The sequence below is a fragment of the Chelonoidis abingdonii genome, chromosome 14, assembly GCF_003597395.2.
Source record: "Chelonoidis abingdonii isolate Lonesome George chromosome 14, CheloAbing_2.0, whole genome shotgun sequence".
Taxonomy (NCBI): domain Eukaryota; kingdom Metazoa; phylum Chordata; order Testudines; family Testudinidae; genus Chelonoidis; species Chelonoidis abingdonii.
In genome coordinates, this window is record NC_133782.1 from 33,714,317 (window position 1) to 33,784,371 (window position 70,055).

Genomic DNA, 70,055 nt, shown 5'->3' on the forward strand with positions numbered 1-70,055 from the left:
ATGGCAGGTAGGATCTGATGAGAAACAGTCAAATGAAAAAAAGTCCCATTCAATTACATCATGTACTGGGAGACAGCTAAAAAGTGACAAGTTTTTAAAGTGCTTATACCAATGCTAGAATTCTAAATAATAAGATGGGTGAACTAGAGTGTCTCATATTAAATGAGGACATTGATATAATAGGTATGGCAGAAACTTGGTGGAATGAGGAAAATCAATGGGACACAGTAATACCAGAGTATAAAAATATATCGGAAGGACAGAACAGGTTGTGCTGGTGGGGGAGTAGCACTATATGTGGAAGAAAGCATAGGCTCAAATGAAGTAAAAATCTTAAATGAACTAAACTGTACCATAGAATCTCAATAGATAGTAATTCCATGCTCGAGTAATAAGAATATAGTAGTAGGGCGATACTACCGACCACCTGACAAGAATGGTGATAGCAACTGTGAAATGCTTAGGGAGATTAGAGAAGCTGTAAAAAAAATCAATAATACTGGGGGATTTCAACTATCCCCATGTTGACTGGGTACATGTCACCTCAGGGCGGGATGCAGAGATAGTTTCTTGACACCTTAAATGACTAGTCTTGGAACCCACAAGACGAGAGACAATTCTTAATTAGTCCTTAGTGGAGCACAGGATCTGGTCCAAGAGGTGAAAATACCTGGGCTGCTTGGTAATACTGACCATAATATAATTAAATTTAACATCCCTGTGGCCGGGAACCAAAAAAGTGCCACTGTGGCTCAACAACAAAGTAAAAGAAGCAGTGAGAGGCAAAAAGGCATCCTTTAAAAAGTGGAAGTTAAATCCTATTGAGGGAATGAGAAAGGAGCATAAACTCTGGCAAATGAAGTATAAAATTATAATTAGGAAGGCCAAAAAAGAACCTGAAGAACAGCTAGCCAAAGAATCAAAAATTAATAGCAAAAAAAATGTTATGTACATCAGAAGCAGGAAGCCTGCTAAACAAACAATGAGACCACTGGATGATCAAGATACTAAAGGAGCACTCAAGGAGAATAAGGCCATTGCGGAGAAACTAAATGAATTCTTTGCATTGGTCTTCATGGTTGAGGATGTGAGGGAGGTTCTCAAACCTGAGCCATTCATTTTAGGTGAGAAATCTGAGGAACTGTCCCAGACTGAGGTGTCATTAGAGCAGGTTTTGGAAAACAAGATAAACTAAACAGAAATGATTCACCAGGACCAGATGGTATTCACCCAAGAGTCCTGAAGGACTCAAATGTGAAATTGCAGAACTACTAACTGTATCTGTAACGTATCATTTAATATCACTTCTGTACCAAAGACTGGAGGATAATTAATGTCATACCAATTTTAAAATGACTCAGAGATGACCTGGCAATTACAGCCGGTAAGCCTCACTTCAGTACTAGAAGCAAACTGGTTAAAATAGTAAAGAACAAAACTGTCAACACATAGCCTGGTCTACACTATGCGTTTAAACCGAATTTAGCAGCGTTAACCCGATTTAACCCTGCACCCGTCCACATAACGAGACCCTTTATTTCGATATGAAGGGCTCTTAAACCGATATTCTGTGCTCCTCCCTGACGAGAGAGTAGTGCTAAATCAGTATAGCTATGTCAGATTACGGTTAGTGTGGCTGCAATTCGATGTTTGGCCTCAGCCGGTATCCCACAGTGCACCACTGTGACTGCTCTGAAAAGCAAGAATCGAACCGATGCACTGGCCAGGTAGGCAGGAAAACCTGCGAACTTTTGAATTTCATTTCCTTTTGCCCAGCGTGGAGCTCTGATCAGCACGGGTGGCGATGCAGTCCAAATCAAAAAGAGCTCCAGCAGGTAACCATATGGAGATACTGGATCTGATCGCTGTATGGGAGGACAAATATCTATGGGAGAACAAATATTAGTTAAGACCAAAATAGAGATAAACATAGTTAAGACCAATATGATAAACAGAGGTCACAGCACAGTGCTGTGTGACAAGCTTAAAGGAAAGCCAAAGAATCAATGAAGCTCATGAGGGAGGGAGGAGGTACTGAGGACTCCAGCTATCCCACAGTCCCCACAGTCTCCGAAAAGCATCCAGTACACATATGGTGACAGTGAAAAAAAGGCAAGAAACGTTTTTTCCCCGTTTCTTTCTTGGCGAGGGAAGGGTGTAAATTGTACAACATATGCCCTGAAAACACCGGGAAAATGTTTTACCTTTTTGTGGCGGGGCTCAGCCAAGAAGGCAAATGGGCAGGGAAACTGCGGGAACTATAGGATAGCTATGGATAGCTACCACAGTGCAATGCTCCGGAAATCGATGCTAGCCCTGGGACATGGACGCACACCACCGAATTAATATATTAGTGTGGCCACATGCCACACTCGCTTTATACAACTGTTTATACAAAACCGGTTTATGTAAAATATCGGAATAATCCCGTATGTAAGACATACCCTATAGATGAACATAATTTGGGCGGGAAGAGTCACACGGTTTTGTAAAGGAAATCAGCTCACCAATCTACTAAGAATGCTTTGAGGGGTCAACAAGTATGTGGACAAGGGGATCCAGTGGATAAGTGTATTTTAGATTTTCAGAAAGCCTTTGATGAGGTCGCTCACCAAACGCTCTTAAAAAAAAAAATAAGTTTGTCATGGAATAAGAGGGAAGATTGGTAACTGGCTCATCATGGTATTGGTAACTGGTAAAAGATAGGAAACAAAGAAAAGGATATAATGGTCATTTTCAGAATGGAGGAGAGGTAAATAGTGTGTCTGGAAAAGGAGTAAACAGTGAGTGGCAAAAGTGCAGATGATACAAAGCTACTACAGGTAGTTAAGTCCCAGGCATACCATGAAGAGGTACAAAAGACTCTCAAAACTGGGTGCACCGGGCAACAAAATGGCAGATGAAATTCCATGTTGATAAAATGCAAAGTAATGCACCTTGGAAAACATAATCCAACTATACACATAAAATGCTGGGGTCTAAATTAGCTGTTACACTCAAGAAAGAGATCTTGGAGTCATTGTGGATAGTTCTCTGAAAAACATCACTCAACGTGCCGCAGCAGTCAAAAAAGAAACTAGAAATTGGAATATTAAGAAAGGGACAGATATAGCAGAAAATCATTTTGCCTCTATATAAATCATGGTCTGCCCACATCTTGAATACTGTATGCAGATGTGATCACCCCATATAAAAAAGATTGGAAAGGTTCAGAAAAGGGGAAGAAAATGCTTAGGGCTATGGATCAGCTTCTGTATGAGAGAGATTAATAGGACTGGCACTTTTCAGCTTGGAAAAAGAGTGACGAAGAGGGGATATGATTGACATCTATAAAATCATAACTGGTGTGAGAAAAGTAAATAAGGAATGTTATTATTCTTCTCCTAACACAGGAAATGAAATTAATAGGAGCAGGTTTAAAGCAAACAAAAGGAAGTATTTTTTCACACAACGCACAGTCAGCTGTAGAACTCCTTGCCAGAGGATTGTGTAAGGCCAAGACTGTAACAGGTTCAAAGAAGAACTAGATAAGTTGTGGGATAGGTTCATCAAATGGCTATTAGCCAGGATAGCAGGGATGGTGTCCCTAGCCGTCTGTTTCCAGAAGCTGGGATGGGTGACAAGAACATAGATCACTTGATGATAACCTGTTCTTTTCATTCCCACTGGGCACCTGGCACTGGCCACGGTCGAGATAGGAATATCGAGCTGGGTGGACTTTTGTGTCTGACCCAATATGGCCATTCTTATGTTCTTATTAACTAGTGCCAGTGCTGTTTGTGGTGTCTATGCTGCCGTAGATATGGAAGCTCTGTGAGATAAATTGTGGTCATCATATCAGCAAAGAGCAACAACCAGTTAACCATTTGTTAGACATGGATGGACTAAAAAGATATGGACTGTCCTAAAAGGAGATACAGAGATGGATGACATGTGTAACAAAGTTTGGTGAAGATATAAAACTCTGGAGTAGCTTGGTTAACTGTGTGTTGGCATCTGTATTAGATGGGCAGACTGGTACAATCAGATAGCATACAAGTTAATGAAGGGACTCTCAAGATATCTCTCAGCATGATCCTTACAAATACATCGGAATCAGGGAACTGTCAGAGCTATAACATAACAAAGTCAAAGAATAAGTTAAGGAAGAACATTAGCTCAATAGCAACTATTCTAAGGACAAAATTCCAGGCTAAGAATTTGATCCAAGCCACTAATATGTGGGCGGTGCCTGTAGTATGGTACATTGCTGGGATGACCAAGTGGAATCACGGGGAAAAGTAAAAATTTGACATCCAACAAGATAGCCGCTGGTAATGCAGGGTATTGAATATCAGCCAAGATATGGACAGGGCATGTGATGGTGGAAAAAGTCTGTGGAAGGAGAAAGTGATAATGAAGAATACAACATCAAAATATACAAAAAGTCAGACAGAGTAAAAAATCATCTGGTGGAGATAACAATCAATGACCGAGAGTGTATTCCAGCCCCCAAAACAGTGAAAGAAAGTAGAAAGAAATCCCTACAGAAAGACACAGGAATTTTCAACAGAAATGAATGCATGCACAGTGGTGGTGAGAGATCAAACCTATTAGTGAGAGAACATTAACAGTCTCATGGTTTCTAGAAGGATATCTGAGGAGAGAGAAAGAGAGGCTCAATATGAGTGCATAAGAGAAGTCCTTAAGGCTTAATTATATAAAAGTAAGACTGACCAACAAAAACTGCTCCCTGAATTGCAGAATGCATTCAGAAAAGAAAGACAGTTGAACTTGCTGAGAAAGACTATATGCACAGACACAGGAGGCCATCAAGTTCCTGAATTAGAACCTCTGTTGAAGTATAGATTTAAACAAACTGTGCATTATTACCTCCACCAAGTCGAAAGTGCTCTAGAGAACACAGAGGCTAAGATTTTTGGGATCTGGCAATTGTCACAGACTGAGTGGTGCAGAGAAACAGGCCAAGCATGTTAACTGATATCTCCATATCAGCAGACACCATTATAAGAAGAATCAAGAACAGATACTAAAGTATGAAGAACACTTCCACAAAGTAGAACAATTATTGAAAGCTAGAACAAAGAGTATCCCAGCAATTATTGGAATACTTAAAGTTATCCCTAAGGGTATCGCTGAGCAGCTGAAAAACACTTTAAGAGTGCAAGACATAATGGTCAGTGACTTCCAGCAAACAGAACTCTCAGGCACTATGAGAATATTAGGGAAAGTCAAAGGAAAATGAGTGCATTTCAGCATCTAATATGCAGGAATTCTGTGGAGGGGTTAAGAAAATTCCTGATTACCGAAACCTACACAGCAGGTGCTGGGCAGGATTTACTGGTGACTCGTGGGGATAAATTTTGGATAGTCACTTTCCCCTTTTTATACTTAAAGATCTTGTATATTGTGAAAGCTATTTGTTTTTAAAAATCCCCCTTATGTAATACCGATGAATAATAATACTGAACATAACAAATGAATGTGCCCAGCAAATGCTGTCTAGGTATGATGACATGATTTGAAACAAAGGTGTCAGATTGAAAGTTAATGAGAGTTTTGTTCCTAAATCAGTTACAGTAACTCCTCGCTTAACGTTGTAGTTCGTTCCTGAAAAATGCTACCATACCTGCCTTTGAAAATTCAATCCAAAGGGACTTTGGACTTAGCGTCCTGCACATCTGAATTTCAGGCTGTTCATATATAAGAGAATCTCTCCTGCCCTCATGGAAGTGAGCAGCTACTTAGACATTGATTTTGAGTGGAAATGGGAAATAAGCTAATGTTCTGTCCAAAGTCAAATCTATGTTTAATCCTGTAGTCTCCCAGACAGAACCTAAAACTTATATCCATTATCATTTTGTCAGACAAATGCCTGAGCAAAGATGGACCTTTTCCTGGAACCTAAATGATAACAAAGGCACAGAATGCCCTGCCCCGAACACACACACACACACACACTCCAAAACCAGAAACAACTACTATCACTCACTCATAGAACCCAGTTTTCTCAGGGATACCTTGAGAGAGACAGTTGTGCAACTTAAGTAGTCAATGCAACTCTGCACAGAGACTGACTCCTAGATAATGGGGGCGTGGGGGGGAGGGCAGAATCTGGTCCTTTGGAATCAAAAGGATAATAAAAGGTTAAAATGAATAAAAATATGAATCAGCTCATCTGCTTCTTAAAAGTGGATCATAATTATGAAGAGAGCTCCCGACCTGTGATTTTATCTTTTTGTTTTCTTAGTCTATCTACTTACTTATTGATTTGTCTGTCCAATTTATCTATCTGCCTCTGGGACACAGCTTCTAAGGAAGTTCCATACTCTTTACCAGGAACAGTGAGACCCTTCAGGGTGTGCAGGCTTATCAGCGGGAATGGAACAAAGACCTTTTTCTTAGCTGATTTCAAGACTAAGAGCTGTTTAAATGCTGTCTTGTTCCCCTGGGACAAGATCCCTGGAGTTCACTCTCTGACACAAGCTACCAGTAACACTGTGTTGGGTCAGCTCTTAAGCAACAGTGTGTGGTTCATAAAAATGAGAGCACTGTGGCTTTGACTCTCAAAGAGCCCAAGTGATTTAGGTATCCAATATAAGGGACAGTCAATAAAAAGGCATATGTTTGGGCTCAGATTTTCAAAGCAGCAGCAGGAGTCAGACACCCAAATAACAAATAATTTCATCTCCTTTAGACTCCTGTGAAAATGATAATGTATGAAAATGTGTGAAAAGCCATAATGTATGATCACCACAGGAGGGCAGCAGAGGTGAAAGCATGGGAAATGGCAATCCATCCTTAAACTGCATCAATGGATGGACACACAGGTTAAGGAATCAGAAAGGAGTAAATAGATTATAAAATGGAAGGGAAAAGTCAGGGGTTAGACAAAGGAGCAGCTATATTGTATAGAGCTAGGGATCTTAGCCAGGTTATTCATTTCCGTTTTATAAGAGGGGTGCAAACCTTTTGCATTATCACCATACACTCTGATGTTTTCCTCAGCTCTTCTGGGGTTGAGTGTAGTTGGTCTGTCGTCTCTCCAAGTGAGGCAATATCATTCACATATTTAAGATCCAGTAAAGATGAATCTTTATATTTTTCACCCTCTACTTGGGCCCCAATCAGCCTTGTCATCAGTGAGTGCATTAGAACACTAAGTAGGATAAGTGAGACAACGCATCCCTGACACGCATACACTGGTGTACTGAAAACCAGCCCATAATACACTCGTTGACCCTCATATAAGTAAATGTACCATAGTACAGTTCCTCCATGAAACCATACAAAGCCATGAGGCACGACATAGTAGTGTAGCAGTAACCACAATCCTGAATAATGCACTGTGTCAAAAATGGATGCCAAGTCTATAAACATGACATTGACCTCCTTTTGACATTCTCATCATTTTTCAGTAACATTTCACAGAGCTTTGTACAAATAATTAAGTAAATCAGTCATTGGAACAGGACCTGGAACTTGCATCTTTTCAGGTTGGAAAAGATACAGCTAAGGCGGGATATGATAGAGGTCTATAAAATCATGACTGGTATGGAGAAAGTAAATAAAGAAGTGTTATTTATGCCTCATAACACAAGAACTAGGGGTCACCAAATGAAATTAATAGGCAGCAGGTTAAAACAAACAAAAGGCAGCATTTCTTCACACAACCTGTGGAACTCATTGCCAGCAGATGTTGTGAAGGCCAAGACTATAATGAAGGGTATAGTTGTGTTTATTTTAGATAAAATGTGGTTTACAGGGTGCTTATGCATAGGGAAGCATGCTGTGGCTCACTGACCTAGGAACATTCTGGAGAAGGCCACGGGGAGGGGTGTGAGCTCAGCATGTGGACTGGAGCACTATAAGCATGTGATAAACAAACCCATATATGGGTTTGTTTAACTCTGATTGGTTAGAAGTTCATATTATGTAAGTTGTTATATAACTTGTTATATAAGCACCATGTGCTATAAAGTAGCAAGGGGAGGGGCTCCTGGCTGGAGGGACTCTGCCTGATTCTTTGTACCAGGGGCTGTCTTTGTGCTCATGTTGAATAAAGTTTTATTGAATTGAATTGCATTGGATTGAAGTCCCCTGATTTCTACCCAGCATCAGGCTCACTGGGAACACCCAAATCCCAACAGTTTCTTGGCGCCCGAACAGGGACAGAAATATCCTTCAGGATCAAGACCTACAATCAAATTAGAGGGTGAGATTGTTCATTTTTTATTTGGTTGTGTGTCTCTGAACTTGACTGGTGACTCTCATACTTTTTGTAGTAAGCAAGTCTAGGTGCTGGGGATTTCAGGGAATTTGTTGCAGTCTTAAGACATTGTACTTAGTGTGGGGGCTGCCTAAACTGTGAGTTCCTCTGACTAAGTGCTGTTGAAGTGGGAAATCAAAGAGGCTGTAAGGACCAACAGTTAGTGTAGGGGCAGGTATAGCCATAAGTACCTCTAGCTGATGTGTTGGCAGGCCCAGATCTCCTAACTGGACATTGTAATTGTGCAGATCAAATAAATTGGAGAAAGGATTAATCTGCTGATTGAGCATTTCAGTCTGGTGTGTTTTATTGGAATAAATTGTTGTTAGTCTGTAAACAGAATTGTAGTTTATAAATTTGGGAAGATGAAGGGATATAATGACCCACAATATGAAGAGTATATGGTTAGTGCTTTTATAACTATTGTAGTTGTAAGTTTATTAGCTTTCTTGTGGAAATATTTTGGCTGTATGATTAAAATAAAGGATGACCACCCCCCATTACAGGCAGGCAAAATTGATTTTGTGCATAAACCACAATATTTATCTGAGGAAGATGATGTCCTCAGTGTAGATGTAAGGTTGTTGGCTGTAAAATCTGTCCTGTCTCAGTATGACAAGGCATTGAAACAAGGATATCCAATACATGATGATTATCCAACTAAACATCCCTATTATGTTGCCTGTTGGTGTACAAGGTTAAAAAACAGCAAAGAGAAGGGTGAAATGGCTGGTATGTGTTTAATTGTTGATTATGAACAGCTGGTTAGAAAGAGTGATATGCTAAAAGGAAGGGTAGGAGAGTTAGAAGCAGAGGTAGAAAAACTGCAAGCAGAAGCAAAAAAGTATAGAGAAGCAGACTTGCAGGGAAAGAGATCTTGTCCCTCAGCACCTTTGGACCCTACATATGGAACATGGGGCTATCAGTCTAGTTTCATGGCTCCAGTGAGAGTGCACACTGTCCCTAATCCTAATCAGGGGGAAGGGAACCCTGCCATTGTTAGTCGTCTAGAGCATACTCCTATAAGCCCATCTGATTTGCGGAGCATGTTAAAGGAATTGCCATCTTTGCAGCTTAATAACCCAAACCTACCCTTCTGGGAAAAGGTACAAGAGTGGATGGTAGTGGGAGGCTTACATGCTTTTGATGTTTTCACCATGGTAAAGGCAAAATGTCCTGGCACAGCCTGGAGTAGGATTGCTGGTGGTTTTAATAACTCTGCATGGGCAACTGCTGTTTTTGCCTCTTCAACTGATATGGAAACCGCAGTGCGGAATTTCCGACAGGCTGTAATGATGGCTTTGGGGCCGGGTACTAATTTGTACTCATTATATGCTAACCGAAAACAGCATCCAAATGAGCCATTTGAAAAATATGTGGAAAACAAGTTTGAGTTATATCAACAGTATGGGGGGCAACAGAATGCTACTCGTGAAGATGCTATATTCATAGAGGGGGTTCTTGATGGGGTATGTGGTCCATATAAGGCAGCCCTAAAAACTGGCTTTCAGCCTCCGGGTTATGCTGAATTATTAACATGGGCTTCAAATATTAGCACACATAATCAGGAACAGGATACAGGAGAAAAGGTGCACAGAATGCAAACCCGAGGACTGAAAGGAAAAGGAAAGCTGAACATGAGTTTGGAAAATAACTTTGTTGCTGCAGTTCAAGCAGCAAATGTGAAAGGTGGTAATTGTAGTAACTGTGGAATGTTGGGCCATGACAAAAAGAAATGTTACAAAAAAGGGGGTGGAAAAGCTGACCAGTGTATAAATTGTGACCAGACAGGGCACTGGTCCAAAAATTGCCCTAGTAAAAAGGGTAAAGATCCTCTTGAGACTATGTCTCGGGACCAATTAATACAAATTCTCAAGTCCATGAAAAAATCTGATTAGGGACTTTCGGCCCCCATTGCAGCGAGCCAGTGTGGCTCATCTGCACGTCCGTATCTAAATGCTAGGGTTGGGGGCATGTTGTGTAAAATCCTTATAGACACGGGAGCTTCAGTATCTATTACTGATATTCCAGGATTACCTTTGACTTCTAAATTTACTATTTTAACAGGGATGGGGGGAGCAAGTATAAAAGCATATTTAACAAAGCCCGTCTTGATTGAAACAGAAGAATGTTTTTGGATGGGGCGATTTTATTATGCGCCAAAACAAGCCGAAGGTACAATAATGGGAATTGACATGTTACGAAAATTAGAGTGTCATTTAAATTTGGGTGAGTCACCTTCATTGCAAATGCCATCTCAAAAGTCTAGTGCTAATGTGCCTCTAATCTATTCTTCTCCAGGTGAGCGTGTGTGCGTTGTGCAGGTGCTCCCAAAGCTGCCAGGACCAGAGGGAGTGTGGGCAGCCGATAAACTTGACTGTGGTTTGATGAATGTCCTACCAGTGGTGATTACAGGAAATCCTCCCCCTCCCGCACGTCCCTAACCAATTAAGACAGAGGCCCTGGCAGCAGTAGAAAGTACAGTCAAAGAGTTAATAAAGAGGGGAGTTGTAAAAGAAATACAGTCAAAATGTAATTCGCCTGTCTGGCCTGTTAAGAAGACAGATGGATCATGGCGGCTTACCATTGATTATCGAAATATTAACATGCATGCAGACAGGCTCACCCCCCTAGTCGCTGACCCCAGTAGCTATTCTTTCTACTGTACCAATGATCACGTAAGAATACTTTTCAGCCTTGGACATTAGCAATGGCTTTTGGTGCTGTATCCTTGTCACCCTGACAGAATACAATTCTGGTTTTGCATTTGAACTGTTACAAGGAAAAAGCAACTAATATCTATATTACTGCCTAGCCAGGGTTTTCATAACTCCACTACTTTGTTCATAGCAGGTTAGCTGACTTGATGATGGCGTAAACTGCCAGACATAGGCTCTCTGTGTTTACAGTATGTTGATGATATCTTATCTCCTTTCACCAGATTGCCAACAGACATGAAAGATGATTAGAAGTGATCCTGCAGCCCTTGGCAGATCGGGTTGAACAGTGCTAGATGCTTAAAAAGGCTTAGATCGCAAAGAAGAAGTATCCTATCTGGAGTGTATAATATCAATGGGTCAAACGTTTAAACTGTTTGACCGCACTGAGGTCTATTAATGCATGTCCATAGACCATTTAACGTTGCTCAGGGGAGTGAGGAAAAGTTTTGGGCTATCCAATTCTGCCGACCTCAAATCACAATATATTCAAAAATTGTCCACGCCCTTGTAAATCTGTACGTCTGCTAGGTGGACTCGAGTGCATTGATGGACTTGATGTGACCACATTTATGCACATTAGAGAAATGGGTCGCGTAAATTGATGCCCTAGAATATTCTCTTATCCAGTTAGTACTGCCACAGGGTTGGGACTCCTAAGTCATTAATGCTTCTTACATATGTACACGGCATGTCAGCGAGGGCACATATGCAAGTGTTAACACAAAAACTATGGGGATAAACAGCGCCCAGTAGCATACTACTCTTCTAAACTAGATGCTGTCGCTCAGCAATGCCCCGTGCCTCCAGGCAGTGGAAGAAGCTTCTATGGCCCTAAATCAGGTCCTTACCACTTATTGATGCACAGGATGTAAATATGTTGTGCCTCACGCTGTCCTTGCTATTTTTATCATGAAAAAACTCTTGCAGCCAGTCCATGGGCAAGATAGGACTCGATGGGAACGAGTTGCTATGCCTTCAGTACATCTGGAACGAACATCATCTCTAACCCTGCCACCTCATGCCTACCCAGATGAGGGACACCCGCATCATTGTTGCCTTAAGTGTGTCTCACCAGGACCCCCTGAATGAACCAGACTCAAAGGCCGGCGTAAGAGACATATGTGAGGTGCAGCCTGTGTGATCAGGTGAATGGTGAAAGTCTATAGGAAACGAAATTTGAACCAGCCTGGACTGGGCCTCATACGGTTCTCTTAGTAACTCCTTCAGCAGCCCGGGTCACTGGAATTCCAGTTGGGTGCACCTGTCATGTGTAAAAGTATACAAGGGAGAGACCTCACATGGGAACAATAATCCCTATTTACTCTATGGACTCCTGGAAAGGCCATTCTTAATATTGTTAAGTGTTGCAATCTGATATATTTGCCAGTTTAAAATTAATGTAAAATTTTGTAGTCTACTAATTGTTTAAGTGGTTTCTTAAACTTGAAAGTGTATTTAAGCAGTGTCATCTTAATAATGCTGCCAGTAGTTCTCCAGTGTTTATTGATGTTATATTACTGGGAGGAGCCACTGTGATCAGTTGTAAATGCCAATCACTCAATCTATACTAGAACTGGGTTTTAAAATGTTCAGTAGGCAAGGAAATGACCAGTTTTACTGTGGTAAAAAGTGGGGTTCACGCTAATCAAGTTAGATATTACCTTAAACTCAGCTACAGTTGGTCAGGTCCTCACTGTTACTCAGCCATCTATTAAACCTACTAAAATGTTATGAGCAAAGCATTGTTCTAGAGTGGAAAAATTGTGTTATCGTCCTGGCTTATGGTAACATCTGGTGTTCAACATGAAAGTTTCAGCCCTGCTAGGAGACTCACTCGTGCCACAAGTGCCATGTTGGGTGAGAGCTGCGGTTCTCGAGACTGATGTCCACCTGGATGTGGCAGGGATAACAGGGGTATGTTAGATGGTCATCGCATCCTTGGAGGGGTGTTAATTCATGAACTGGAGGCTCAGCCAGGAGCACTCACTTCCATTCGCATGTCACAGCACCTGTGTAACATAAGGGCCAGAGATAACTATATGGGCTTTTCCCATGGGACCAATGTTCCAACCTGGAGGATGGGGGTTTGTGTATGGGAAACCTGAAGTCAGGACAAGCCTTATCTAAAACGTTGGGACCTGATAATGGTGCATGTAATGTAATTTAATGGATGATATACCAGTGATGAAGTACTCCACTAATCTGGTGTGATGTAAGTGGTTAACTTTGGCAGGCAAGCCTTGCTTAAATATCTAGTTCTTCCTATTGTGTTAAGCCCTTTAAAAGAAATATTATGAAAGAAGTGGGTAGGGGCAGTTACAGTGATTCAGTGATTAAAGGGCTTGCCATTGTAAAAACAAAAAAACGGAAATGGATTTGGTTTTGTTCACGCACTAGCATGAGGACTTATTATTTTATTGAAAAATATTAGTATTAGATTTTATTTATGTTGCTAAAAATTATAGTTAAGTGTTAATAAAGCTAATTATTGCTCCTAATAAATACATGGAAGTGGTGTTGTGGGTCTGAGAATTGTTTTAGCCGCCAAAACCAAATGGGGGAGCTGAAGGGTATAGTTGTTGTGTTTATTTTAGATAAAATGTGGTTTACAGGGTGCTTATGCATAGGGAAGCATGCTGTGGCTCACTGACCTAGGAACGTTCTGGAGAAGGCCACGGGGAGGGGTGTGAGCTCAGCATGTGGACTGGAGCACTATAAGCAGGTGATAAAACAAACCATATTAGGGTTTGTTTAACTCTGATTGGTTAGGAAAGTTTCATATTATGAAGTTGTTATATAACTTGTTATATAAGCACCACTGTGCTATAAAGTAGCAAGGGGAGGGCTGCTGCTGGAGGGACTCTGCCTGATTCTTTGTACCAGGGGCTCTCTTTTGTGCACATGTTGAATAAAGCTTTATTGAATTGAATTGAATAGCATTGGATCGAAGTCCCCTGATTTCTACCCAGCTTCAGACTCACTGGGAACCCCCAAATCCCAACAATAACAACGTTAAAAAAAGAATAGATAAATTTATGGAGGATAGGTCCATCAATGGCTATTAGCCAGGATTTGCAGAGCTGATGTCCCTAACCTCTGTTTTCCAGGACCTGAGAATGGGTGACAGGGGATGGATTGCTTGATGATTATCTGTTCTGTTCAGACTGGGTTATATGGATCTTTGGTCTGACCCAGTATGGCCAGTCTTATCTTCTTCTGTTCTCCCAAGTGAGTGCCCTACTCACTGAGATACAGAATCATTCTCACTCATACCCAGTGGTTGGCCTTCAGCTAGCCACCAGGTTTTGAATAATTGGCATCCTGTCTCCTGTAGTAATGATGGCTTTGAGCTGCATATTCTCTTTCTGTCCTTCCAAAAAGATTGTCCATTTTTTTTCATGATTTTATGTCTGTTATAACTCACTTGTACTGATATCCACCGAGATGACTTTCTGTCTTTCATAGTGTCTGCCTTTATGGGTGTGGCCCATTTCTATCAACTCTGGCTTCCTACTATAAGAGCGTATTGAACATCCGAAGGATCTCTTCACCTCAGAGAACAGGAAAGCCTTCCAAACCTCGTTAACACACCTTCAGGTTATTTCTATTTTTAATGGGACTCTCATTGTTTGGGGCCTCTGTAGAAAACAAGTCACCAGATTTAAACACAATCTTCTCTATGTCCTATATAGTAATAACTCCCATGTCCAACCACCTCATCTACAGTTTGAAGAACAAGGAGGTCAAAGATGCCCTGGGAAGGGTTGGAAACAAAGTGTTGACTTTCCTAAATAAGAGAAATATTCAAAAAGGTGACACAAGTGGCTGGAATCAGAGAAGACTGATCACCAGCACTGAGGCACCACTCCAGCAGCCATCCCACAAACTGCTCTGCCAGCTGCTCAGCGATATATTTTCAGTCCCCCCCACTACTTAACACAACACTCAGTGATTTCAGTTCTTAGTAATTTTAGCACACTAGTGATTTCAGCTTGTAGTAGGGAAGCCTCAGTGCTGGTGCACCATTGGCCAAAAGTGAATTCAGCTCAGCAGTCTGTAATTAGACTCCTAAGAGAACCAAAATTAGCTCTGATATTCCACAGGGGAGAGAGGATGCGATGCAATGCAATGCAAATGGTGTTTCAGGCCCTCAAAATGAGGGGCCATGCCGTCAAGTACAAATACCTCTCCCCAGCCTCTCTCAATTCACTGGGTTTTGGAACCCTTGTCCCTTGTCTAGCAAGTGCTACTTAGTTGATGGCAAGTCCCTCTGTCATAAAACATTTCCACTGTCATTGATTCACATAATCAGGGTAACAACATGTTATTCTTCCTGCCCCAATAACAGATAAACTGGGGATCCCACAGCAGCCAAAGTAACCAACTGGGCTGCTGTGGGCTCATGCTAGGCAGGATGGATGTGCCCGTGCAAACAAGATCGGCCCCTGAAGTTCTTTTCCACAACTCGCCACAATTCACCACCAGATGTCAGAGTAGAGCTCATCCTGCCTCTGTTTAAATCCTCCCTCCAGCTGAGAATTTGTCATTCAGAGAAATCACACTCCCTATTATACCAACTCACTGGTTCCCTCCAAAGGGCCTCAGATAGTCCACTTTAGCTTCCACAGGCATGTGTGCTAAATGTATTGGCTCTTCACTAGTCACCCCAGGTCCATCATAAGTTAACCATTTTATTGGTCTTATTATCCTGTCTCGTCTATTGAGAATCTCTGTTGCCATGGTAGGGGGGACATCCTCTTGAGTGATGGATGGTGAGGTTTCCTTTGAGGATCCCTCGGCTACTGGCATAGGACCCTGCATTTCTAGTTCTAACAGTGGAGGGTCCAAGGTGCCCAGGTCATCCTCCACCTATATGTCTCCACTGTCCAATAACCTGTGTGTGTCATCACACGAGGGTCCCATCAGCGGCACGGGGTGTCACAAATGGGCCTAAATACTACCGCCATGGGCAGAGGAGGGGGAGCTCTCTTTTGGTTCAGCTGATCGAGACTGAAATATTGTCTCCATTACAGGATACACCCGGGTTGTGTCCTCCTCCTCAGACTCACTCTCAGATGTGCTGCATAGGGGCAGGTTAGCTGCAGAGGGTTGGCTGTCCATGATGGATGGTGGCTCTGGTCTAGCACCTTTGTTCTGCCTGGTTGCCCTGTTGTGGCCCACCTCATAAGAGGTGCCTACCAATTCCCCCACAGGGAGCAAAAGGTTTCTATGCACTGACTTTATTGCCCTGGACTCTCTTCAGGTTTGATCTTGTAGACTGGCAGGCATCCCAGCTTTTCCATCACCAAGTAGGATATTGCCTTCCACCTGTCAACTATCTTGTGTTTGCCAGCAATACCCAAATTTTGCAGCAGGACTCTGTCCCCTGGCTGGAGCTTCTGCAAATGTACCCTAGCATCATATCAACATTTGTTGCGGTCTGCGTTCTTCCAAGCTGCAGATGTAGCTAAGTGATGAGCATCCCACAGCTTTTCTCTTAGTTGGGATACGTATTGCTGATGAGTTTCATAGCTATCGCCATCCTCTGATATACCAAAGCATAAGTCTATGGATAAGCTTGGTTCTCACCCAAACATCAAGAGAGATGGGGTGACTCCCGTAGCATCGTTCTTTGTGGTGTTGTAGGCATGCACCAGAAATGCGACATGTTGGTTCTAGGTTGCCTTCTGCTCTGGTCGCAAAGTCCCCAACATATCTAATAGGGTTCAGTTGAACCTCTCTGGCTGAGGATCACCTGGTAGGCGATAAGGTGTTGTCCTAGACTTTTTAATTCCTGCTATCCTCAGCACCTCCTTCAGAAGGTGACTCTCAAAGTTCTATCCCCTGATCCAAGTGTATCTGGGCTGGGAATCCATAAACTGAGAAATATTTTTCCCACAGTACTCGAGTGACAGTGGTGGCCCTCTGATCACGAGTGGGATATGCCTGTGCATACCACGTAAAATGGTCACTATTAGAATGTTCCCAGCATTTCTCTTGTCTACTTCTAAAGACAGGAAATCAATGCAAACCAGTTTCAAAGGTTTGTTGCTGGTGATGTTCTTGAGATATGCAGCCCTTGTCGGCAGAGTTTTCCTTTGAACACATCGAGTGCAAGTCTCACATTTCCTGTGAACATCTTCAGCTATCCGGGGCCAATAGAACCTACTATGAATAAGTTCCAGGGTCCTCTCCATCTGTAAATGTCCAAAGTCATCATTCAATGCCTTTGTGGCCAGGGCTCTGTACTCTTTTGGCAGCACTAGTTGTGCTCAATGCTTTTGTAAAGGATCGGTGATCATTCAGTGTAGCACTCCCCGAATCAGTTTTAGTTTGGTCCATTTTCTCAATAGTAGTTTACCTTCTGGGTTAGATGGGACAACCACAGCTGGGCTTCACCCCTACCTTTTGGCAAGTAGTATATAACAAATGTCAGTATGTTGCAGCTAGGTTTTTTGCCAGTCAGTCGCATTGAGATGGGCAAGGGAGATTGGTCCAATGCAATATAGTTCACTGAAGCAGAAGGCACATATTCAGGGGGCAGGCCCAAAGCTTCTGCAACACATCCATGAAGGCTCTCATGCGCCTCTGGCTCTCAGTAACTCACACTGCAAATAGCTCACTCTATCAGTGGGTATCACAACAACTTCTGGTGTCTGAGGATGCCTGGACAATGCATCTGCATCTACATTGCTTCTCCCTGATCGATATTGAATACTGAAGTCATAGCTAGACAAAGCGGCCACCCATCTTTGCCCTGTAGCATCCAGCTTAGCACTTGTTAACACATAAGTCAATGGGTTGTTGTCTGTCCACACGTGGAACTGAGCACCATACAAGTAGTCTCGAAATTTCTCAGTGATGGCCCATTTCAAAGCCGAGAATTCCAGCTTGTGGGTGGGATAGCGAGTTTCACTATCAGACAGCCCTCGGCTGGCAAAGGCTACAGGTTTACATTTGCCCTCCACTTCCTGGTACAGGACTGCTCCCAGACCCTTCAAACTGGCATCAGTATGCAGGGTAAACGGCTTTCTTGGGTCAGCAAAGACTAGGATCAGAGCATGACTTAGGCAAGTAATGATTTCTCGAAAAGCCCTTTCACATCTCTCATCCATCTGTGGCCCAAATGGTTCAAGTGGCCATAGTGTCTCTGCTCAGGGGGCTTTGGGGACCTCCCCTTATTCTTGGTCTTAGATTTGTTCTTGCTGGACTGGTATCTCCTGGTAAGATCATTCAGAGGTTTTCCAATCATAGCATTTTTCACAAATCTGCGGAAGTAGCCACTAAACCCAAGAAAGGTCTTGAGTTCTCTGTAATTACTTGGACACGGCCATGTAGTGACTGCTTCTATTTTATCGGGATCAGTACTCACACCCTCTTGGGACACGATATGACCCACATACTTCACTGAGGTTCTGCAGAACTGGTATTTGTCAGTTGAAAGCTTCAAACCATAATCTTCCAACCTATCAAGCACTTTAAGAAGTCTTTCTTCATGCTCCTCCAAGGTTCTTCCAAACACAATCAGGTCATCCAAATAAACTAACACTTGCAGTAAATTCATGTCTCCCACGACTTTCTACATAAGATGTAGAAATGTGGCATGTGCTCCAGAAATCCCTTGGGGCATGTGTTCAAACTAATAAAACCTTAATGGGCAGATGAAGGCTGTCTTCTCCTTATCTTCTTCTCCCAAAGGGATCTGGTAGTATCCACTCCAAAGAGCCAACACAGAGAACCACTGGCTTCCCAGCAAACAGTCTAAGGAATCTTGGACTTGGGGCATAGTGTACTGGTCAAACACAGTACTGCTGTTTAGGGTGCAGTATCAATACACATCCTGATTTTCCCATTCGTTTTACGGACCACCACAATGGGTGAGGCGGATGGGCTGCAGGACTCTGTAATGATGCCATTTGCAGCCAGCTCCTGAAGATGTTGTCGCACATCTTCCATCCCAGACAAACCCCCCAAAATGTAACCCTTCTGCCCGTCTTGAGTTGGCAGCAACAAGGGCTGGGTTCAGTATCTAGAGAGTTCAATTTCCACAACACAATGCAAAATCAGCTCGAGCCCCCACCCAGTGACCTGGGACAATTACATACCACCCCCTGGGCACTTCTAGGAGGCAATACTTCCCCTCTCACAAGCAAGGAGTCTGAGTGTGGCAAAATCCTTTTAATAAAGGAGGGAAACAATGTGGCATTATGTTGGGGAAACACCACAAACAGGATTCGTAACACAAACCATGAGCAAAAGACCCACCCTCAAGTAAGTTTGGCAGTGTCCTTTTCCCCTCAGGGTCTTAAGTCCAGCAACCCCTAAATCACCCAAAAGTCCAACAACCCCAAAGTCTCTGTCCCTGGTCAGTGCAGCCCCAGAGTTCAAAAATTTATCTGCAGAGTTTTACCCTCCAGTCTGGGTGGAAATGGGGACGTGCGGGGGTGTTAAGGGGCACCTTACGTGGTTCGAGGCTGACTGCCCTGCCTCTCCATGGGGTTCTGCTGCAGCCTTCACCACAAGCCACTCCGCCAGCCACTCTGCTCCACCAGCCATCCTGTGAGCCGCTACAGCTGTTCCACAAACTTTGAAGTGACTAGCCATCATATATATAATTACCAGATGAAGGCAACATGGCCAGCCAACCTTAAACTTTACTAATAAATGGATACACAGCTTTGGGAATGGGAAAAGGAGTAAACAGACTGTATATTACGGAACTAAATAATAGGAGTTGAGACAAAATTTTTCAGATGAACAGTTTATTAAAAAAAAAATGAAGTTTTGGTCACCCCCAAATTATCCATGATTTTAAACACATATTCTTCTGAATTTTTTCAAGCAGAAGAAAAATACTGGGCTACATTCACAAAATAGCATGAGGAAGAGGAGTCCCTCTGCTGCTGCTATTTCTTGCTATTTTAGTTCATTGGTTAGGCCACACTCCTTCCAGATTGAACACAATAATTTTTTTCTCCCTGTCTACCTCTTGGGGGCAATGACTTGAAATGAGATCTCCCATTGTTGAGGAAAGTGCCTCAGTCTCTGGGCTATAACATATTCTGGGGTATTAAAGCTGTTCCACATTCTATAAATAATTAAATAAAATACTTGATTGACCACTGACTTGAACCTCCCACCTGGCAAAGGAATCCACTAACTGTGAGCTATCATGTAATTTTATTGAAGCTTTCTTCCCCTATGACTATTCAAGTATTTTCTATAGAGTGGAAAAGATTCCATAGGAGACCTTGAGAAAACTCCTCTACTGTATACCCACAGCCCAGTGGTTGGGGCCCTGAGCATGGCAGGCAAAGGTTCAGTCCCTGCTCTATATGAGGAAGAAGGAGGAATTGAACACAGGCCTATCAGAACACCAGTAAGTAACACTGGGATAATGATCAAAAGAAGGGGCACTACCTCTTCTTTCAGATACTTTCGTCAGCCAGGAACCATTGATTTGGCTCTAACTCATTACGTGCTTCTAGAAATGCCTCTTGCACTTTCCATTTCATGAGGAAAAATGCTGTAGTTTGTAATATAGGAGAAACACTGATGGTGTGCTCTCAAGTAACTTCCTTCTTCTATTGTTCATTTTAAGGCCCATAACAGGAAAGTATGATTGTGATATGCATGCGTAAAGCAACAGAGGCTGGGATTTTCAAAAGGGACCTAAGGGATTTAGGTACCCAAAATGCAGTTTTCACTCAGTCAGTGGGAGTTTTTCTGGGACTAGGGTCTGAGTAAAATCTGAGACTAAGCCCAAAGATTTGCCTATTAAGAAATATGTTGGGTATGAGTCTTGCACATGAAGGCTTGTCAGTCAAGGAAGAAACCAACATCTATTGTCCAGCATAGCTGATCTCAAATGGTGATTCATTGTCTCCAAAGGTCTATGGGCCAGATTTTTAAAGGTCTTTAGGTGTCTGAAGACACATACAAATACCTAGAAGTGCCTAGCTACCAATCATTTCAAAACAACTTATGTACCTGGATGCTATTGAAAATCCCAGTAAGCATCTACCTGGCTCTTTAGATGCCTAAATATCTTCATTGATCTGGCTTTGTGGGAATCCATTTTTGTCTTTCTCCCTCTGTCTCTTTGTTACTCCTTAGTGAGGGCTGCAAAGTGGCCCTTAACCAGCCATCTGACACCTTTCAGCCCATCCTCCTCCTCCTCCAGACCCATTCTGACTTCACACGTTTCACCTGTCAGAGCTGCCGGTGGGAAGGTGTCAATTGTTCAGTCCTTGAGGCTCCAGTTCTTTCTCTGAATGCTCCACTGAAATGGGTCAGTTCCAGGTGGTCCCTAAAGACCCATTCCTATCCAGGGTTGCCAGGTGTCCTGTTTTCAACTGGAACACTCACTGGGCCATTAAAAGTCTGGTTGGTGGTGTAGGCAGGCTCCCTACCTGGATCCGCGTGATTCTGGGAAGCTGCCGGCATCTCCCTCTGGCTCCTAGGTGGAGTGATGGCCACAGGGGCTCTGCACTCTGCTTCTGTCTCCAGCACAAGCTGAGTACTCCCGTTGGCCAGGAACTGCAGTCAGTGGGAGCTGAGGGGATAGTGCTGGCATGTGTGGGCAGCATGCAGAGCCATATGGTCGCTCCTCTGCTTAGGTGCCAGAGGGAGATGCCTCCGGTTCCTGGGAGACACCTGAGGTAAATGCCATCCGGAGCCCACACCCCAAAGCCACTCCTGTACCCCAAGCACCTGCCCCAGCCCTGAGCCCCTTCCTGCACCCCAAACCCTAGCTCCACCCCAGAGCCCACACCCCCATCTATAGTCCTCACCCCACCCTACCCCAACCTGGATCCCCCTCCTGCACCCTGAACCCCTCATAGTTGGCCCCACCCCAGAGTTTGCACTCCAGCCCCCTCCCACACCCCAACCTCCTGCCTGAGCCCGAAGCCCCCTTCCAAATCCCAAACCTCTGCCGCAGCCTGAAGCCCTCTCCTGCACCCTAAACCCCTCATCTCCAGCCCCATCCCAGAGCTTGCAGCAGGATCCCTCACCCCCTTTCGCACTCCTAATCCCCTGCCAGAGCCTGGTGAAAAGGAGCTAGTGAGTGAGGGCAGGGGAGAGTGAGGGGTGGTGGTGGAGTGAGTGGGGGCGTGGCCTTGGAGAAGGGCTGGGGCTGGAGTGCTTGGTTCTCTGCAAATAGAAAGTGGCAACCCTATTTCTACCACCCCAGACAGTTACATGATACAAGCACCTCCTGTCTCCTGCTCAGCCCCAAGAGCACTTTAATCCTTTTGAACCCACTGAGTACCCATCCATAGCAGTGAGGGATTACTGCACCATGCCCAGGTGCCTTGGCCAAATTGGGGCCCCTGGCAAGGTTCTCCAGAATCTGGCCCCTCCACCCTACTTCTCGTCTTCCCCCTGAGGCCCCAGCCCCTGGCCAGGCTGGAAGCCTGAGCCCATCTGTAGTTGTGAGCACGTTCCCCACACCCTCAGTGGCAGAGAGCTGGCCCAACCACTTGCTGGAGCCGCGCTCTCCCGCCCCCGTCCCCCCTCAATTGCACCAAGCCACTGGCCAGAACCCTCCCTCTGCTCTCTCCACATGGAACCCTCCCTCTGCTCTCTCCACATGGAGCTGCTGGCCAGAGCCCCTCTTTCCCCCCCTTTCCCAGCCCCATGCAGAGCTGTTTGTGGGAACTCCTCTCTCCCCACCTCCCCCTGCACATTGTGTGGAGCTACTGACTTGAACCTCTCTTTCCCCACCACGGAGGTGCAGACCGGAACCCCACAGAGAGGGTCCAAGCCATAACCTGACCCCCCTCCTCACCTACGTGGAGCTGGTCCAAGCCCTGCCACTCCCCCCCAGCCTCTTTTTTTATAAAAGTGGACATTAGTTTTGTTTGCTTTTGCCAACTAATGATCAGCTGGCAATACACTAAAGGCTGGTCTAAACTACGAGGTTAGGTCAAATTTAGCCATGTTAGGTCGATTTTATAAGCAATGCGGCTACACAACGAACCTCGTTCTGCTGACCTAAAGAACTCTTAAAATCTACTCCTCCCCGAGGAGTAGCACTAAAATCACCTTCTTGGGTTGTCAGCTTCCATGTCAGTGCCACTGGCTACCACAAAGAGCATTGGTGCTAAGGAACTCCCTTGAAAGGTTTCTTTTTCAGTTTGGACATCATTACTGAGAGTCCCTTCCTGCTAGAGTCAAGTGTTCCAATTTAACATTGATTGCTGCAAAAAGGAAATGATCTTTGGAAGAACTCTGGGCCTTATCTGTGTCTCGGTGATCATGATTATGGAAAGCTGTTGTATGCTTTACGGTAGCCTTCCCACACAATCACTAATTCTTTTATTTCTTTGTTTTGTATCCTCTGTGATCCTCCTGCTCAGCTTGAGATGGTCTTGTGTCCCTTTCAGGTTTCAGGAAGCAGCATTCCATTCTGAGCTGGCACTATCCGCTCACATCTTCTTTGTCAGAATTGTTGATAGAAATTTCTACATAGTTGGTAAAGCCATGGTTAGTCTTTAATTCATTGGATCATTGCAGCCTTCTTTTTGTTTGGTATGAGAAGAGTTGTGCCTGTCACCATTCATCTCAGAAACCCAGTCTTCAAACATGTATTATGTTGTTCAAATAAACAGTCAGGGCGGGCTGTGCTGTGGTGGGTACCCTTTTGACCAAGGAGTATAAACCTTGCTGAGGGTCAGAAAGATCCTGGGTTTGAATCTGTGATAAGTTCTTGCTTTTTTCCCCTGCTATAGCTTGAATTTGGTGGGGTAGTTCTTTTGGAGTTCCTCCTTTGGCTAGGATGTGGAGTTGCTGGTCCTCAGTGCTGTATGTTGAGTCTTCAAGCTCAGCTGGTGACCTGAAGAGACTGTGGTTTGGGTAGGGGAAGACACCACACATTTAAGTGCAGGTGTTTTCATTCATCTATTATGTCTTTTGCTGCATCTCTTCTTCTCTATATATGTGATATTGCATGAACTTGAGTATTTTGACTAAATGGACATATCTTCACAGTCTGTCTCCATACAGAACTCCAGCGGAGGCTCACAGGACACAATCTGCAGGATTGAGCCCAATCACATTTGTGTATAATCCCAGTCCCTCAGACAGATTCACTCTCATGCTAGTGTTCCATAGTTATGCTTAACTTCAATATGATTAATCGTGGGTTCAACCTGTTCTCTGGGGTAAGTCTTGAGCAGGACTGGGCAATATATGAATATTTAAATGAACTTTTAAGTTTTCAGTAAGCCTATCAAATTTAAATGTAAGAACTATAAGATTGTAATTAGGCCTGCACTTTGTCAGGGCTGCAAACATTGGGTACTGAGGAAGAGACAAGAGCAGATCTTGAATACAGTGGACATGAATATATTAAGATGGGTGGTTGGAGTTACAAGAATGGACCGAGTTCAAAACAAATGATACACATGAAGCGAGAAGGTGGTACTAGCTATTAAAAAGCTGAGGGAATACAGGATGGCCATGTGAAAAGAACACCAGAAGAATATATAGGGAACAGAGTGTTAAAAAGTTAAAATTGGAGGGTAAGAGAAGAATTGGGAGACTCATAACTAGATGGATGGACTTAATAGAAATGGATTTGATTTGTTGTGGAGTTTCTAAGGAACTGTCTTTAAGGCAGACCCGAATGGATAAGACGGACCCCAAAAGCCCCTGAGTTGGATCAGTGCATCAAGGGATTCAGATACTATGCCCTGGTCTACACTACGAGTTTAGGTCAAATTTAGCAGTGTTAGATTGATTTAACCCTGCACCAGTCCACATGATGAAGCCATTTTTATCGACTTAAAGGCCTCTTAAAATCAATTTCTGTACTCTTCCCCGACGAGGGGATTAGCGCTGAAATCAACATCATCAGGTCGGATTTGGGGCAGTGTGGATGCAATTTGAGGTATTGGCCTCCGGGAGCCATCCCACAATGCACCATTGTGACCGCTCTGGACTGCACTTTGAACTCAGATGCACTAGCCAGATACACAGGAAAAGCCTTGGGAACTTTTGAATTTCATTTCCTGTTTGGCCAGAGTGGAGAACTCAGCAGCACAGGTGACCTTGCAGTCCCCACAGAATGTTTCTGCACGCCCTCTATCATCTCCATCCCTGAGGTTATCGCAGATTAGAAGTGAAAAAAATGCACTTGCGACACTTTTCTGAGCTCATGCAGTCCTCCCACACTGATAGGGCACAGCATAATGAATGGAGGCATTCAGTGGCAGACGCCAGGAAAGCATTGCTGTGTTTGCTTAATGGCAAAAGTATCATGCCTCGCTAGTGATCCTGCCCGAGACAGGTCCCTGTGTCACATGCACTCCGCGCTGTGTCAGCCTTGGGCAGGGGCATGACTGCTTTGTGAGCAGGAAGGTCACATATATAGACATTGCATTAGGTAGCTTCTGTAGCTAGAGAAAACATTCCTGTGCATTTGGCAAAGTCTGTGGCAAAAAAAGAGAAGCCCCATAGTGTAGTGGTTATCATGTTTACCTAACATGAAAAATGTCCCCAGATTGAAACTGGGCAGAAACAGGTCATTGTTCCTTTTTCTGACTTCCCTCCTGCATTTTTAGTCTTAGAACAGACTGTGCTGTGAATTTTTACTTTGAATTATATCAATTATGAGTTAAATAATATGGAAGCTCTCTCTAAATTATAGTCCTGGCTTCCTTACCCTTTCAGCTACTCCGATAAATTAACATCTTTGTTAGGGGCAGGGGAAAATTTTCATGAAGCCTTTTATAAGAACTAAATGCTATCTAGGACTCTGAAGTAATCTTAATGTGGCCCATACAATGCAATCCTTCATTCTGGATTGGTCATTCCACAAGTTGAACTGCTCCTAACTGCTGTTCAGGCTTCATGAACCATGGGAGCAAGGGGAAGACTGAAGCAGGTGCGACCACACAGTGCTGTCAGTTGGGAGAGCAGCCTGAGGCAGAAGCCTCCAGCTCACATGATATTCCAGGCAGGACTGACTCTACATGAGACTAAACTTAAAGAAGAGAATGACCTGGAGTCACTTCCATTCGGTGCCCTAAGAGGAGGATAGCCATGTCTGTCCAGGCACCCCTGATTGAACTCACTGAGGTCTGCCAGCTGAGCAGGGCTGAGTGAGACCCCGACTGGCGGACAGAGCCCCAGGCCAACAGTAGGCTCAGTGGGTCCGGCAGACAGACCCCAGAAAAAAGGCGTAAAATGATTGTCTGCTGTTGCTTTCACAGATGTAGGATGCGGGGGAGGATGATGACATGTACCCAAAAACCACCTGCAACAAAGTTTTTGCCCCATCAGGCATTGGGAGTTTAACCCAGAATTCCAATGGGCAGCAGAGACTGCAGGAACTGTGGGATAGCTACCCACAGTGCACCGCTCTGTAAGTCGATGCTAGCCACAGTAGTGAGAACACACTCCACTGACTTAATATGCTTAGTGTGGACATATGCAATAGACTGTATAAAATACAATTCTAAAAAAATGACTTCTATAAAATTGACCCAATTTCATAGTGTAGACACCCTTAAATACAAGATCATAATTGTGATAGATATCACACTGTCCTGTAACACCTTAGACAAACCTTTCTGAGTTAAATTAAACATTATTGAATTAACACCTTTTGAGTTGTTTGTATTAAAATACACATTTATGTACTATTGCAAGATTGTGTGGAGCTTATTTAGGAAGAAGTCATTATTAGTTCAGTTGCTGGAAGACATTAGGAACGTGAAGGGAATTCTGGGGACAATACATGTGAAATGGATGTCCTGGGACATTTTGGTGGGTTAAGGAAATGCAAATTTTAAAGATGCTTTAGAAGATGCACTTTGGGCAGAGACCTATTGTCTGGCTGATTACCTAGCCAAGGTCTTTTCAGATAGCCCAACTGGATAAACGAGTGACTGAGTTACAAGTTATTCTGCTGCCCACAAATCCTTTCTCCAATGACGATTCCTTGTGTGTCCCCTCACCCACCAATTAAATTGTTGCTTTAACCCTTCTATGTATGTGTTGCAGTTGGGGTGTATTCAGACCACCCACCATTTTTTTGGATGTACCACCCATGTATTAGACTGAAAGGACACATTGAAAAGCATAGGGTACACCTACTCCCACACATTCACCCTTGGGGGAGTATTTCCGACTCCAGGCTGTGGCCAGTTTAAATCCAGATTCTTCCAGTTTGGCATCCATATTACCTACAGGGTTACGTTCTTCAAAGCGGTCAAATTGTCATATAACCATTGTCCCAGGGGAGATTTTATGCCCAGTGTGATAGCTACATAACAACTGCACACTCTGCGATTTTCCTCTATGGGGATTCCATTGTGATTAGACATGGTAACATCACAACCTAATTATGAGACCCCATAACCCAAAGGTGGTTCAAACAATTGGGGAGACCAGAGAGTCATATTTTTGGGGCCCTCCACGACACATCACATGTCTGGATGACTGTTTTTCCTATTGTCATTGATCATGGCATAGCCTAGAGAATACCACACAATATGTCCTGATAAATTTGATATTCTTCACTGGGTTGGGACCCCCCTCCACCATCTGATCTGTGCACCACGTACCAACGCTGCCAAATTCCCATGGGAGGATTGGTGGTACAAATTTTCATAGATTGATCCGTAAAGTCTTCATTTGCCTAATTACCATAACTTGAGGGTGTAGCAGTCCACGTGTTTCCTCCTTTTGCCACCTCACCTTGTGGGCTCCCGGTAGGGCTTACAATAGCGACAACTGTGATTAGCAGCAACGATTGTCACATTCCAGGCCAGGGGGATCCTTGTTTTCCTTTGTGGGTTCATCTGTAAGATACATGCAATAGAATTTATACATCATTCTTCTTAACCTCCATTTTGTGCCTTTTATTTGTGTGCAATGAACCCATCCCCACTCTTCATCCTCTGATCCCAATAGCAGCAGGCTGGGCCCTAATCTGCCAAGAGCTATGTAGGGCCACTCCAGTGAAGAGCTGAGAATGGATGGTGCTGCTCTGAAATCCGGTACATCACTTGCGTGGATCATGCTTTTTGGGAAGGTCACATCATGCTTTGACCTTTCCTGCTCCTTGTTCCTCTTGCCAGGCACTGCCTGCTGTGATCCATGGTATTCTGGGTTCCTCTTCAGCTGGCATCAGATTTTCTAAAGTTCTGAAAGACAAAACGCACATTTTTCTACCTCCTTTAGGGGGCAGTAGATTATTGCTTAAAAAAACCCTTCCTTTTACAAACTTCCTTGCTGATTGCAGGAAAAAGAGAATAATTGCTGCCACACTTTCTTGGGTTTTTTTGTTCTATCAGCGGACCAGGTTTCAATGGCTTCTATCCTTAAGAGGAAGGGTGGATTATCCTACTGTTCATTTATGAAATTCATGGAGGTGGTGTAATTCAATTTCCCTTCTTCTACAGCAAACCAGGTTTGTAATGGTTTCTCTTCTGTGCCAAGATTTAGATTTATTTACAGGTAATATCTGAAAGGCAGCATTACCATGTGACCTTTGAACATGAGGTTTGTTTTCAAGTACCATTTTTAGGATGCTTAATCTTTCCCCCCCAGAGCCATACATATTATACATTATTGCATGGTTACTTACTAAGATTACATTTATCCCAAGGTTTAACATTTTGACAGTCTGAGTACTCAGAGCCACCTTAAAGCACAGTGTTTCTGACATTGCTTCTTTTGTCTATTCCACCCCTGTCTTTGTGTCAGAGGTACATGGTCTTAACTTTTTGTTCTGCTCCTGCAGTTCTTAGCAGCTATAGATTCCCCCTGCCCCACAACAAAAAGAATCCAGAATCTCACTTTATTCTCCTGGTTCTGTCTGCCCCAGCCATGGCCACATTCTTTGGTCCTTATTTCAAAAGATATTAAACTTTATAAAAACATGGAAGTATCCAAAGGGTTAAATACTAAATACCAAAGCCAAATCACACTAGCTGCCTGTGTCTGGCAAAAGGGACTGTAAGTGTTGCAACTCTGACTGAGAAATTCAAATGGCATTTTAGTGACATTGTTATTTTAAAACAAACAAAATAAAATCAATTTATCTTAAAACCTACAAAACATATGTTGGTTTAGGTCCTTAAAACCTTACATAATACATACACACACACAAAAAGTCCCTTTTTCCAACATTCATTGGGCTGCTTTACTGCATTTTTATTAAAACTATACCCAGACTACATTTCCATGGCATAAAGTTGGAGGCAGTCAAATCAAATTCCAATGGAAAACTCTTATCTCTTTTAGCAATTCTGATTAAATCATCCAATATTTAAATAAATTAAATCAGATTGTCTCTCTGCATGCTACCTACAGTGTCCCTTTACAATTGATTATTTACAGACCATTCCTTTGGGAAGAGGGCCCATTTTCCTTTAGATTACATGTAAAGATGTTGTACTAGATCTGAAGGTTGTGTAGACCCAGAACACAATTGTAGCAATGTGTGACTCACCCCTGCATCACCTTCTGCTGGTTGTCCAGGGAATTAGCTCTTCCAGCCTCTGGAACACCCTCTGCAGGCCAGTGTCCCACTGCCACTGGCCCCCATGTCCCTCCCAGGACCCAGTGCCCCTTGTGTTTGGGGTGCTACTCCCCAGCAGTACCCCCCTCAGTCTCAGGGGGTCTCCCCTCCCCAGCGAACCCCCATCCTCTATCTCCACCTCACCTCAGTCATAGGCTACTACCAGTCACCAATTAACCCCCGCTCCCTGGGGCAGACTGTATAAGCCACTCATCATAGGCAAAGGGGTTTGGACTTGCCGCCTTTGGCTACCTATGGGCTGCCCCTGCAACCCAGTACCTAATAGGCCTTACCAGGCCTGCATCCTGGGGCTTTCCTAGGCCGGAGCTCCCCAGCTCCCTCAGCCTTTCCCCAGCCCTGCTCCACTCCAGATACCTGGTTAACCTCCCTATAGCCAGGCCCTTCTCTCTCTGAATACAGAGGAAGACTGCTGAGCTCCTGGCTCCCAGCCTTTTCATACAGGCCAGCTGTGTCCAGATTGGGGTGTGGCCCAGCTGCATCCACTTCCCCAATCAGCCCAGCTTTTAGAGCTGCAGCCCTCTCCAGGGCTGCTTTCACCCTCTTTCAGGGCTGATTTCAAGCCTTTGGTCCTGAGGCCCGCCGGGGATATCAGCTGGCGACTCCTTCATGGGGCTGTGAGCACGGGCATGTATTTGGTGTGGTTTACCCCTGTCCCAGACACCTGCCCCTTCTGTGGCGTGAGGGAGACCCCGATGCACGTTTACTTAGAGTGCGCCAGGTTGCAGCCCCTATGCCGGCTCCTCACCAATATCCTGTTACGTTTCTGGCTGCACTTTTCCTCTCACCTCCTTCTTTATGCACTCCCTATCTGTGGCCCCACACAGTCGCAGGACCTCCTGGTCAATCTCCTCCTCATCCTGGCTAAAATGGCCATCTACACAACCAGGGAGAGGAGGTTGGCCAATGGAGACTCCTGTGACTGTGGGGCTTGTTTCCGATCACTTGTCCGTTCACGTATCCGGGCGGAGTTCCTCTGGGCGGCGTCCACTGGCTCCCTTGACGTCTTCGAGGAGCAGTGGGCGCTGACCGGGGTTCTCTTCTCGGTGTCCCTGTCAGGCTCCCTTCTTATGACCCTTTGACCACACTCCTGTCCCTGTTCTTTTATTAGTTGTCTCCCGAAATCAGTTGGGTTCTGAGGTCCTGTAGGTCCTCCTCATAGGCTGGGAGGGGATCCTTAGTATGCCCGCCCACTTCCTGGAAACCTAATAGGTGCAGCGTTCAAACTAATTGGAAAGCAGGCTTTCAGAAGCAAGGCCGTATCTAGCTGGCCATTTCTGCTAATCAGAATGGGAGGAGGAGACAGACAAGCAGGCAAGTGAGACTGAAAACCTTGGTGGTTGGAAAGCCTTGAATCTAGATGCCTCTGGCATTAAAAAAAATTGAAAGTTAGAAAAATAATGATACAGTAGGGCTTATCATGACCTACATGTTTTGTAGAACTTAGCTATAAAAAGTTTAGATAATAGTGTGTACTTTGGAGCAGTCCTTTGAAGCCATCTTGAGAGACTTTCCTGACACCTTTTCTCACCAGTGGGTGAGCAACTGGCCATTCCAAACCTGCTGTTAACTAGTCAATACCATTCCAGATGTTCTAAATCTATTGCTTATGTTTGTGTGCGTGTGTAAATCTAATGAACTGCAGTGTTAGACAAGAACATGCTTATTTGCATTTAATCCTTGATAAGCAGAATTGCTCTGCTCCTATTGATTTATTCCTGACACTGGGGATTCCGAAAACCCTGGGTAACAAAGGCTCCTGGGGACAAAAACATAACTGCGCTAGTGGCCAGTACCTGACCCCCTTGTATAATTTAACTAACAGGATTTCACTCAGTGTGACTGTACTGAGTTGCACACATATTTATATTTACATGACTAGGTTTTATTATCAAAGCAAGAATTCTATTCTTATAACACCACAACTGTTACTCTTTAACATTTCCACAACTCTCAACTATTTACTTCCCTCCAAACTCTGTAATATTAATTTCTGCAACCGCTACTTTTATCTCTTCACGCTCTTTCTTTAAATCACTTACTTCTGCATTCATTTCTTTAAAGTGGTGCATTTTGCCTGTAAGGACTTAGCCACTAAATACAGTCCCTGCAACACAGCTACCTTAGTCTGTGCTTTCTTTATCATGGGATTGTTGGAAAAGGCAGTATTATATTATTTTCATGATTGCCCATGGGTCTTTTGCTTTAAAATTTCAGTGGAATACAGCAGACCTCTGTCAGGCTTTGTCAAAAATACTTTTCACATAAGTATCCAAAGTAACCTCCCTGAAAACTTCAGAAAAACAAGTGCGAGCTGCAGTGGGGGAGGTGGAAAGCAACCAGTTAACCCTGTGAAGTCATTTTAAAGTATGGGCTAACAGCAGCAAATTTAGCAAACTGAAAAAAAGGACGAGAGAAAAATAATGAAAAAAACGATATTATTAGCTCCGAGCAAAGAGTAGGGATCCCTGGGTTAAAATAATTGGGAACCCTTACCTCTAGTTGTTATCCTGGCTCTGGGGGAAAAGTGGGTGTTTGTTACCTGCACTTGCAAACCTGCATTTGTTCTCCCAGTGTTGCTTTTGTTTGCATGCCAAATGAATTGCAGGCGTGCCATTGCCTGCTGCAGTTGACTGTGTCTGGGCAACCCCATATATTAATCCATTAATTCTAGATGTTAACCCACTCACTCATTGGTTTTCACTTTGAAATTCCTTTGTATTCCCTTCCCTGGGATTTGAGTTGCAGTTCCTGGTTCTTAAGGTGGTCTATTAATTTTGCTACCATATATGATTCCTGCTGTTCCCTTCAGGGAAGGCATGGGGCAAGGGGCTATGACTATCTGGGATCTGTCCCCTCAGGATAATAAGATGGATTGGCTCCCCCCTCTGATGTATTTACCTCCACACAGCCACCTGCTCCAAAAACTGAGGTTTGAGACCCCCAAGACCATTACTTCCATGCTTACATTGATAGAGCTCATCCTATAAATCTGCTACACTCCCCGGCCGTTCATGCCTCTCCTGACAGATAGCCTCACAGGACTCCTCTGTCCATACAGCATCGCGTGTCATTAGATTCACTACCTCTACTGCTAGTATGGATTTTTTCCATTAAAATCTGTTGTTGGTCCACTCCAAAGCCTTAATATGTTGGAGGAGATCAGCTTCCCTTTTTACCCAGAACACCATGCCGGGGCACAGACCTTGTAATACCATTCCTCTTTTCCAATATTCCTTTCTCTTGGGATCCCCAATAACACCTCCCATCTCCTTTTCAATCTCATCTCAGGTTGACCCCCCTTACCTGGTATGGGCCCTGATTTCTCTGTATCAATTTATTTTAAAAGGCTGTTACCTCAGGTTACCAGAGCCCACCGTATCACCATCAAGCAGCTTTGTGGACTGTTATTGAGGGCGACTTATCTGGCTGTTACTCACCTGCCGAGATTGATGCATCTGAGTCATGGCAACGCGATATTGGGGCTTGTCCTTCGCCTTCCCTTGGTTCTTGTCACACAGACAGAAAGCGGAAGACCAGAAGTGCAGGCAATGTGATGTTTATTGGGGTTAATCAAGCAAACTTATCCATAGCTCTCCACACCAGTAGCGCCTTTTCCCTGCTCCCCCCTTCTCTTTCTCAGCAGACATAATTATACCTTTACTGCATGCCCTTGGCAGCACCCCTTACAATTAGTAGTCACGTTCCATTTTAGAGGGTCTTAAATCTTGGGGGTTTGATTCCACCTCTTTGTACCTCACGGGAGGGAGAGGAAGGGAGGTTGTGTACTGGCCAGGCTTTTCTTTATTTTTTAGTGTTTCTAATGTCTCTATCCCATTCCCCGCTTGTCCCTCCTAACTGGTTGCTTGACTTTGGCTAGAGGGAGGAGTCAGGCAGTCTTCAAGTGTATGCTTGTATATTACACTCCCCACCATACCCAGCAACATTTCAACTCTCTTCCTTATCTTTTCTCACTGTGCTATAAACTCTGTCTGGTTGTGAGCAGATCCTATACACAGTGTCTTTGTTCTCACATATTAGTAAGAATATAAAAGTATCACAAGTCAAACGAGCAAACAAAGCCCAAAATTCTATGTAAGGTAAATATACAGGCCTGAACACTATGTTATCACCACTAGCATGGACCTCCCACATAACTTTTATCCCAGCGCTTAGGGTAGTTAACTAGGATGTGGCAGATCCCCACTTCAAGTGTATGATGAGGAAAAATATTTGAACAAATCCCATACGTGTGCCCTGACCACTGGAATATGGGATTGTTCTCTCAATTTCTCCTGTTGAAGACCCTTTGTGAGTCTAACTCCAGCACCCATTGGTTCCCATGTAGTTATGCTATTTTACACATGCATTCTGGGGATCTAGCCAATTTACTTTACTGGATCTACAGTGATTAAATTAGTGGAAGATTTGGCTCAAAATATCTGTCAGATACCTTAGCTGAGAATGTCTCAAATACCAGTTACCCAGAAATCTATGGTCTCTGATTTTTTTTTAAAAAGATAAGAACATCAACACTAGTTGAGAAACCTGAATTTCCCTAATATATTCCTTAGAGCTGTTTTCACCTCCTTGTTTTTCAGGCTGTAGATGATAGGGTTTAACATGGGGGTCAAAATGCTGTACTGGACAGAGAACATTTCATCCAGAAGCACAGAGGAGACTGAGCTGGGTTTTGTGTACTGGAAAAAAGCTGTCAGATACAACAAACCAACCACAATCAGGTGGGAGCTGCAGGTGGAGAAGGCTTTCCGCCTGCCCTCCGCAGAGCGTATCCTCAAGATGGTGGAGATGATGTGAATGTAGGAGATGAGGGTGAAGAGGAAGGAGCTTGATCCCAGTATCACAACAGAAGTAAGAAGCACCATTTGATTGGTGAGAATGTCAGTACAGGAGAGTTGTAACAGAGGAGGGAGCTCACAGCAAAAATGGTTGATTTGATTGGGTCCACAGAAGTGCAACTCGAGGGCAAAAACTGTGTTAATTAAGGCATAAAAGAAGCCCGTGATCCATGCACCACTCACGAGCTGAACCCAGATCTCTTTGTTGATTGCATCCACGTAATGCAATGGGTCACAGATGGCAGCATAGCGGTCATAAGCCATGGCTGAGAGAATGAAAACTTCTGTACCAGCTAAGAGAAAAAAGAAGAACATCTGGGCAATGCAGCCATTGACTGAAATTGTTTTGTGGTCTGCAAGAAAGTTCATCAGCATATTAGGCACCGTGACTGAGGAATAGCAGATATCAACAAAGGATAAGTGGAAGAGGAAGAAATACATGGGGGTGTGAAGGTGAAAATCAGCTCTTATCAGGACCATGATCACTATGTTCCCAACCAGGGTGATTAGGTAAATAACTAAAAACACCAGGAAGAGGAAAATCTGTATCTGTGGTTCACTGGAAAGTCCGAGGAGAATAAATTCGGTCACTGCGGTTTGATTTTCCATTGATATATATTCAGGAAAACTGTGACCTGGGAAATGAGGGGAAAAAACCCAAATGAAATTAACATTTATAACCAAGGTAAATTGAAACAGCATGTGGAGATAATCTGATCAGCAGCATGGAAGTTAAAAGAATCCTATTCCAGCCTGTAAAATATGTGTTTTACATCATTTAAATTGAGAGAGAGAGAGGCTGAATGGAATTTGTATATTTTAAATAGACAAAAGAGGCTGGATATATGAAAGGACTTAAGCATCTAACTGCCCTTTTAGATACTTAAAACCCAGAATCAGGCCCCACTGGTATTCACAAATATCCTGCTCAACTGGACTCTGGGACAGGCTGGTGTGGGACTCCTCAGTCTCTTCTCTTCAAGCTGTTCCACTCTGGCTAAAGAATTAGAGAGAAAGTGCAATGGGCATGCTGGATACTGGGTTTTCCACATCCAGGGTGAGTGCTCTAGCCATGAGGCTATAGAGTCATTAATTTTCTCGCTCACTCTCTATGTTGTCCACTCCCTCTGGCCTAATATCTCTTTATCTGCCCCAGTGACGTCAATGCAGTCACAACAAATTTGCACCAGCAGGGGATCTGGCTCATAGACACCAAAAGAACTATGTATGATTTACACCTACTGGCGATCTGGTCAATTACCATTTTGTCTATTATTTATGTCTACTGTTTTCAACTACTTTGTTGAAAATGCAATTTAATATCTTTAGTGTCTTATTGGATTCATCTCTATTAAAATCACTAATATTTTTGAAGAAAAAATGAATGTGCCCAGCAAACATTCTCTAGTCACAGTGACATAATTTTGAAAAAAGCAAGATAGAAAATTAATGGGATTTTTTCCCCTAAATTACTTAAATTCTTTTGAAAACTGACTTTGATTCACTGTTCTGCACAACTGAATGTCAGGCTGTACATACAGAAGAGAATCTTTTCTGCCCTCATGTAAGTGAGGGGCTATCTGACATCAGTTTTTAATAGAAATTGGAATGAAGCCAATATCCTCTCCAATGTCCAATCTTTGACCCCATATAACCCTAGAGAAAAACTAAACCTTTACTCCATTATCAGCTTAAGACAGAAACACTTACGAAAAGAAATAGACCTTGTAATCAAATGTAAATGTTAACACAGGCAGACTCTGTGCAGAAGGAAATTTCACAGTGGAGATAGGTAAATAACTGGGTTTCTCAAGGATCAATACTGCTACCAGTGCTGTTTAACATACTCAGAAATGATCTGGGAAAATGGGTAAATAGCAACATTTGTACATGATACAAAATTACTGAAGATAATTAAATACAAAGGAGATAACAAAGAGTTACCAAGGAATCTAAAGAAACTGAATAACTGGGCAACAAAAAGGCGGATGAAATTAAATGTTCATAAAGTGAAAATAGATCACATTGGAAAACATAATCCTAATTATACATGCATAACAATGATGTTTTAATTAGCTGTTACAGGAAAGAGATCTTGGAGTCATTGTGGATAGTTCTTAAAACACATCTGCTCAATATACAGTAACAATCAAAAAAGCTAATAGAATATTAGGAACCATTAAGAAAGGGAGAGAGAATAAGACAGAAAATATAATGCCGTTAAATGAATCTATGGTATGTCTACATCATGAATATTACATGCAGTTCTGGTCGGCCCATCTCAAAAAAATTATGTTAGAATTGGAAAAAGTACAGAGAAGGGCAACAACAATGATTAATGGTATGGAACAGCTGCTGTATGAGGAGAGATTTAAAAGATTGGGACTGTTTGGCCTCTGTTTCCTAGAAACTGGGGATGAGCGACAGCGGATGGATCACTTGATGATTACTTGTTCTATTCATTCCCTCTGGGGCACCTGGCACTGGCCACTGTCAGAAGACAGGATACTGGGTTAGATGGATCCTTGGGTCTGACCAGTAGAGCCATTCTTATGTTCTTATGAAAAGAGATGATGAAGGGGAATGTGATAGAGGCCTATACTATCATGAAATGTGTGGAGAAAGTGAATAAGGCAGTGTTATCTATCCCTTCACATAACATACAAACAACGGATCACCTGATGAAATTAATAGGCATCAACTTTTCATAGAATCATAGAATATTAGGGTTGGAAGAGACCTCAGGAAGTCATCTTGTCCAATCCCCTGCTCAAAGCAGGACCAACACCCACTAAATCATTCCAGCCAAGACTTTGTCAAGCCAGGCCTTAAAAACCTCTAAGGATGGAGATTCCACCACCTCCCTAGGTAACCCATTCCAGTGCTTCACCACCCTCCTACTGAAATAGTGTTTCCTAATATCCAACCTAGACCTTCCCCACTGCAACATGAGACCATTGCTCCTTGTTCTGTCATCTGCTACCACTGAGAACAGCTGAGCTCCATCCTCTTTGGAACCCCCCTTCAGGTAATTGAAGGCTGCTATCAAATCCCCCTTCACTCTTCTCTTCTGCAGACTAAATAACCCCATTCCCTCAGCCTCTCTTCATAAGTCATGTGCCTCAGACCCCTATTATTTTCATTGCCCTCTGCTGGACTCTTTCCAATTTGTCCATATCTCTTCTGTAGCGGGGGGACCAAAACTGGACACAATACTCCAGGTGTGGCCTCACTGGTGCCAAAATAGAGGGGAATAATCACTTCCCTCGATCAGCTGGCAATGTTCCTAGTAATGCAGCCCAATATGCCATTAACCTTCTTGGCAACAAGGGCACACTGCTTACTCATATCCAGCTTCTTGTCCACTGTAATCCCCAGGTCCTTTTCTGCAGAACGGCTGCTTAGCCAGTTGGTCTCCAGGCTGTGCATGGGATTCTTTCATCCTAAGTGCAGGACTCTGCACTTGTCCTTGTTGAACCTCATCAGATTTCTTTTGGCCCAATCCTCCAGTTTTTCAAGGTCACTCTGGACCCTATCCCTACCCTCCAGCATATCTACCTCTCCTCCAAGCTTAGTGTCATCTGCAAACACGCTGAGGATGTAATTAATTCCATCATCCAGATCATTGAGAAAGATGTTGAAGAAATATAAGGAAGTACTTCACACACAACACACAGTCATGCTGTGGAACTTATTGCCAGGGGATATTGTAAAGGCCAAAATTATAACCAGATTCAGAATAGAATTGAGTTCATAGAGGATAAATCTATCAATGACTACTAGCTAAGATTGTCAGGGACACATGCCCACTCTCTGGATATCCCTAAACATCTGACTGCTACACGCTGGAACTGGACAGCAGGGGATGGATCACTTAATAAATTGCTCTGTTCTGTTCTCTCCTTCTGAAACATTTGACACTGGCCAACATTGGAAGGCAGGATAGTGGGCTAGATGGACCATTTATTGGACCTGGTATGGCCATTCTTAATATAGTTAAGAGGCTTCTCCAGAGAATGCCATACCCCTAACCTCTGCATGCCCATAAAACACAGACTCACAGAAAAAAGAAACACCAGGTAACATTAACCAAATTATCTCAATTTGTCATAGACTTTAAACTTTAAGGTTAGAAGGGACAATTATGATAATCTAGTCTGACCTCCTGCACAACGCAGGTCAGAGAATCTCACCTACCCACTCCTGTAATAAACCCCTAACCTATATCTGAGCTATTTTAAGTCCTCAAATCATAATTTGAAGACTTCAAGGTGCAGAGAATCCTCCAGAAAGTGACCCATGCCCCATACTGCTGAGGAAGGTGAAAACCCCTAGGGCCACTGCCAATCTGCCCTGGAGGAAAATTCCTTCCCAACCCCAAATATGGTGATCATTAAACCCTGAGCATGTGGGCAAGACTCACCAGCCAGACACCCAGGAAAGAATTCTCTGTAGTAACTCAGATCCCACCCCATCTAACATGCTATTGGGCATATTTACCGCTAATAGTCAAAGATCAATTAATTGCCAGAATTAGGCTATCCCATTATACCATCCCCTCCATAAACTTATCAAGTTTAGTCTTGAAGTCAGATATGTCTTTTGCCCCCACTACTCCCCTTAGAAGGCTGTTCCAGAACTTCACTACTCTGATGGTTAGAAACCTTTGTCTAATTTCAAGTCTAAACTTCCTGATGACCAGTTTATATCTATTAGTTCTTGTGTCCATATTAGTACTGAGCTTAAATAATTCCTCTCTCTTCCTAGTATTTATCCCTCTGATATATTTATAGAGAGCTAAATAAGCCAAGCTCTTGGAGTCTCCTTTCATAAGACAGGTTTTCCATTTTTCGGATCATCCTAGTAACCCTTCTCTGTACCTGTTCCATTTTGAATTCATCCTTCATAAACATGGGAGACCAGAACTGTCTCAGTGGTATCTCAGAAAGAGACAGAGACAGAGTGAGAGTGATAGGTGATTGAAGTAATAGCCGAGTTCTCAACCACAGCCCTTGGGTGGCAACTTACTCTGTGTAAACCTGCAATGTTTTTGTAGCTGTCTCGGTCCTAGGAGATTCAAGACTCCAGGTGAGTGAGACCAACTTTTGTGGGTGAGAGGGAATAACTCTGTGTGGCTCAAAAACGTGTCTCTCTCACCAACAGAAGCTGGTCCAGTAAAGAATATTACCTCACTCAGCTTGTCTCTGTGTAAGCAGACTGCTGCATGTGGGCAGAACTCAATGGGATTCAGTAGAGAGACCCACCCCTGGATACAGGGGAACAGAATCTGGTCCTTTGGCATGGAAAGGATAAAAAAAAAAAGGATAAAAAGGAATAAAAATATGAATCAACTCACCTGCTTTTTAAATGTGGATCATAAAAATGGTGAGATCACTCTGACTTGTGCTTTTATCTTTCTGTTGTCTTAGTCTATTTATCTCTCTACTTCCTGATGTGTCTGTCTGCCTCTGCAATACAGCATCTTAGGATATCAACTTTTCTTTATTCCAAACACTTAAATCTGACAAGGGAGGTAGGGTTATCCCTGTGAGTGAAGCAAAGAGCTTTTCTTCATCTGACTCCTAGATTAAGAGTTGATTCTTGAGAGCTGTTTAAATGCTGTCCTATTCCCTCGGGACAAAATCCCTGAAGTTCACTCTCTGTAAAAAGCTACAAGTAATGCCGTGCTGGGTCAGTCCTTCAGCAGCGATGTTTTGCATGAATGCTGTGTGTGCCTCAGTTTCCCTGTGTATTGCACCAGTGTTTAGGTGGTGAGAATAAGGGGATGTGATTTTTGTGGAGGCTGCTCCAGCTGCCTGCATGGATGCTATGGCCCTTTGTAACGTGAAACCCAGGAGGGGGGTGCAACCAGGTGACTCATGGCCTGGGAAGTGAGACAAAGGCTGGAGGAGGAGCAATGGGCAGGGAGGGGGCAGGCAGCTGGAAGCGAGTCAGTGTCAGCTGGCTTGGGTCTCAGGGGAGGACCAGAGCCCTGGCTCTGGGCTCTCTTCCCCCCAAGATGGACTTGGCTTAAAGTCACTGATTTCTGTCCTGACAAGTTGTGTTCTGAGTTGTATTTCCTTCGACTCATAAACCTTCTGTTTTACTGGCTGGCTGAGAGTCATGTTTGACTGTGAAGTTGGGGTGAAGGGTGACACACCAGTAACTGACGTAGCTCCAGTTGTTTCTTTCAGATGCTGTCTTCCAGATAACCTACTGAATGAACAGTAAACAATTTCTGAAATATTGCTGTGTCAGGATTTAGTATAGGTCCCCAGAGCCTAAAGAAGATTATTTTGAATAACATATGCCTCAGTTAGGATGCAATGTCACCGATCCAAATTGTGACCAGTACTAATAAGGAATTTGTTTACCTTTTTTGTAGTTACTGTATAACTTAATGATTTCTTTACCAATTTGTTTTTTCTTTGCCTGCATTTTGTTTGCTGTCATTCATTTGTTGATTTTTACCTGAGTGTTGGTTAAAAAGTTGAGCAAGTTCATGCACATTGTAAATGTTGTACAGCAAGTTAGGCAGGGCCGGCGCAACCCATTAGGCGACCTAAGCGGTCGTCTAGGGTGCTGACATTTGGGGGACGGCGACCAAACATCCAGCCACCGCGGTCGTCATCGGTATTTTGGGGGCGGGACCTTCTGCTGCCTCTGTTGGGGGCGCCATTTTGGGGGCAGGACCTTCCGCCATCTAGGGCGCCAAAATGGCTGCCGTTGCTCCTGAACACAGGACTTACATGGTGTCACAGGTTGGGCCCCCTGGGATGTCACTTGCGGTGCTGGGATACCACTGAGCCAGACTCTTCTGCCAGCCTGGGTCCCCTTTTTCCTGGACTTGCTGGTTGGTCTAGGCTCTCCAGCCTTTTCCAGCCAAGCACATTGTTAGGGCCACACCCAGCTGCACAAAGAGACAGAGATCCACTTTGGGAATGCTCAGCTTAAGGGGCTTGCCACAGACCCATATGTCCACCCCTCCTTGGAGTACAAACCTCAATTTATATGAAATTTGCCTCTTTCCTCAATGCGGAAGAGAGTATGCAGTTTTTTGTTCCCCTCAATTAGAAATCACATAAACAGGGTTATATTATAAACCATAAATTTATTAATTATAACAGGTATATTTTAAGTAGTTAAGGAGGTAGCAGATAGAACAAGGAGATGACTAAGAAAATAAAACAGAACACGCAAACTAACCTTAATACACTAAAGAAACTGGCTACATGTGAGTTCTCACCCTAAATATGATTCTAATAATCTTCTTCATAGGCCAGACACCTTTCCAGCCTGGGCCAAATTCTTTCCCCCAGTTCAGTCTTAGTTGTTTCTAGCAGTCATTTTTGATGGAGTAGCAGGGGAGAACAGAGGGCCTGGATTACATCACTCCCCACCCTTAACTAGGATTTGCATAAGGCAGAAGTCCTTTGTTTCCTAGTTTGACCCTCCCACCCTAACTTCTCCTGGAAAAGTACAGAATTCAAGATGAATTCCAGTATAAGGTGACATAGTCACAAGCCTCTGCAAGGCTCCTTTTGCCATTCTTCACAGGTTGACTCACACATCCATAGGAAGACTAAGCTATTTTAGAATTCACTGTCAGTGCTGATGGTCCATCAGCACTGTTCGGCTTTTCCATTGTTGTACCTGGAACAACAATGTTAGCAGGGGCATCACCCAAAGTAACATAGTTGAAATATAAATACATAGCCAATATTCCTAATTTCAGCTACAGAAATGATACATGCATGCAAATAGGATAATCACATTCAGTAAATCAGAACTTTTCCAATGATATCTCACAAGCATTATATTTCATAAGCATATCTTAGTTATGTCATATTCCTACCATGAGCATATTTTCATAAAGAATATGGAGTATAGTGTCACACGTGACATAGAGGACAAACTTATAATTAAAAACAAATGGCACCAGAATTCAATTTATAACTACACAAAATAAAAAGAACAGGAGTACTTGTGGCACCTTAGAGACTAACAAATTTATTTCAGCATGAGCTTTCATTAGCTACAGCTCACTTCTTCGGATGCATAGAATGGTACACACAGACAGTAGATATTTATACATACAGAGAACACGAAAAGGTGGAAGTATGCATACCAACAGGAAGAGTCTAATCAATTGAGATGAGCTATCATAAGCAGGAGCAAAAACTTTTGAAGTGATAATTGCGATGACCCATAGAAGGTGTGAGGAGAACTTAGCATAGGGAAATAAATTCAATTAGTGTAATGACTCAACCATTAGACTAATGTAATGACCCAACCATTGATTAGACGTCCTGTTGGTATGCATACCTCCACCTTTTCATGTTCTCTGTATGTATAAATATCTCCTGTCTATGTGTTCCATTCTATGCATCCGAAGAAGTGAGCTGTAGCTCACGAAAGCTCATGCTGAAATAAATTTGTTAGTCTCTAAGGTGCTAGAAGTACTCCTGTTCTTTTTGCAGATACAGACTAACACGGCTGCTACTCTGTAACCTATACAAAATAAGGAAAACAAAAATAAAAAAATAAAAAGGGTTAAACATTTAAATAAGCAAGTTATTACCTTGTTATTTAAAACTTTTAATAAAAATTGATAACATTTATATTATTATTTCCCAAAATTGTTGTATTAATGCAGTAACTTAAGGTATTTTCCATTACTTTAATTAACTATATTTTAAAACTCTATGTGGTAATATGGAAGGCCATGTTTCAAATATTAGTCAGTGGTTAGGATTAGAAGCAGAGTCTACATTTCTGTTGCTCAGCAACCATATCTTTAAGAAAGTTAGGAGTAATTTCAGCTGCTGCATTCCTGAAGGGTTAAAATTATTAATTTACTGGATTTATTTAAAATAAATTTTTACCTTCTTTTTTCTTTGTTTGATTGTTGTTTTGTTCTATATTCAATTGCTTTATATTTTGGAGGTTTCTATAAAAACTATAACTTTTAACTTTTAAAACGGAGTGAGTGGAAGTGAGGAGAGGTGGGATGGGGTGGGGGTGGAGGAGTGAAGAGCAACCTAGTAAGGTAGCAAGACCTGAGCCAAGAGAGATTAACTCTAGCAAACTGTAAAAGGATATACAGGAAAACTTTACTAGTATGTAAAAGTATTTGAGAAAGAAAGTTATATTTTTAGCCATGTACAAGGAGTGTTGCTCTGTGTGTTAGAGAAGTTGGGACGATCATCTAAGCCTCGATTTCCTCAAGTGTCTTCGCTAGCCTGGCATAGTCTCCCTTGATACATTCCAGCAAGAATCTAACCGTATCATTTGTTCCCACATGAAGGACAATCAGTGGATTCTTTCCCAGTGGATCCTCTTCAGCCTCAGGTCCACATCGCATATCTTAGCACCCGGCAGACAGCACACCCGTCTGTTCTCTGGATCAGCTCTGGTTATAGGCCTGTCTATTCTTCTCAGTAAGGAGTCTCTGATCATGTAGACAAGCCTTTTTCTGGTGATGGTGCTATTCTGCGGTCTATCCCCTGTTCCCTCTGGCTGCAGGTCCTCTCAATTCCTATTCACTCTTGCAATCCTCTGCAACACATCTCGTATCCTCCTGGGGGTCATATTTCGTGTTGCTATCTCCATTGACTCTTCCTCTCTTCTTATAGGACTAGCTGCTCTTCTCTTCTTCCTTGCCCTCGCACCTTCAGTGACCAACTACTGTGCCCCTTCTTCATTTTCCAACTCAGCAAACCTGTTCCTGAGCTCTATTTCTCCTTCACTAGCCCGTCTTTTCCTCTGCCTGGTTCTCTTAGTCACATGCTTCCACTGTCCACTTTCGTCACCCAGCAGTCTCCCCTCAGAGTTCTTTGGTCCTGCTTCCATCTGCAAGTCTGAGCTTTTTCATTCAGACTCCTCATACCTTTGTTCCATCATCCGCTCGAACTCCCTTCTAAACTCAACCAGAGTTTACACTTACATCTCCAATCCTTGGATCTTTTCTTCCATCAGCTCTATCAGGTGGCACTTCATGCAGACGAAACTCTTATCAGATACCCGCTCCAGGATCATGTACATAGCACAGCTTCCACATCTAGTCATCTTCATTGTGTCTTCCACTGCTTGGGTCCCTACCACTTCTGCCTCTGTATCTGTCATAGCTGTCTCACCTAAATCCTGTAAATCTGGGAAAACCAAACCAAAACACCACCACCCACTGCAAAACAAACCCCCAACAAGCACCAAAACACTGCTAGAACACTGCACACTCTCTTTACTAACCTGTCTGTTCCTCTGCCTGCCTCTCTTAGTCTTCCCCCAAACTTCTCCAACAGAACTCCCACTCAAACTCCCCTGTTTACAGCTCTGTTTGTTGGCTTCTGTGCTGCTGCAGTTGTCTATGCCACTGCCTGACTGGCTGGCTACTTTTGTAGGACCCACTTCAAGTGTCTGACAAGGAGAAAGGATTTAAACAGGGATCTTTCTCTACCCAGGTGGGTGCCCTAACCCACTGGCATATGGGATATCCTAATCCGGGTCTCTCTCATATTCTTCTGTTCAAGACTCAGTCCCTTTGAGTATATAGCACTACGTGGGGAGTAAACCCATTGACTTCATGGATTATTATTGAATCCCCCCATAGATTTTAATAGGGTAGACTCCAATAAGATACTACAGATATTAAATACGTTTTCTACAAATTAGGCCCAAAACAAAGAGAACAGAAAATAATAGATGAAGAGATTCTTTTTATAGAATTGGCTAGATGCCTGGCAGGTATAAATTGTCCATAGCTCCCCTGAAGACAGTGAGCCATATTAAAGAAAGATGCAGAGAGATGAAAGAGTAACGTGCAAATGACTCCACATCTTGGTGGCCTAAGCACTCAATCCAAGTGCAGGTGACCTAGGCTCCAGTCCCCCAGGTTCTAGTGATTCTCGTATAATTAGGGGCCTGGCCTGCTGGCTTCCAAGGAGCCACACCAATTTAGCCCAGCTGAGGTTTTGTCCCATCATGTCGCTCAGTTACCTGAGCTGAGAATGTTTCAAACACAACTTATCCTTAATTCTGTGCTCTCTGATTTAAAAATAAATAAATAAAATAAGATAATCAACACTGCTTGAGAAAGTTCAATTTCCGCAACATTTTCGCCAGTGCCCTTTTCACATCCTTGTTTTTCAGGCTGTAGATGATGGGGTTTAACATGGGGGTCAAGATGGTGTACTGGACAGAGAACATTTCATCCAGAGCCCCAGAAGAAATTGAGCTGGGTTTTGTGTACTGGAAAAAACCTGCCAGATACCATAAACCAACCACAATAAGGTGAGAGCTGCAAGTGGAGAAGACTTTATGCCTGCCCTCTGCAGAGTGTATCCTCATTATTGTGGAGATGATGTGAATGTAGGAGACCAGGGTGAGGAGGAAGGAGCTTGATCCAAATATCACAATAGAAGAGAGAAGCACCACTTGATTGGTGAAGGTTTCAGCACAGGACAATTTTAATAAATGAGGGAGCTCACAGCTGAAATGGCTGATTTGATTGGGTCCACAAAAATACAAATTGAATGAGAAGACTGTGTTAAGAAGGGCATGAAAGAAGCCTATTGCCCATGCACCGCTCACCAGCTGAAAACAAATCCTTTTGTTCATTTTCTTCACATAATGCAATGGGTCACAGATGGCAGTGTAGCGGTCATACGCCATGGCTGAGAGAATGAAAACTTCAGCACAGGCTGTGAAGAGGATGAAGAATATTTGGGCAATGCAGCCACTGACCGAAATAGTTTTGTGCTCTGCTAGGAAGTTCATCAGCATTTTAGGCACCGTGACTGAGGAATAGCAGGTATCAACAAAGGATAAATGGAAGAGGAAGAAATACATGGGGGTGTGAAGGTGAAAATCAGCTCTTATCAGCACCATGATCACTACATTCCCAACCAGAGTGATTAGGTAAATGACTAAAAAAACCAGGAAGAGGAAAATCTGCCTATGTGGGTCACTGGAAAGTCCCAGGAGTATAAATTCAGTCACTCTGGTTTGATTTTCCATTGATATTTTTTTTCAGGAAAACTGTGACCTGTAAGACAAGAAAATGAAATTAGCCGATATCCTAAAAGTGAATTGAAATTGATTGTGGAGACCATCTGTTCAGAAGTATGAATAAAAAGAGCACGGTATTCTAGCCTGTAATTTTTTTTTTTTAAATAGACAAAATTTATAGGAAGAGATAGCAATAAGATGTTTGGATTTTGTATGTTTTATGGTGACAAAATGGGCCAGACACAGACAATGATTTAGGCCTCTAACTACCACTTTAAGTACCTAAATCCCAGAATCTGGCCCCACAATTATTCACAAAATCCCAACTCAGATGGGATTATGGGACAGTTTGGTGTGGGTCTTGCTTAGTCTCTCCTGTTGACTCTGTTCCACTGTGGTTCAAAAATTAAAGAGGCATTGGAGAAAGGGGACTGGACACTGAATCTGGGGTGAGGTCCCCAACCACCAGGCTATAACGTTATCCACACTTTGCTGTTTCTCTCTGGTCTAATAATGTTTTAATCTGTCCACCTAACATATATAGAGATACAGTTGTTTTCTCTCCAGCTGGGGATCTGGCCTCTTTACTCTAATGGAACTATGGCTGAGTCACACCCACTGGTGGTCTGGCCAATTCTATAAGAAGTACATCTTTCTCTGTTACATGTGGTAATTTGTGAAGAGTATTTAGTATTTATAGTATTTTAGTGGATTCGTCCATATCAAAATACCTGGGATTTCAATTATTAATAAATCATTAATCATTAATACCAACAAGAATATCTCCAGTCTAGAATTACTGGTTTGTGACCCAGCATGGCATAGACAGACAACCCAACTATGTATAGAGAATACAGACAAATTGATAAATATTCTGAATGCCATAAAGAGGGCATCAGACGAGCATAGCTGTATGACAGGCTCCCACACTGGCAAACTGTGTTGTGTGGAGGCAAGTACCTCCAGGCTAATATCATGCAACTGACCAAACAGTCCAAGAAAAGCAGAGATAATTTTCAACAAAAGACTGAAAAAGACTCACTGGGCAAACCAAAAAGTGATCTAAGTTGGATTTTAGCAAAACTGGAAGAGAGAGCCTGCAGGAAGTGAATGCTCCAAGACTCAAAGAAGAAAAACAACAATACAGAGAAAGAATCACAGACTCACTGGACAGCTCAGATCTCAGTTGCAACAAGGACTATTTGTGCAACTGGAGATTGAAAGCCTGAAAAGGGAGATTAGTAATATTGCACCACATGCAAACATTTTGGTAAAAGAAGTGATATAGGTGTGACATTCTATACCATGGGGGAGCATCCTTAACCCCCATATTCCTCATTTTCATATAATTGTGAGCTTACATACAAAGCATGCCTTGTAAGGTATCAGGGGAAAGGTTATGACCTGCTGAAAGTCATTTCTCTATACATATACATATATCATTGATGCATATGAAGTTATGAGAATTGTGTTGTATGGTGGTCACTAAAACATGCTGTAAGTTGAGGAATCAGCCAGACATTAGCTCCCCAGAGGCAACAGCAAGGAAAGTAGCCAACACACGGGTCGGGTATCAATCAACCCATCATCAACCATCATCCAGGGTGCTACGTTGCAATGACTCACCTGCATGAGGCCACACCAGGGGAATTTCTCAGCCTTGCCTGGAGACTCAGCAATGCCCCCAGATAAGCCTGGACTTGAGTTTTCCAGCCACATGGATGAGGGTATAAAACAGACAGAGTGGGCACATACTGGTCCTTTTGTCCTGCCCTGTGCTGCAAGCAAGAAAGACACTAAGAAGACTGAAGACTTCAACAGAGGAGACTGGCCCAGATTTAAGAGACAAATCTTTGTATAAAGGACTCCAATATCCAAAAGGTGATAAAAACTGCTTAATCTAGTTGCTGCCCAGTCTAATAGGGTTGAGAGTTTAGACTGTGTAACTAACTCTGAACTAACTTTGCCTATCAATTAAAATCTGCCTTTTATAGTCAATACATTTATTTTACTGTTTATCTTTGCCAGTGAGTTTGTATGAAGTGTGTGGCAAATCTGCTTAGGTTTGACAAAGGCTTGTGTATGTCCATTTTCCATTGATGAAGTGGTGAACCAATTAATAAATCTGCATTGCTTGTCTTCAGCAGTGCAAGATGATATATTCCTGAGGCATAGCGCTGGGAGTGAGAGAATTTGGCTCTGGTGCCTTTGTATGATTCATTAGTGGCTCTGGAAGCATTCATGTGATCTATCTGGGAGTGTGTGGCTCCACTTGCTCTTGTGCTGAGTGATCACAGCCTCTGGAGGGCCTTGCTGCTCATCACTAGCAAGACATTGTGAGAGACAGCCCAGTCTGGAGAGAGTTAAGGAGGCACAGAGGTCCCACAATCCCACGCTGCTCGCTGCAGGGATCCCATCACAATAGGACAAACAAAAACCACAAAAGAAAAAAAATCAAGGACAAATATTAATGAAACACCATCTGAAGAAAGTATAAGAAATATGAATTATTTGTTGATAGAGGTCATGCAGAGTGTAAGAGACATTGAGCACTGATCAGCACTACCAAGTATCAGGGTAGTAGCCGTGTTAGTCTGTATCAGCAAAAAGAACAGAAGTACTTGAGGCACCTTAGAAACTAACAAATTTATTGTAGCATAAGCTTTTGTGGGCTACAGCCCACTTCATCAGATGCATATAGTGGAAAATATAGAAGGAATATATATATATATATATACACACACACACACACAGGGAACATGAAACAATAGGTGTTACCATACACATTATAAGGAAAGTGATCAGTTAAGATGAGCTGTTGTCGGCAGGAGAGAAAAATAACTGATTGTAGTGACAATGAAAATGGTCCATTTCCAGCACTTGACAAGGAGATATAAGGAACTGTAGGGGGGCAGAGGGGGAAGATAAGCATGGAGAAATAGTTTTACTTTGTGTAATGGCCCATCCTCTCCCATTCTTTATTCAAACCTAATTTAATGGTGTCCAATTTGCAAATTAATTCCAATTCAGCAGTCTCTCGTTGGAGTCTGTTTTTGAAGTTTTTTTGTTGTAGTATTGCAACTTTGTAGATCAGCAAAGACTGGATGATATAAAGAGAGCACTTAATGAAGTGCTTACGGAAATTGTGGCGTAAAACCAACAAGTATTAACCATCTGAATTAGATAATTTATACAGTAACAGTAGCAGCTCATCGGTTTAACATCAAGCCATCTGAAGATGCAAACAATTGAAAAACAATCTATACCCAACAACCTCCATGGGAACAAATAAGGTTTTACTTAGAGATACCAGCCCACTAGATGAATATGAGAAAAAAAAACATTTGAAGAGAAATAGCAGCAAATGGCCTTGGAGATGAAATATCTGCTGAATGAAAGGGATGTGAAAACTGTAGAGGAAAAAAGTAAATGGAAGCTCATCACTCAGTGTCATGGACTTGAAAGATTTCCCACCAAGTTATTAGTATGAGGAGAACAGTCACTTGACCTGCGACATTGGGAAATTCTTTGACCTGACTGAGAATTAAAAGCAGAATAAAAAAATAGAGACCCAATAAACGATGTGGGAGAGTTTCAGTGCTACTGGAAGGAAATCTAGTCTGAGAAAGTACAACATAATCAGAGAGCGGATGGGATTAAAATGCCAGAGTAAAATGTAGAAAACCACATCATAGATGAATACACAGAAAGATCAAAGAAAGAAATTGATGAAGTAGTGAAAGAAATAAAAAATTGGAAAACTTTCAGATCAGATGGGGTGCATAGATTGTGGCTGAAATTCATTACAACACAGAATAATTGTTTATTGAACAACTTAATAAATATTTGGAGGATGGATTTCCAAGACAGAGGGTGACAGTGGCAACTTCTCTCATATAGAAAAAAAAGAAGGCTGTAGTGATCCTATGAATTATAGCCTGACCACATATTGACCAACTATATGGACATTTCTATCAATGAATCTGGCAAAGAAGATCTGGATAGTGTGAGCTCACAATGGAACGCTGCCTTCTGAGCAAAAATACAGCACGCTAAACATGAAAGTGACAAACGACCACTCAAGGCTAAACAGAAGGATCACAGAAGATACAAAACAAAAAAAGAAAAAATTAGAGATTGTGTGGGTTGACTACCTGAAAGTATAGAAGAACATATCACTATCATGGACCATTGAGACAATGTGAATGTCCAAGGTTCATCCAAAGATCAATTCCTTTCTGCAGCAATCTATATTTAACTGGAGCACTTGACTGTATCAGGAAGGGACTCTTACTGATGAGGTCCAAATTAAAAGAAATATTTCAAGGGAATTCCTTGGCACCAGTGCTGTTTGGGGTAGCCATGCTGCTGCTGACATGGATGCTTGTTGAGATAAATTATCACATCAGCAAAGAGAAACAATTAATTAACAATTTGTTAGACATGGGCAATCTGAAAATCCATAAATAGTCACAAAAAGGAGCTACAGAAATGTGTGGAACAGTTTGGTGAAGAAATAAAGCTACTGGTTGGCTTGGCTAACTGTACATCAGCATCTGTAAAGATGTCCGGACTGGTACAATCTGATGGCATACAAGTTAATGAAGGAACTTTCCATGATATCTCAGCATGACTTCTACAGATATCTTTGACTCAGGGAACTGTCACAGCTCCAACATAAGAAATTGAAAGAAAAATTGAGGAAAGAATATTACAGATGTATACAAATTACTTTAAGAACAAAACTCAAGCCTAAGAATTTGATCTCAACCATTAATATGTCTATGATGCTAGTAGAACAGTACAATAGTCACAGACCGAATGGTGTAGTCAAACAGGCCAGACAAAGTAGAAAAGAAGAGGACAAAACAAGTCTGTGTTAATTGATGTTGCCATGCCAGCAGACAAAAACATAAAAAAGAAACACAGACAGAAAATGCAGAAGTCTGAAGAACTCTGACTGAAAGGGGACCAGTTATGGAAAACTGGAACAAAGACAACTCCAGCAGTTATTAGCACCCTTGGAGGGATTCCTAAGGTTATGGACAGGCAGGGGTATGGACATGTTTGGACTGCAAGACATCATGGTCAGTGGCTTCCAGCAGACAGCGCTCTTAGGCACTGTGAGAATGTGAAGGAAAGTCAAAGGCGAATGCGTGAATTTGAGCACCTAAAAGGCAGGAATTCTACAAAGGGTTTAACAAACCTCCTGACTCCCCAAACCTACAGAGTCCATTCAACTAGAATTTAATGGTGATTCACAGGGATACATTTTAGTCAGCAGCTTTCTCCTTTTTAAGTGTAAGCAGAGTCAGGATGAGCTCTACCCTGACATCTGGTGGAAAGAATTTCAGAGAGTGTATTTGCATAGGCACACCTACCCCAACGGCAGCCTGGGATGGTTGTTTTGACAGCTCTGGGATCCCCAGTTTCTTTGCTGTTGGGGCGGGAGGAGTGGAGTTTGTCACCCTGATTGTGTGAATGGGGAGCTGTGGGACTGCTTTGTAACAGATTTGACTCAACCTCAGTTGGGTGGTACTTGCTAGACAAGGGACATGGGTTCCAAACCCCCCAGTGAATTGAGAGAGGCTGGGGACAGGTATTTGTGTCTGGTGGTGTAGGCTCCTTGTGGTGCTAGGAGCACCAGTTCTACCCACTTCTCTGTGGAGTGTCAGAATTGATTTTTTTATTCCCTTAAGAATCTAGATACAGGCTGTTGAGCTGAACTCACTTTGGGCTAATGGTGCACTAGCACTGGGACTCCTCTACTATGAGCTGCGATTGCTAAGAGTTGAAATCACTAAGGAGCTGGAATTACTGAGCTGAGAGTACTGAGTACTGTGCTAATTAGTGGGGGAGCCTGAGGCTATACAGCGGAACAGAACAGCTGGCAGAGTGGAGTGGAGCAGTTTGTGGGGATGGCTGGAGCAGAACCCCACGGAGAGGCAGGGCAGTTGGCCCTGGACCATGTAAGGTGCCCTTTTCTACCCAGGCTGGGGGGAGGGATCTCTGTAGATAGACTCTCAGACTTTGGGGCTGCACTAACCCAGGACAGAGATTTTTGGATTGTGGGACTTTTGGGATTGTGGGTAATTTGGGGGTTGCTGGAATCAATAGCCCAGGGAAAAGGACATGGCCCAATTTCCTGGGGTGGGCCTTTGCTCACGGTTTGGTCTAAGAACTCTAGTTGAGGTGTTTTCCCAATTTAATGCTTGTTGTTTATCTCATGTAATTAAACCTTTTCTGCTACACCGAGACTCTGTGCTTGCGAGAGGGGAAGTATTGCCTCTTCGAGGCACCTAGGGGTGTGTGTAAGATTTTCCCAGGTGGGGGCCCGAGCTGGTTTGGCATTGTGTTATTGAAACGGAACCCCTGGATACTGAACCCGGCCCTTGTTGCTGCCAACTCAGAGGGGCAGAAGGGTTACATAAGCTTAAAGATTTTGTATGTTGTGAAAGCTATTTTTTTTTAAATACACCTTATATAATACTGAAGGACATTAATAATGATCATAATAAAGGAATGTGCCCAGAAAACACAATCTAGGCACACTGATGGGAGTTGATGGGAGTCTTATATGTAAATCACGTACATTTAATACCTTTTAAAATCTGATGCATTGGGACCTGCAAGTTTGAATATCAGGCTGCTTATACATAAGAGTCTCTTTCCTGCCCTCTTGGAAGTGACTGACTATTTTGATATTGATTTTAAATGGACATGGGAATGAAGCCAATGTTCTGTCCAATGTCAAATCTATGCTTAATCTTGAATGTCCCCCACAGATAAACTAAATCTTTTCCCCATTATCAGCTCATCAGACAAAGGCCCAAGCAATGAGATCTTGCACTAGAACATGAATGTCAGTGCAGGCAGTTTCTATGCAAAGTGAATTCCAAAGCTAAGTGCTTTCTGCAGAAACTGCCCTGCCCCTAACCTTGCCCCCTCTAACACACACACACACACACACACATACACACACACAAGCGCATGCGCGCACACACACACACATATACCACAAATAGAAATTACTGCTAATGTTCTCATTTGTCTCTGTGCTGTTCTGGGAGAGAGGGAGAGTAGCTGGGTTACCAGCCATGGCCTCTGTGCTGTAACTCACTCTGTGAGAGCAGACTGTTGCCTCCAGGCAGAAGTCAATGGGATCCTGCAGAAAGATCAATCTCTACATAAGTGGGGCAGATTCTGGTCCTTTGAAATTGAAAGAATAAAAAAAGATTAAAAAGGAATAAAAATATGAATCAACTCACCTGCCTTTTAAACATGGATCATATGTATGGTGAGAACATTCTGACCTGTGATTTTCTCTTTCTGTTTTCTTAGATTATCTCCAATGTATGGATTTGACTACCTAGTTTGTCTATCTGCATCTGGAATGCAGCATCCCAGGACATCCAACATGTCTATGGATGTGACTCTTGCACACTTTCCCTGGAGCAGTGAAACCTCTCAAGCTGTGTAGGGTTATCTGTGGGAGAGGAATAAAAAGCCTTTCCTGAACTGCCTCCAAGATTAAAAGCTGATTTCTTGAGAACTGTTTAAATGCTGTTTTGTTCCCCTGGGACAAGCTCCCTGGAGTTCACTCTCTGTAACGAGCTCCCGCTAACACTGGGATGGGTCAGTCCTTAAGCAACGCTCTGTAGTGTATAAGAATGAGAGCAATGGGGCTTGGATTATCACAGGATTTAGGCATCCAGTCTCAGCTACTGTCAACAAAAAAGGTGTGGATTTAGGCTTCAGAGCAGCCTAAGGAGCTAGACACCCAAATAGCAAATCACTTCATCTCCCCTACAGTGCTTTGGAGCTCTTAGATAAATATATATAATTACCACAAGAAGGCAACATGGCCAGCCAGCCTTGAAGTTAACTAAAAAATGGACACAGGTTAAGGAATGGGAAAAATGAATAAATACACTGTATATGTTGATGGTAAATAATAAGCATTGAGACAAAGAAGGAGCTAAATTATACTTTTTTTTCCTATGAAAAGTTTATTTTTGAAAACAGAAAACCAATGTCTGTAAAACACAAGGTCCACACGCTGCTAAAGTCCTGTAAAGCCTGCTTCCTCTTACCATGTCATCCCAAAGCTGTGGGACCCTTGTACCCACTGTGTTTCTAGAGCTATACCTATCGCCTTGGTGCAACTGTTTCATAGGCTATATCTGTGTATTGTCTTTGCAAATATACCCAAGGGGGTCATCACAATCCTATTTCAAGGATTTAATTGGCCATGTGTTGACTCTGCACATGGGTGAATGTCACTTTGCACAAACTGGTAGATGTTACAACTTACCACGGTGGTTCCTTTATATCATGGTGATTTGTGGTGCTTTAAAGAAAAGCAGATTGTCCCTCTATGTTAGGGCTGGGGGACACTGCCTAGGATAAAGAAATGGGGGAAGAATGTAATGCTTAGATTCATAGATTCTGATGCTAGGAAGGACCATTGTGCTAAACTAGTCTGTCCCCCCGTATAACAAAGGCCAGAGAATGTGTCCAAAATAATTTCTAGAACATATCTAGGATGTTACCCGCACTATATATATTTCCTGTGGATTAATATAAGGTTCAAACAAAGCATGTGTGTTTTATCTGGCCAGCCTGATCCAGCACATCCAAAACACACAAGTTGTAATTTTCCAGCCTACCAGTGGGTATGATTTCCAGCAGGGTCTAAGGGAGTTAGTATGATATTCTAAGATTCTTTGGAACCCCCCTTGAGGTAGTTGAAGGCTGCTATCAAATCCCTCCTCAATTTTTTCTTCTGCAGACTAAATAACCCCAGTTCCCTCAGCCTCTCCTCATAAGTCATGTGCTCCAGCCTCCTAATAATTTTCATTGCCCTCTGCTGGACTCTCTCCAATTTGTCCACATCCTTTCTGTGTGTGTGTGTGGGCGGGGAGGGGAGGGAGGGCAAAACTGGACACAATACTCCAGATGTGGCCTCACCAGTGTAGAATATAGGGGAATAATCACTTCCCTCGATCTGCTGGCAATGCTCCTACTAATACAGCCCAATATGCCATTGGCCTTCTTGGCAACAAGGGCACAGTGCTGACTCATATCCAGCTTCTTGTTCACTGTAATCCCCAGGACCCTTTCTGTAGAACTGCTGCTTAGCCAGTCGGTCCCCAGCCTGTAGTGGTGCATGGGATTCTTCCTTCTTAAGTGCAGGACTCTGCACTTGTTCTTGTTGAACCTCACCAGATTTCTTTTGGCCCAATCCTCTAATTTTTCTGGGTCACTCTGGACCCCATTCCTATCCTTCAGCATATCTACCTCTCCCCCCAGCTTAGATACATCAGGCCAAGTTCTCCCACCACTTTCAGTGAGGCAAATCACAGGTGGCTGCATTGAAGTAACTGGGGGGAGATCAGTGCAAAAAACTGGAATGAATGGATAATCACATCAGGCATTCGTTCTTCTGTTAACCACACTAGTTAGGGGCTGAGTCGTGTACACCCTCATATGGGCCTAACCCTGAAAATCCTTACTTGTGTGAATAGGTCTGCTGACACAAGTGGTTTCATTGGTAGCAATGAGATCACTGGGATAAGAAGTACTTTCCTCAGTAACAGCTGACAGGGTGAGCCCTCTGAATAATTCTTAGTCAGGAACTGCTGATTATGCCAGGTATTCAGCTGCTATAGACTGACATAGCTCTGTTGGTTTACACCAGCTGGGCATTTTATCCCTTTGACCTTGGTGGAGGTGGCCCCCCTGTCTGCACAGGAACTATGCGGATTCACACCAGCTGGGGATCTGGCCCCATTGGGAGGTATGGCCAATTTGCACCTGCTGGGGATCTGGCCCATTGAGGTAAGGGGAGCTGTTCCTGATGTAGACCAGAGAAAGCACGAAGTGGGGGAGGTTCAGGCCCATAGACACGGACAGCTTTAGTTTTTTGAAATAAGAAAGCCTAGCACTGCTCAAGTGGGATTCTCAAATAGGTTAAGTGTCAATATCACCAGATGGAGAAGGTGAAGCACAGAATCCTAATCCACAGGAAATACCTGGCAGTGTTTTGACAGGAACAAAAAGACTGAAAATCTTCAGATCTCGTTCACTGCAGTGAAGTTTCTCTGAAATTATGTCATTGTAACTGAGGTCATGGAGTGACCCAAACTCCTGGCTCACGGTTCAGTGCCCTAGACACCGAACCATAGCTGCTCATGGTCAGTGTACTGGGGAATAGGTCAGAGGAAAGAATTTAGGCTGTGGCTTTCAAAGGATGCCAAGGTAGTTAGTCAGCACCTCTGATGGGATTTGGATACCTGATCTCTTGGGCTCCTTTGGAAATCCAAGCTTCAGAGCAGATAGTTTTGTTTCAAAATTTATTTTCTTTTTCATGTTTATATTATTTCTGTTATTTTCCGTCATATTTCACAACATAAGTTGAAACTATTATTGTATTGTATTTTTCTATTATTTTACTTAAAAAAACTAATGACAGTTACTGCTCAGTATAGATTGAAATATCTTCTTTCTAGATCAAAAGGGATCTTGCTTCTGTTTTCATGAGGCAGTTTGTCATTTTCACACATTATCGTATTTTCTGATCTGATCTGTCCTAAGTAGCAGCTGCCCTCCAAAATTTGTTTACTTGTTTATGAAAAGGAAAAAGGGAAGAGAAAAAAGAAATGAGAAAAGAAAATAATATTTTGACTTTTTTATTGTCATACTATGAAGACAATATAATAAGGCATGCCATACTGACATGTCATGACATAATGCTAAATTAATATAAGGAATAATGTAAATTGCAAAACAAAAATTTCAGTTTGAAGGGGAGTTTTGATTTTCCCCCCAAAACAAATGCTTTGAAACAACCTTGTTTAACAATTTCCACTTCAAATGACAATTGGAAAATACTTGTTTCTGTTCTAGTTAGGAACAAAAACAAATTTCGAACGTCAACATATCCCACAAAATGGAAATTCAGAGTTTCGAACAGCTCTATTGCCTCCCAGAAGTCTTGCCAATTACCTTAGAAAGATGAGGAGGGTTATGCTGTTCTTTGTGGAACTCCCTTCCTACTATAAGAACTTATGTACAGAAGAAGTTAGTGGGCAGCAAGCTTAGGGTAAATTTAGAGTACATTAGTGTCTCTGCACTAACTCCCATGTGATCTCTCTTTCTATGTACTAAAGTGTCCTTGTCTTCCGTATCTTAATGTACTTTCAAATACTTGGTGAGTTCTCATGTCATGTGGACAGCACAGAGGACATTGAATAAATGTTGTTCCTCCATGAGGTTCTGTCCTGAAACAAATCTGGCATGTTACAAGGTGTAATGCCTGTATGGGGCAGGTGTCTATTGAACATCTAAAATGTAATGGTTGATGGCATCAAGAGGGTCTTTTTGATCCTGCTTTCATTGGATAAAAGTCAAAGATGATTTCTCATGGGGAATTTGGTAGGGATTTAGAGCAAGTGACCATTTGCTCTAAATGGTTGAGTGAATGGAACCTGTTTAAAGTATACTAAGTAGAAAAGCCCAAAATATAGCGCTATTGAGGGGAATATTAAAATACATAGGTAACCTTATATAGTTATATAAGTCAAAGGTACCATGTTTTCATGGGGATCCAGTATAACTCATTCTAATCAGGGTTTGTGGCCAGTTTCTGAACTCAGTTGTCCCAATGAAGCCAATGGAATTAGGTATGGTTTCTAATCTTAGTTACCTCAGTGTAAATCCACAGCTTCCTCTCTGAAGTCAAAAGAATCAAGATGGAATCTGATCTCAACTATCGTATTATAAATTCAGAGTTAGCCCTCTTTAATCAATGAATTTAGACACAAATTCTGAACTCTGCTAAGAGATTTCACTTGTTCTGCTTGAGAAGCAAATGGCCTTGGAGATATCAGCTGGATGAGAGATTTGTGAAGGAGCAATGTAAATGAAGGCTGAGCCATCAGAGTTATAGGCTTGAAAGATATTGAGCACACAGTTATTAGTATCAAGGGAACAGTTTCTTCATCAGATACCCTAGGAGATTCTTTGATTTTATGGGTGTTTAAAACAGAATAGGCAAAAATAGAGAGCCAATAAATGATGTTGGAGAGTTACAGTGTTTCTGGAAGGAAATCTGGTCTGAGATTGCGCGACATAATCAGACAGCGAACCAGATTTAAAATAAGAGAAAAAATTTACAAATTACACCACAAAGGAATGAACAGAAAAATCAAAGAAAGAAAAAGTTAGCAATTGTGTGGATAGACTATTCTAAAGCATACAACTGTGTTCCACAATCATGGCTCACTGAGACACTGAAAATGCCCATGGCTCATCCAAAGATCATTTCCTTTCTGCAGCAATCTATGTTGAACTGGAGCACTCGACTCTACGGCTAAGAGACTCATTGATGAGGTTCAAATTAAAAAAAAATCTTTCAAAGGGATTTCTTAGCACCAGTGCTGTTTGTGGTAGCCATGCTGCCACTGGCATGGATACTTGTTGAGATATGATAAGTTGTGGCGATCAGGAAAGAGCAACGACCAGTTAATGATTTGTTAGACATGGGCAATCTGTAATCATAAAAAGGCTCTATATAGATGGATGATGCGTGGAAAAGTTTGGTGAAGATATAAAGCTATGGGTTGGCTTAACTGTGTATCCACATCTGTAAAGATGGCCAAACTGGTACAATCTGATGACATGCACGTTAGTGAAGGAATTGTCCACGAAATCTCAGCATTGCCCCTAAAAATACCTTGGAATCAGAGAACTGTCAGCGATGCAACATCAGAAATTGAGAGAAAGAGGGAGAAAAGAATTTTATGGATGTGTAAGAACTACTCTAAGGACAAAACTCAAGTCTTAAGAATTTGATCTCAGCCATTTATGTGTAGATGATGCCAATAGTACAGCACATTGCTAGAGCGATCAAGTGGAATCAAGAGGAGAAGAAAAAAAATTATGCATCACCAGCAGTTGTCTTATTTGGATGTCTGAATATTGATTAGCAAGGAAGGCATGGAAAAGATTTACATCCCATGGTATGATGAGAGAAAAATTCTGCTATCTATGGAGGAAGAAACTGATAATGAAGAATATAATATCAAAATATATGAGGCGTCAACCACAATAAAGATCATCTGGTCATGTTAACAAGCAATTACTGAACTGCATCCTAGCCCAAGCAAGTGTGAAAGAACGGAGTCCCCCAGAAGACTCGATTTACAAGAAATCAGTGCATGGACAGTGGTGGAGAGATATCAGACCTATTAGTGATAAAATATAAAAAAACTCATGACTTGTAGAAGGATCACTCAAAAGAGAATCAGAGAGCTTCATTGTGAGTGGACAGAGGAAGTCCTTAAGGCTTAATTATATAAGAAGTAAAAATGGCTGACAGAACTTCTCCCTGAAGTGTAGAATGGATTCTAAAAAGGAAGAGATAGTGGAACAATATTGAGTAACTGCTAAAGTCTGTCTAGGAGAGAATATATGAACAGACACAGTGAGGTTGCCAAGTGTCTGCACTTGAGAAGCTGTGTTAAGTATGGATTTGTATGAACATTGCACTGTTACAAACATCCAACTGAAAGCACTCTAGAAAAAGAAGAGGGTAAGATTTAATGGGATCTGGCAAATGTCACAGACCATATGGTCAGTCAAACAGGCCAGACAAGTTTTAGAAAAGAAGAAGGCAAAACAAGCCTATGTACATTGATTTTGTCATGCCAGCAGACAGAAACATAAAAAAGAAATAAGGAGAGATGATGGACAAGTATGAAGGACTCTGCCTCAAAGGGAGCAGTTATGGAAAACTAGAACAAAGACAATCCCAGCAGTTATTAGAGCACTTGAAGAGATCCCTATGGCTATGGACATGTTTGGACTGTGAGACATCATGGTCAGTGACTTCCATTAGACAGCACTCTAAGGCACTACGAGAATGTGAAGGAAAATCAAAGGAGAATGAATAAATTTGAGCACCTACAATGCAGGATTTCTGCAGATGATTTTACAAATCTTCTGACTACCCAAACCTACAGAGTCCATTCAGCGAGAATTTACTGATGACTCATGAGGATACATTTTAGTCAGCAGTTTTCTCCTTTTAAGCTTAAAGATTTAGTATATTGTGAAAACTATTTCTTTTTTAAAAAGTACACTTTATATAATATTGAGGGACATTAATAATCATAATAAAGGAATGTGCCCAGAAAACACTCTTTATACACACTTACATGATTTTAAAAAGAGGGATCTGACTGAATGTCAGTGAGACTTTTGTGCCTAAATCACTTAAGTTCCTTTGAAAGTCTGACCCAATGGCGCATCTGGCTCAGTGTCCTGCAAGTCTGAATATCAGGCTGCTCATACATAAGGTAATATCTCCTGCACTCTTGGAAGTGAGTGGCTATTTTGACATTGATTTTAAGTGGAACTGGGAATGGAGCCAGTGTTCTGTCCAATGTTAAATGTACGTTAAATCCTAATATCTCCCAGAAATAAATTAAATCTCTTTTCCCCATTATTAGCTCATCAGACAAATGCCTAAGCAAAGAGATCTTGCATTAGAACCTGAATGTCAACACATCCAGATTCTGTGTGAACTCCAAAGCTAAGTGCTTTCTGAAGAGAATGCCCTGCCCCTAACCTCACCACCCACTAACACACACATCCAGTGGAGAAACCATTTTATCTGACAGCCAGGAACTGTTTCTGACCCTGGAATTGGAGCTAGTACCCCCGAATGCAACCAAGGCTGCCTCCCGGATCCGCCAGGTGAAGAAGGGACCTCTGGTGAGCATACCTTTGTAAATATTACACATGGTTTAAAAGCAAGCTTGTTTAACGATTAATTTGCCCTGGCATTCATGGCCAGTACAGCTACTGGAAAAGTCTGTTAACGTGTCTGGGGATGGAATGGAAATCCTCCAGGGACATCTCCATAAAGCTCTCATGGATGTACTCCCAAAGCCTTTGCTAAAGGTTTCTGGGGAGGGCAGTCTTATTCCGTCCTCCGTGGTAGGACACTTTACCATGCCAGGCGAATAGCACATAGTCTGGAATCATTGCATAGCACAGCGTATGGTCCCGGTGTTTTGCTGGCATTGAAACAACATCTGTTCTTTATCTCTCTGTGTTATCCTCAGGAAAGTGATATCATTCATGGTCACCTGGTTGAAATAGGGTGATTTTATTAAGGGGACACTCAGAGTTGCCCGTTTCTGCTGGGCTGTTTGCCTGTGGCTGAGCAGAAATGTTCCCTGCTGTTAGCCACGTAGTGGGGGGGGAGGGCTGAAGCGATCATCCCAGAGAATTGTGTGTGTGGGTGGTGGTGGGGGGGTTAGTTGGGTCTGTGCTGCATGTTAACCTGAAAACCACAGCCCCTCCTTTTAAATTGCCAACCCATTTTAAATGGCCAACCCAACAGTTGCTTGGTATGAAAAATGAGGGTGCTGCTGTTTGAAACCATTCTCACATACGAAGGTTAAAGAAGCCAAAAGACTGTGCCTTACCATGGCTGCCTGCAAGCCGAATTCTGTTGCCTGGCCCTGCATGTGTGATCTCTCAGTCTAAAGTGGCATACCCTCAATAAGAGGCAAAATGTGCCCTTGTATCAAAAGCACATGTGCCATGTAATATTAACAGCAAGGTTTACCATGAAAGAGTCTACCCATTGTTCTCTAAAATGTGTCTTTTTATCTGCCACTCTCTCTTTTTTCCCCTCCACCAGCTGCAAATGTTTCAACGCTCACACTGTCTTCTCCTTCCCGGAGGCTAGCGAAGATTGGAAGGCAAAAAAAATGCACTTGCGATGAAACGTTCTCTTAGCTTATGCAGTCCTCCTACACTGAAAGAGCACAGCAGAATGCGTGGAGGCAGACAATGTCAGAGTCCAGGAAAGCATAATATGAATGCGAGGACAGGTGGCAGGCTGAAGATGAGAGGTGGCATCAGCTTGCTGACAGAAGGCAAGAGGCAATGGTGAGGCTACTGGAGGAACAAACTGATACGCTCTGGCACACGGTTGAGGTTCAGGAAAGGTAGCATGAGCACAGATTGCTGCTACAGCCCCTGTGTAACTAACCACCCTCCTCCCCAGGTTCCATAGCCTCCTCACCCAGACACCCAAGAACATGGTGGGGTGCCTCCGGGCACCCAACCACTCCACCTCAGAGGACTGCCCAAGCAACAGAAAGCTGGCATTCAATAAGTTTTAAAGTGCAGTGTGGCCTTGTCCTTTCCTCATCACCAGCCCCACCAGGGCTACATTGGCAGTTATCCCCCTATTTGTGTGATGAATTAATAAAGAATGCATGAATGTGAAGAAACAATGACTTTATTGCCTCTGCAAGCAGTGATCGAAGGTGGGAGGGGAGGGTGGTTAGCTTACAGGGAAATAGAGTGAACCAAGGGGGGGGAGTCATCAAGAAGAAACCAAACGGAACTTGCACACTGTAGCCTGGCCAGTCATGAAACTGGTTTTCCAAGCTTCTCTGTTGTGCACCGCGCCGTCCTGTACTCTGCTAACTGCTCTGGTGTCTGGCTGCATGTAATCAGCGGCTAGGCAATTTACCTCAACTTCCCACCCCGTCATAAACATCTCCCCCTTACTCTCACAGATATTGTGGAGAGCACAGCAAGCAGTAATAATAATGGGAATATAGGTTTCGCTGAGGTCTATCTGAGTCAGTAAACTGCACCAGCGTGCTTTTAAATATCCAAATGCACATTCTACCACTATCCTGCACTTGCTTAGCCTATAGTTGAACAGCTCCTGACTACTGTCCAGGCTGCCTGTGTACGGTTTCATGAGCCCTGTTATTAAGGGGTAGTCTGGGTCCCCAAGGATAACTATAGGCATTTCAACATCCCCAATGGTTATTTTCTGGTCTGGGAAGAAAGTCCTTTGCTGCAGTGTCATAAATAGATAGCTAAGGGTTAATGTTTCTTTTACCTGTAAAGGGTTAACAAAGGGAACCACACACCTGACCAGAGGACCAATCAGAAAACTGGATTTTTAAAAGTCAGGGAGGGAATTTTTGGGTCCTGAGTCTTTTGTCTGTCTCTCAGGCTATGAGAAGGTTCTTTCTATCTTCTAATCTTCTGTTTCCAAATTGTAAGTACAGGTAAGAAAAAACAATATAAGGCTTTTATGTTGTTTTGGTTGTATTTAATGGTGTAAGTTGCTGGGAATTAAATCGTATCTCTTTTTGGAAAATAAGGTTGTTTTATTTAATTTTTTTTTAAGCAATTTATTGTTTTTGGTCCATCTTGATACGAGAATATTTGAAATGTTTTTTTTTCTTTCTTTTTTTGTCCCTCTCGTTCACTTTCTCTTTGTTGTTTTTCCATTTCTCGTCGGTAGGCTACCTCTTCTTCTCTTGGTTTTCTTTCGTGAGCTTGCATTTTTGGCTTCTTGATCATCTTTTATGGCTGCTCATGGGCTTCTTGTTCTGCTTAATTAAGTTCATCCGCTTCCTATGTCATTTTCGTGTGTCTAATGGATTGTTGCAGTGCTCGTTCTTTTTCAGGGCATCTTAGGTAGTCATGGTTCCTGTTTTTTTGTTGGGGTGCCCTCTGGGGTTATTGGTCTGACCTGCTGGCTCCTGTTTGTCTCACTGGAGTCTGCCTAAAGCAACTCCTTTTGTTAACCTTCTCCTAGCTAATGTTTGATATGTAAATTAACCAAAACAAAAGCCCTTTATTTACCTGTGTGTGTTTGCTGAGTTATAACTTGACTCCCAATGGGAGTGCAATGGTTTTAACAAAAGACCTTTATGTCAGCTTAAATGGCTCTTGCTTAAATGCAACCAAGCTGAGCAGAAGAAAAAAAAATTCTCCTCTGGCTCCTTTTAAAAACCCAACCCTTTCTCTCTGCTCAAAAGCCCTAGCATAGAAAAAGAAAATAATTTCCTACTACGGTTCTGGATTCTTACTTCCCACCGCTAAGCCACTCATATCATAAGCATAAATCCCAATTTTGACCTTAGGTCCAAATGCTGGGTGCCAGTAGCATGAACCTTCCAAGCTTAATTACCAGCTTGGATCTTATCTCGCTGCCACCAGACGGAATTAACACGCGCCTGCCAGCTCTGGTCCCTACTTCCCTGGGGGACCCCCAAGTCAGACGGTCCTGAGTCTTACCACAAAGGAAATAACCCACTTCCCGTTCCCCCCTCTCTCTCCCCACCAGACCTTTCCCTCTCTGGGCTATACTGAGAGTTACTGATGCAGATTTCTTACATCACAGACCAAGAAGTATGTCCTCCTCCTTCCACAAAGACAATCCCCAAATACAAAAACAAAAGAATTCTCTGTCTCTCTTCCCCCATCCACAATTCCCTGGTGCTGAGCAGAGCTTCACCCTCCGTAAATCTAAACACACGAAAAATTCCCCTTGCCTTCATTTCCTTACCTACCCAAGAAAAAAAAAACTCAACAGTCTAAAAAAACTTTTATATATAAAAACCAATCAAATATCTCTGATCAAAATAACAAAAATACAAAATCAATTGCTTAAAAAAATGAATAAACAACCTTATTCCAAAAAGATACAATTTAAACATTCCACGCAACTTACACACATGTAAATACAACCAAACAACATAAAAGACCTATGTTGTTTTTCTAACCTGTAACTTACAATTTTAAAAACAAAAATTAAAATAAAATCTTCTCAAGCTGAAGAAAACAAATAAAACTCAGAACACCCAAAAATTCCCTCCCTGACTTTTAAAAATCCAGTTTTCTGATTGGTCCTCTGGTCAGGTGTGTGGTTCCCTTTGTTAACCCTTTACAGGTAAAAGAAACATTAACCCTTAGCTATCTATTTATAACATGCAGCTTTTGAAACAGACCAGAGTTCCTGAAGATGTGAGCGTCATGTACCTTTCCCGGCCATCCCACATTGATATTGGTGAAACGTCCCTTGTGATCCACCAGTACTTGTAGCACGACTGAAAAATAACCCTTTCGGTTTAGGTACTTACTGCTTCGGTGCTCCAGTGCCAAGAGAGGGATTTGGGTTCCGTCTATTGCCCCACCACAGTTAGGGAATCCCATTGCAGCAAATTATCCCCTATGACCTGCGCATTTCCCAGAGTCACTACCCTTGATATCAGCAGCTCTTTGATTGCATTGGCTACTTGGATCACAGCAGCCCCCCAGTAGATTTGCCCACTCTAAATTGATTCCTGACTGACCAGTAGCTGTCTGGCGTTGCAAGCTTCCACAGGGCTATCGCCACTCGATTTGCAGCTGTGAGGGCTGCTCTCATCTTGGTATTCTTGTGCTTCAGGGCAGGGGAAAGCAAGTCATAAAGTTCCATGAAAGTGCCCTTACACATGTGAAAGTTTCGCAGCCACTGGGAATCATCCTAGACCTGCAACACTATGCGGTCCCACCAGTCTGTGCTTGTTTCCCAGTCCCAGAATCGGCATTCTACAGCATGAACTTGCCCCATTAACACCATGATGTCCACATTGTCGGTTCCCGTACTTTGAGAGAAATCTATGTCCATGTCCTCATCACTCTTGTCACTGTGCTGCCATCGCTGCCTCACCTGGTTTTGCTTTTGCAGGTTCTGGTTCTGCATATACTACAGGATAATGTGCGTGGTGTTTACAGTGCTCATAATTGTCACAGTGTTCTGAGAGGGTTCCATGCTTGCCATGCTATGGCGTCTGCGCTGAAAAAAGGCACAAAATAATTGTCTGCTGTTGCTCTGATGGAGGGAGGGGTGACTGATGACATGGCTTACAAGGCATTAAAATCAACAAAGGGGGTGGGTTTGCATCAAGGAGAAACACACAGCTGTCACACAGAATGGCCCCCTCAAGTATTGAACTCAAGACCCTGAGTTTAGTAGCCCAAAGCTCAAACCATTGAGGTATCCCTCTCCCCACTATTCATGGAGGGAGGGAGAGTGGAACAAATTAATACAAAACTAATCTGGTCTCTCTTGTTTTGATCCACTCCATCTCTGTTATACATCTTAGGCTGACAGCAGACGGTGCAGTATGACTGCTAGCCATCGTCTCCTGGATGCTCGCCAGAAGACAGTGCAGTATGACTGCAGGCAGGACTGAATCTCCATGAGACAAACCTTAAAAAGAGAATCACCTGGAGCGACTCCCATTTATGTCCAGGCACCCCTGACAGACCTTACCGAAGTCTGCCAGGAGCCCCTGAACAACCTCACCATCCTTGCTGGTGGATTCTCTGCAGCTTGAGGTCTTCAAACCACAATTTTGAGGACTTCAATAACTCAATCATGGGTTAGAGGTTGTTATAAAAGTGGATGGGTAGGGTTCTGTGGCCTGCTTTGTGCAGGAGGTCAGACTAGATGATCATATTGGTCCCTTCTGACCTACGAGTCTATGAGTCTATGAGTCTATGAGCACCTAGGAGATGATGATGACAGCTACCAGCTGTAAAGCACCATCTGCTGCCAAAAGGCAATAACCTGCTGGTGTGTAGCAATGCAGTATCATGTCTGCCAGCACCCAGCAGGCGTACGGTGATGGTGAGCTGAGTGGGCTCCAAGGGTAACCTGGAAAAAAGGCTCAAAATGATTGTCTGCCGTTGCTTTCACGGAGGGAGGCCGGGAGGGAGGGCCTGATAACATGTACCTAGAACCACTCGCGACACTGTTTTTGACCCATCAGGCACTGGGATCTCAACCCAGAATTCCAATGGGCGGTGGAGACAGTGAGAACTGTGGGACAGCTACCACAGTGCAACGCTCTGGAATTTGATGCTAGCTTCGGTACTGTGGACGCACTCTGCTGAGTTAATGGTCTTAAATGGGGACACACACACAATCAACCATATAAAATCGATTTCTAAAAAATTGTCTTCTATAAATTTGATCGAATTTCGTAGTGTAGACATACCAAATATAAAGATATGGGGCAGAATGCAGTTCTTTGATTCATAGATTGGGACATTAGAAAGGACCACTGTGATCATCTAGTCTGACCTCCAGCATATCATAGGCAACACAACTTCCCAAAAATAATTCCTAGAGCAGATCTAGGATGCATCCCACACTGTACATTTCTTGTGGATGAACATAAGGTTCAAGAAATAAACATATTTCATCTGGCCAGCTTGGTCCAGCACATCCCAAACTCCCAGCTTGTGATTTTCAAGACTTTCTCAAAGTGCAATTTTCAGAAGGGCCTAAAGGAGTTAGGTGCTCAACTCCCACCTGATTCCTGTAGGTTTCTTTGTGAATGCCAGCCTAATTAATTCAGATGCCCGGTTCCATCAATGGGATTTGGACATCTTTGAAAATCTCAACCACACAATTTGCTCAGGAAAACTGCAGTTGAGATTTTCAAATGGGGATGAAGGAAGTTAGGTGTCCAAATCCTACAGAGAGTCAATGGGCGCTAGGCATCTAACAACCTTAGGCTCTGTGTAGCTGCGAGACCTGGAATTTTAAGTCATCACTAGATACATCAGGCCAAATTCTCCCATCATATTCACTGAGGTAAATGGGGATTGGTTCCATTAAATCACTGGAGATCTATGCAAAGAAAATGGCATGAGTGAATAAGCAGGTCAGTCATTTGTCCTTTTAACCACACAAGTTAGGGGCTGCATCCTGCAAATACTCAAATGGGCCTAAGCCTGAAGATCCTTACTTGTGGGAATAGACCTGTTGATGCCAGGGGTTTCACTGGGGTAAGAAATAGTTTCATGACTAACTGCTGGCAGAGTCAGCCCACAGAATAGTCAGAAAAAAAACTCTTTGTCCAACATATTCAGCTGGTGTAAACTGACATAGCTTCACTAATTTACACCAGATGGTGATCTGGTCCCACTGATCTTAATGGAGCTATGGCTGATTAAAACCATCTGAGCAACTGGTCCATTGAGTTCAACAGAAATAAATTAGTTTACATCAGCTGCAGATCTCACCCTTTTGACCTCAGTGGGGCTATGCTAGTTTACATCAGGTTGGGGAAATGATCTATTGACTCCAATGGAGTTAGTTCACACCAGCTGGGGATCTGGCACCACTGATTTCATTGGAACTATGTTGATGTCCACCAGCTGGGGATCTGGCCCCACTGATGTCAAGGTCGTTATTCCTGATTTAGACCAGACAAAATGAGAGAGAGGGGGATCAGGCCCATAGACACAGATATCAATTTTTTTCAAATAATAATGCCTGATACTGTCTGAATAGGGATCTCAGATAGCTTAAGTGTCAGTAAGTCCAGATGGGTAGAGTGAGTGTCATGAGCCCATCACTCACCACTGGGCTGGTGCCTCCTCCTGGTCAACTCCTGAGATTAGCTTGAGGCTGATGCTTTCTGTCTGTGGTTTGCACACTATCACTCTGTCTCTGCATCTTCCTGCAGCCCCTCTCACAGCCTCAGGAGCTGCAGTGCCCTCTTCTTGGCTTGGCTTTCTGGCCGTGTCATCATCTATGTTTCCCCTTCCAGGGGTTAGTATCATAGTCCAATAATCATACCACTTCTCCAGTAGTGAGTGGGGGGACCCGGACCCACCCATTACTCTGGGTCTTGACCCAGGGACCCTGTCAATGGCAGCCTCATGCTGTTCTCATTAGAACTGCTCACTACTTTTCCCTGGGCCTGTTCCATGGATTCAGATGCCTATTTCACCCTTACTTCACGGCCTTCAAGCTCTGCAGTGCTAGTGGCCTTCCATCTGCTGGGATCCCAATGTTCACTTAATGAGCTCCAGGCAGCTACTCACCCTCCTCTGCCTTTCAGCTCCTCTTATCTGAGCTAGCTGGTCCTGCATTGGTTACTCTCTGCAACTCCTGTCAGATTGGTTGCACCTCACTCAGCCTCCCTGGGCTGCTCAAAGGACTCACCTCTACTACTAGCTGTTTAGGTTAACTCTTTCTACACCTGAGTGGGGCCACTACCCCATTGCAGTGAGGCACAGAATCTTAACCCACAGCAAGTAGTTGGCAGTGCTGTGATGAGAACCAAAAGACTGAAAATCTTCTGATCGCATTCACTCTGGTGTACACCTACTACATGCAGTGGATTTCCTCTGGAATTACATCAGTGTAACTAAGTAAGGCAATATGCTATCTACAGTTTTAAAAAAATATAAGACAAAGCAGAAAATCTCTGGAGTCACTAGGCCAGACTCTAATTGTCTTACTCACATAAGTAGCATCATTGACTTACATTTGATGTATATGCATTGGCTTGGTGGAATTAGATGGATAATATCAATGTTTTCTCTTAAGCATTTCCCGTTTTTTTAGATTGTGTGATACAACATGGCCAGAGGGCAGCATGAGAGTGTTAGCAGGGGGCCTTATTCCCTGCCAAGGGAGGAAGGTTTGCTTTAGAACACCTGACTCCAATTAGAGCACCTGACTCCAATTAGAGCACCTGACTTCAGTCATGTGATAAAAACCCTTGCTTCAGTCAGACAGTGTGGGAGTTGAAGGAGGAAGGTTTGATTGGAGCAGAGTGCAGGTTGCAGAAGTTGGAGAAGAGAAGAGTTTGATAAGAGAGAAATAGAAAGTTTGGAGGAGTGCTGCGGTGGATTGTGAAGTCCAGAAGAAACCCTAGGTAAGGGGCACCAGGCTTGTGTAGAAGGGAGGCAAGAAGCCCTTCACAAGCTGAAGGGTAGGAGAGGGAAGTAACCCAGGGGAAGGAACC

At 43.0% G+C, this 70,055-nt stretch overlaps 2 protein-coding genes across 2 annotated transcripts; both read right to left on the reverse strand.

The window, feature by feature from the left end:
• Window positions 1–34,077: 34,077 nt before the first annotated feature.
• LOC116825058 (olfactory receptor 5G9-like) lies at window positions 34,078–35,010 on the reverse strand. Its single transcript, XM_075072462.1, has one exon. The coding sequence runs from the start codon at window positions 35,008–35,010 to the stop codon at window positions 34,078–34,080; it is 933 nt and encodes a 310-aa protein (XP_074928563.1).
• A 10,467-nt stretch (window positions 35,011–45,477) lies between these two features.
• Window positions 45,478–46,416, reverse strand: LOC116825059 (olfactory receptor 5G9-like). Its single transcript, XM_032780757.1, has one exon. The coding sequence runs from the start codon at window positions 46,414–46,416 to the stop codon at window positions 45,478–45,480; it is 939 nt and encodes a 312-aa protein (XP_032636648.1).
• Window positions 46,417–70,055: the final 23,639 nt, after the last annotated feature.

Bases quoted from the DNA above. Each gene is read 5' to 3' on its own strand.
- LOC116825058 (XM_075072462.1), bottom strand. From the start codon at position 35,010: ATGGAAAATCAAACCGCAGTGACCGAATTTATTCTCCTCGGACTTTCC.
- LOC116825059 (XM_032780757.1), bottom strand. From the start codon at position 46,416: ATGGAAAATCAAACCAGAGTGACTGAATTTATACTCCTGGGACTTTCC.